Below are 61161 nucleotides of genomic sequence, written 5' to 3'. Positions count from 1 at the left end.
AAAGGCATCAAAACTATGAATGAACACATGTGGAGTTATGTACTTCACAAAAAAAGGTGAAAAACTGAAAAAAAAATTTATATAGTAGTTTCTTCAAAATAGCCACCCTTTGCTCTGATTACCGCTTTGCACACTCTTGGCATTCTCTCGATGAGCTTCAAGAGGTAGTCACCTGAAAGGGTTTTCTCTTCACAGGTGTCATAGTTTTGATGCCATCAGTGACAATCTACAATGTAAATAGTCACGAAAATAAAGAAAACGCATTGAAATGAGAATGTGTGTCCAAACTTTTGGCCTGTACTGTAGTTTCCACAAAGCTGCTGCAAAAGAGCGCACAGGAGAGTGGTGGTGTGTGGGTACCGTCAGGGCCGTAACTAGGATTTGACGAATACTGAGATCAAAAATTGGTTGTCCAAGAGGAACTTTGAAAGGCTGCAATTATGGGTATCCCAGCACCATATAAATGATATTACCTTGAGCAATGCAATTCATTTCCAGAATAGCAAACGCTTTAATTGAGCTGTAACAATCTGTCTAACATCTTTGATAATCAGCATTATTGTGTAACAGTCCACTTTTTTATTAATATCCTAAAGTCTAAGATATTAAACACTTAACATAATTGAAACATACATTTAAAAAACATACCAAATTTTCAACCACGACCAGGGTTCGAACCCAAGATCTTCTGCTTTGCACTGCAAGTCTTAATGACGTCCGCCACGGTGCCACCGGAAGTGATGAAGGAAACTTTGCTTTTATATTTTAATCAGTGACTGAGTATGACGTGTATAGGAATATGTTTGGGGTAAAATATTGTATGAAGCGCCTTGTCATTCAATAATTGACATTTTAATGTGCTTCTTCACTGATCCACTAATCGCGAAGCCCCACGCAGAGCACATGTTCTGCATTTCTATTATACCGACAGCGTTCCTTCCGCATCAATTTCCTTCAGGTGAAAGCAACATTAGTTACATCAGTATGATTTCATGTTAACGTTATGTTGACAGCACATTTTGGATCGGATAATGTTTACCGTATTTTTCAGACCATAGGGCGCACCGGATTAAAAGGCGCACTGCTGATGATCGAGTTTATTCAGGTCTTTTTTCATACAAAAGGTGCACCGGATTAAAAGGCGCACTGCTGATGATCGAGTTTATTCAGGTCTTTTTTCATACAAAAGGTGCACCGGATTATAAGGCGCACTAAAGGGGTAATTTTTTTTTTCTTCTAAATTTAAAACACTATCTTGTGGTCTGCATAATATGTGATGGTGGTTCTTTGGTGAGAGTGCATAGATTATGTTTTACAGACCATTTTCAAGTAGCTTTCTGAGCGTCTCTTCAGGATGCGCTGTTTTGTGGGCGGTCTTACCTACGTGGCTCACCTTCGACAGCGTCTTCTCCCCGTCATCTTTGTTGTACCGTTGTAGCGTGCAAGTACGAGAGTGGAAGAAATGTCCAAAGATGGAGCTAACTGTTTAAATGACATTCAGACTTTACTTAAATCAATAACGGAGCAGCATCTTCTCATCCGTGGCTCAATAATTCAACATCAAAAAACGTCCGACCGGAACCCTCTAATAACTAAAGTTCCATGGGTGAATTATGTAAACCTACAACAGTTTTTAGCGCTTTGATAGCTAGTCTACTAACAGATATAAGTAAGAACTTTACACTACTTTATATTAAAAATGGCAACAGCGGAAAATGAATGCCACATAAGAAGGTAGAGAAAAAGAAGAAGCTAATGACTACGGTGTCGGCACAGACTACAATTGCGAACGCACAGACATTTTCAGGACTTATGCAGATCTCAAATACACATCAGCAGGTACCAGAAGGTAAGAAAAGTTGGTTTTGCATAATATTGTGAAACAAAATGGCAGGTAACATGTCTGCTAATTGGTGCCATTTTGTTGTCCTAATACACGCACCATCATAATACTTGTATGTTTAATGCACCGGCAATCCATCAAGCGGTGCAGCTTCATAGTTTACGGAAATCGTACTAAAAACATTTTGACACATTTTTGAGCGCCGTGTGTAATGTTCTATATTCTCAACGGAACATTTTAAAGATTTGGTGTTGTTTACTGCCATCATATTGCAGTCTAGACGTATCTCTTACGTTTGACTGCCATCTACTGGTCACACTTATAATTACACCATGTACCAAATAAAATTGCTTCAAGGTCAGTAAGCACAACCAGAATTATGCCATACATTAGGCGCACCGGGTTATAACGCGCACTGTCAATTTTTGAGGAAATGAAAGGATTTTAGGTGCGCCTTATAGTCCGAAAAATAGGGTAAATTTAAAGTGGACATTGTTGGAGTTGTAGCGGGCTGTGCATGACCAGAGATCGTATATTGAGAGAAGAGGATCAACGCATAGAGATGTGTAACGTAAAGTACTTTTTCATATCCTATCATCTTCTTCTTGTCACTTGAAAAATACGGAGGACATGACCTCGGTGCCCTCAATGGTAGTTACGGCCATGAGTACCGTTATCTGTGTGACGACAAACAGAGTTGTTTTTTTTAAAAAGTGCAATTTTATTATTGATAATGTGCATTTATTAGAAAAAAAAGAATCTGAATACCAGAAAAAAAATGTATTTCAACTATTTACACTAAAAAAACACATTGAGGCTATAAAGTGTGTTTTATCCGAGTAATCGAACAAAATAATTGATGGATTACCCGATGACTAAAATAATCGATGGCCGCAGCCCTAGTTGTATGAGTCACATCCCCAATGGACAAGTGTCATTATTACATGATTAGTGGGTGCTGGGGTGTCCAAAGTGCGGCCCGCGGCACATTCTTAAAGTACTGTTCCCAAAAAAAATGGAAACTAAAAGATCAAACAGGTGAAATGTAACGAGAAAAAGTTGCATTGTTGACTCTGGTAACACAAAGCTGCCATGCAGGCTGTTTTTTTTCTTCAGAAAGTGTCATTGCTCAAAAGATAATTAATCTAAATAAATGTTATGAATTATCTATTCATGGATCCAATTACTTCACATTGGACAGAACAGGCCACATTACCCCCAGTTTATCCAGTCTTCATTGGCTTACAGTCAAATTCCGCAAAGAGTTTAAGACTTTAGTCCTGACTTTCCGTGCGTTGCATAGTGGGGCCCGTCAGTACATCACTGATTTGTTATGCCCCCAAGCTTTAGGGTGCGGCCTCCGGTCTTCAGGCCAGGGTCTCCTAAAGATTCCAGGCTATTGCTCCCAGACTCTGGATCAACTTGCACCAGTCCCTCCGTGAGCTTGACTGTGTTTACACTTTTAAGAAACATTTGAAGACTTCTCTTGTTAGTAAAGCTTTTAGTTAATGCACGTTTTAACTATCATTTTAATCCACTTTTTATCCTTTTCATAATGTTGCCCTTGTTGTGTTAATTGAATTGTTGTTTTAATTCACCTGTTTTGTACAGCGCTTTGTGATTTTATCTGTGAGAAGCGCTTTATGAATACAATTTACTTACTTATTTGAATATTCCGCTTTGAAAAGTTTTGGGTAGGAAATATTTTGTTTTTTGTGGTTTTGCCATGAAACAGGGTTTTCTTTAACAAAAATGCCTTAAAAAATATTTAAAAAATGAAATTTACATCGAAAAAATATAATCCTTGAAAAAAAGTGATATTTTTAAAATTTTTATGGCTGAGACCCTTTCGGATCTTCGAGGCTAAACTTGATGGAAGCCTGAAAGGTTAAAATAAATATTTTGGATTTGGTTTGAAAATGAAAAATATCAAAATGGCCCTAGCATGCTTTGACTTGTCAGTGTACGGTGCTCAGTGGAAAACGTTTGGACACCCCTGAGTTGGTGTCTAGGTTGCTTTCTAGTTAATGTAATTTAAAAGAATATATGTTTTACTTGTGGTTAAATGTGCATTGATGAGACCGGATTTATTTCTTATACCTGCCCTGAAGAGGAAACCACACTATATCCGCCCGAGAGCCAGCGTCCTATGCAGGGAACGTTTGTGTTTTGCACAACAGTGCTATTTGCTAGGGTTGTGAATCTTTGGGCACCACACGATTCGATTCTCGGGAGTAACTATTCGATCCAGAATTGATTCTCGATTCAAAATCAATGCTTTTTTACTAACATTGGGTTCCAGTTGTATGAATAACTACATTCCTCCGTAGAATATATAACAGCTCTGATACATTTCTATAGTACTTAAAAGAAAAGTGGTTTTCTGTAATAAAATCCTACCCAAACATTTGATAAAGTCAAATAAAAATAAGGCACTTCTCTTTTCTTAAGTAAATCTGTACAGTAAATATGGGCATCTGCATCAACAATACAATTTGCCTGAGTGGCTGGACAGGACGAATAAAAACAAATAAATCTATTTTTTTTATTATTATTTTTTTTTATCAATAACAATCACTAAGAACTGGATTAATTTGAAAATCAAATGCCTATTACAGAGGCATGCTGGTTCTCAAGAAGACACATTGGGGATTAATTGTGTATAAACGGCGAATGATCAAATGTCTTTTGAGAGACATTCGTAGTTGCTTGCAGCCATCTTGAAATAAATAGTCATGTGACCTACACCCGCGGAAATGAAAGCTGCGTCTCCATCCTCACAGGCAAGTGAGATGCTCAGTGCCATGGCGGGTTCAGATTCAGCCCCCACCCCCCTTCCTCTCGTCTGCAGTGCTGACGCATCTGCTGCCTGTGCATCAATCTGCAGCCTCTATGTCAGCATATACTCTGCTAGTATCGGACTGTTTTACCCTAAAAATCACATTATGTGCGCAAGCTTCCTGTGATTGTGAGAGAAAAGGTCTGAAATCGTTCCTACTTTGCTTTGCGGTGCTACGAATGAGGACTACAGTTTCCGCCATCTTGTTTTGGTTCTGCATTACCTAACCGTTGCCTCTGTAAGCGCATATTGCTGCACCTGGTGAGACTCTCCCCATGCATGAATTCACGGTTTTATTTCTGAAAAAATATTTAGCTGCTTGACATCTTTCAAGAGATTTCTTTGGTTATGGTCAGCATCGGGATGCAGCTGGTGTGGCGCTGGTGGGGGGATTAATGAGGCATTTATGTATAGCAGAGAACCCCTGCTACCAGCAACGCAGCTGCGTTTGCTCTGTAGCTCGTGTGCAACGTAGCACCCAGTATCTCTCCGCTCTCTCCTCAGCCCTGCCGCCAGGCTCGGTAAAAGTTGCCATTTCCTGCAATGCACGCGTCGTTTTCTCGCCCATCTTCCAGTTTAGCCACGCGACGCGGAAGGACAGAAGAGAGGACAGCTCGAGCAGGAAAAAGCAGGGCAGATCCAGATCAGGACTCGGGCTGCAAAGATAGCAGCTAAAGACAGGGAAGCTGGAGTCGTCCGCACACAGAGAGGGAGAGGAGGAAAGATGTCGGAAAAAGGCTCTGCTTCTGACAGCACTCCTGTTCACTTATTAAAAAAAAGACTTCCGTCTCGCCCTTGCTAAACAGTTTCTATTAAAATTGGGAATTGAAAAGTTACACTGCGTTGACCTGCATCCCTTTTCTCTGACTTGCTGAGGTATGTTTTGCATGGTTAAATTTTTGCTTTGTTGGCGTTTTTTTTTTTTTTTTTAGAAGACGATAGACCGTCATCGCTTTGTTAGTGATTTGTTTTTGTACATTAAAAAAATATCATGACCGCTTTATGCCAGTTAGGTGTGGAGAATAACACATTTTTAAGTTACCGCTAGGAATGTAGTATGAAAAATAGTGTAGAGTTAAAAAAAAAAAAAGGAAGATATATTGCAGCTTTAGAATGTCAAGGTTAAACTAGTAAATAACAAACATGTTGCATTACAGCCATGACACATCACATGCTGTGATAAGAAATTCCTTTGGGGCGGAAAGGAATGACTGCTGCGGACAAAGTAGCCGATTCAAACAAGCTTCAAGCTCAGCTTTTTGAGTTGTAGGTTGTTAAAAAAAAAAAAAAAGAAGAAAATAACGGAATAAAGATAGCATGAAATGTTTGCTATACTGCGCAGTAGCAGGTTGCTATGACAACATAGGCCTGTCGGAGAAAGGAGGCCGCTTGCATTTTCAGCAACATGAGAAGTGTGGCGGCCATATTGTATTTGTCGTATCACTCACTACCTGCCTGACCTGTACAGACTATGTCCACTGCTCAAGATAAAGCTCAGAACAAAAAAAAGAGAGGTGTCTCAAATGTAATTTCCTGCACATTTTAATGGACAACACTGAACACACAGAATGAATAGTCGGTAGAGAAGTGTGTGACTTAGTGAGACACAATGAAGTGTGACTCAGACCAGCCTGCCGCTTGATAAGTTTGATAACCCTGCCGTAAGGTGCCTCTGCTTTCAAAGTGACAGTGAATGGACTGTAACTTCCTGTATGTGTTCATGCAAATCCACAAATTGTATCATTTCCTCACATGTCAACAGAATAGAATAGTTATAGCATAGTACCGTCGCAGGTTTGTTTTTGTTTTTTTACAGTCACAATACTCTCCCGGATTACAGTTTTCATTCAGTTTTGTTCCTTTTTGTGTCTATTATTATTATATAAAACCAACAGATTCCAAATCCAGCCAAAACAGTAACATCAATCTTTAAGTACTTAAAAACAGAAAGAGGATATTGTATGGCTCATTACATACACTCAAAGCTTTATTGAAAGATGCATTGGTAGTTTATCTGTTGGAATATTACTGCCATCTAGTGTTGTGATACTATAAGACCTTTTGAATAATGAGAGAGTGCTTATTTATTGTTATTTATAATTATTTTAAGGAGTTGTACCTTTTCCTGTTTTGTTTGCCACTAATGTGATTTTTGTTTTTTTAGATGGCTGCAATTAAAACCTGATGGATAGTTTTCACCCTCAGACTGTGCTTAGCAAGCTCAACGAGCAGCGCTCACAAGACCTTTTTTGCGATGTGACTATTGTGGTGGAGGATGTGAAGTTCCGCGCCCACAAGAACATTCTGGCAGCATGCAGTGGCTACTTCAAGAACGCTCTGACGTGTGAGGCACGGACTACCTGCCAGGTGTTGGAACTGATGGACCTTAAGTCTGAGGTTTTTGCCTGTGTCTTGAACTTTATCTACTCCTCAAAGGTTATATGGCCTTGTGATAGCAGCCAGGAGTTAGTAGCAGCAGGGAAAAGACTTGGTATATCTTTTTTAGCAAAGCTCGCAGACCAAGAGAGACCAGACAAAACTCAGAATTTACCAGAATGTGTTACATCCGCAAACTGGGGCACAGCCACTGTGCTTAAAAAAAATCTGGATGAAGCCACTAGGCTTGTGGAGCTTGATGGTGGCAGAGGACCACGAATTACCAATGCCTTCTCTATCACTGAGGGGTGTCCTGGGAACAATCCATTTACCCGTGATGAAGAGGCGAGGCAGTCACCAGATGAGGGGCAACTCCCTGCAAGTTGCACAACATCCTCCTGCCTCAATGGGATCAATAAAAGCACCTACATGTTTTCAGATCATTCATATGCTGTTATTCAAGTCACTGAAGAAAAAGGTCAGCCCAATCAAAGGGATAGCAAAGGGTCTAAATCGGAAACATTACAGCTCAAACAACTAACTTACCAGAATACAGGCCCGCTCAAAAAGCGCCACAGGTTGAGAGGTACTTTGTTTCCAACACAAAGTGAACCACACACTGATAAACCAAATACTTTAGCACCTCCACTCTTCCCAGAGGCAGACAAAGACAAGCCTGTAAATGCAGTCGTTTCTTTGGCCAACGGCCACATGCAGAAGGAGTCTTGTCCTCCGACTCGCTCCCCACACGCGGAGGACAGCGTCTCAATCTATGGGTGTGAGCACTGTCCGGAAATTTTCACAAATGAAGCTCTTCTTGCCATTCACTCCAACGTACATAAAAAGGGTTCCATTCGTCATTTGTTTTGCAGGTTTTGTGACAAAAAATTCATACGACCCAAACGGCTGCGCAACCATGAACAGAACTGTCCGAAGGTAGGGAGAGGGAAGTCTGAACTAGAGTCTAGTGAAATAGCTGTCACAGAGGTGGACCTCCATTCAGGTAGCGTGTTGAGGGAGGAGAACATCAAGACTGACCTTTTTTCTATTGACACGGCCGCCACCAGGCCCCTTCTTCCAGATGAAAATATAAAAATGCCAGGCGGCAGTCAGAGGAGATACCCCTGCAGTGTATGTAAACGTGTGTATATAACATTTTCCAGTCTGAAGCGGCATGAGAATGTACATTCCTGGCAGAGGGCTTATCCCTGTCATTATTGTAATAAAGTGTTTGCACTGGCAGAGTACCGTACCAAGCACGAAATCTGGCACACAGGCGAACGCCGCTACCAGTGCATTTTTTGCTTGGAAACATTCATGACATATTACATCTTGAAGAACCATCAGAAGTCTTTTCACGGGATTGATCCCACACTAGCCATGAAGCGAAAATCTGCCAATGGCGGTCTGAAAGCCAGTGTTTACCCAATCAAACTCTACAGACTACTGCCTAAGAAGTTCAGGAAAAGACAATACAAGACTTATAGTCAGACATTCTCAGAGGGTGATGAAGGAGACTATCAAGCTCCACTGGAGAACAATGCTCTCAGCCCGCAATTTGAAGGAAGCAGCCATCCTGACGGTGTTCCATTGCCTTTAACATTCATGGCGACGCCAATGATGGTAGCACCCTTTATGCCTCGCATCAGCGTTGATCACAAGAAAGGTACAGGTAAAGATGTTGAGAAGGAAAGTTCACCCTTCATTAACTTTGACAGTGCAGTCCCTTCGCAAAAGGATCCGGAGTCATCCACAGTGGACAATAACCCTCTTGATGCAATCAGTCAAAATGTGACATTCCTAAACTCACTGAATACGGTTGATAAGCTTAGTGAGTTATCAGCTTCTGCAAAAAGAGTTGAGAAAATGACCAAGGAAATGCTACAGTCAAGTTCTGAGAATTTGAGGCTCGATAAGACCGCAGGACCCAAGACGGCCACCTACATTGCCAAACCTGTATGCCCGGGTCCATCCGCAGATGGTGACGCAATGCCACTCTGCCAGATAACTGTGAAAATAGGTGATGAGGCCATCATCCGCCGCAGAATAAAGGGCTCCAAGCTTTTCCCACGAAGGAAAAGGAAAATTAGAAAGCTGGAGTTGGAGGGCCATAGCCAACTCCATTCAACAAGTGACACATTAGAGAGCCCAAGGCTTCGCCTCAGACCAGAGATTGCTGGTATGATGTCTGAGACAGTTGAAGAGCCCAATGATTTAGACATGGCTGACATGCCCTGGCGTCCCTACTATTCTTACAAATCAAAAAAGAAGAGGAAAAAGCTGAGATACAAACACAGGCATGCTTTATTTCACCATTACAATGACACAGTTACAACCGATGTCAGTGCCAGTGAGACAAACCTGGACAGTATGCCGACAGCAGACAGTATCTTAGGTGGGAGTGGAGATGCGAAACGTCTTCACAAAAGTTGCAGCCCAAGGACAACCTACAATTGTGACATTTGTGACAGCTCTTTTATCACAGAGACCGGTTTAAGAGCACACATAATTGGTTCCCATCCATATTTCTGTCGTACTTGTGGTAAACAAGGTCCCCCAGGGGAGACGCCCGGTGGCAATGATTACAACTGCAACAGCTGTATGGAAAATGGCTCCTGCTTTGATAATTCCCCCCGTAGCCCCAACCCAGAGAAGAAGTATCGCTGCTCCTTCTGTCCTCAGCGGTTTCTCTACCTTGCCACCAAGAAAAGCCATGAGAAGAAACACCAGGAGACAACTGGAGAGGGTTACACCAGTCCACCATGTTCCGAATATTTGGATAACCAGAGCGAAGACAACAACCAGAACTACATCAAAACAGAGGAGGATGACAATCAAATAAGTCCTGGAATAAAAATAGAGGAAAAGGGACATTTTCCAATTACAAAGCCTAAAACTGAGGACACTAGTGAGTTAATAGCTTTGACGCATCCGGACATGACGTACACCCACATTAAAAGTTCTTTACCATCCCACACTGAGGCGCTGTTCATTTCGACACCTTCTAAAATAAAACGTAAAATGACAAAAAAAAGCAATCCTCCACATTCTATGCATGCCGGCTCAAAACAGGTAGTCCAAAACATGGACACTGATCGAAACAAGGACAGCTTGGAAACAAAAAGCCTAAATGATCCCCAGAAGTCCTGCAAACAGTCAAAGAAGAATGCCTCGGACTCTAAAGGCGACGACATATCTGCACACAAGCCCGAGAAATGGGTGTGTAAAGAAGAACCCTCTTTCTAAAACCCTTTAAAAGCCTACTAGAGAGGCAAGAGAGAAAGTGAATGACCCCAAACGTTTAGTCACTGCTTTGAGTAGTAAATACTAAAACTTTGTAGCAGAACTTAATGTTTCTAAAACACTGAATAGAAATGCCTAGTGTCTGCTGGAATGTTATCCTACACTGAACGGAGTGACTTTTCTAACTTAGATGTTTTGCGGATCTTCTCACAGACACGGACTGTATTTTATTGTCTATGCATTGTTTGGGAAATGTTCACAAAGTATTCCCCCAAAGTTTTCTGATGATTAATAGTATGCAGTTAACAGTTGATTGCAACATTTTAACTGTATGTGGTGGGGGGAAAAACTCAAATTTTTTGGTCTCCCATTCCATTATAATTGAACTTGGTATGTTGCACTTTATACTCTCACGCGCTTGTTAAAAAAAAGGAAAAAAAGACATGTGTTATTTTGTTTTAAATGTAATCCTTTTGTGTTTTGAATACAAAATTACAGTTCCTACTTTGTTGTGTTTGATATACACAGGACGTATTAACCATGTAAAGTTATTTAAATAAATATTATTCATATATTAAACAGTTTTGTTGTTTGTTTACTCTCTTGGTTTAGCAACCACTAGGATTATCTGCTCTGCCTCACCTTTTGGGAAGCAATATGTGAAAAGTAAATTTCTACGATCCGTTCACCTGCAGATGAATTCTCCAGACGTACCAAGCATTTTCTTATTTAAGACTGAGCTTGCGATGGGACGAGAGATAGGATTTATGGCTCTTTGAAGTTAGCTGGATCTTGAGTAGCAGTTCCCTTCAAAGTGTCGTTCACGCCATCAGTTATTTTTTTTAAAAATCAAGGAAACAATCACTAGTGTCAGTCATACGATAAGATGTAGATCAGAATCATTAAATTTACACAAATATTACCTACTCTATTAGTAACAATTATTCTGGTTATTCATTGTTCAATTATTTCATGGGTAATGGTTCCCATGCTTTGGCAGTGTCATCACTAGTTTGAATTTCTCCTCATCTAAAAAATGGTAATAGTAAATAGTCTGTATTTAGATAGCGCTTTACTAAACCTTCACAATACTCCAAGGGCTTTACATTATACGTCACATTCACATGCTGATGGCGGAAGCTGCCATGCAAGGCGCTAACCATGACCCATCAGGAGCACGGTGGGTGAAGTGTCTTGCCCAAAGACACAACATCCATGACTAAGATGGCGGAAGCTGGAATTGAACTAGAAACTTTCAAGTTGCTGGCACGGCCGCTGTACCATCTGACCCACGCCGCCCCAAAATATGGATATATACCAAAAAAATACACATTAAGCAAGAATAAAATGCATTCATTGATTTAAAAAGTCTAAATAAAACTTTAAAAAATAACGAAAATATGAGTATAAAATTGTCTTAACGTACCTGGTATGTGTACGCTTCAGTGCTACCCTTCAGAATGAACCTGTAAAGTGAATCCAAATAAAAATAAATACAATAAAAAAATTACAAAAAGAATATTTAAAGCAGCACTAAGTACCTTTTCAAACTTCATAAAATATTTTCAGAACGTTTTGGATGATACATGACTTACAAGTAGTTGAATGACACCTCTGTCATGGCCTGAGGGGGTCTGTACCGCTTTCACTGGCACTTAGCAACTTTGAGGAGGGTGGCAGGAACCCTGCCACACAAGAAACTACAAATGTGCAGACTGCTTTAAGGCATACGTCACTCCACCTTTACTCATTCGTTAAAAAAACGGAAGTCGATGCGAATGCATGCGTGCCACCAGGAAAAACTAAAAGAATAAGAAAAAGAACGCCTATCTGCAATTACTGCGATCATGGCTGAAGCTCCAAAACAACCAAAAGAACGAAAATAATTAAGAATCGTTACAAATAAGAATTTAGATTTATTCGAGAATTTAATTTTTTTAGACACCCCTAGTATATATATATATACTGTATGTTTGGAGCATGAAGTACAAAACACAAAAATAACATAAGACAATGTAACAATATCAACAAAATACAATTATTTATTGTAATTAGACACAATTGTTAATAATGTAAAAAATAAATACTGTATCTTATTATTGGCTGTCATTCATTCAAAGCCTTCATGTTTCTAATTAGTTATTTTCTAAAATGTGTAAGCAATATACATGTATACATATACCAGTATCAATCATGTTGTCATCAGCCCACATGACAGTTTGTATTTTATTTTCCTGTGTTCTGTATCATTTCGCTTATTTTGGTTCTACTTCCTGTTGGACTCCTTGTTTTGCTGCACCTTCACTTTCAGTTTCGTTTCCTGCCAGCACACTTGTTTTCTACTTCTAATCAAGTCTATTTAGGTTCACCTGTTGCTCTTTGGCAGCGCTGGACTATTGCTCTGCTGCTATGTGCCTTTGCACTAGCCTTATGTTTCTGTTGTTTTATGCTCTCGAAGTAAAGACTTATATTCTTTGACCTGCACGCCGACCTTGGATTCAGGAGGAGCAGTGGGGTTTTTGTCCTGGTCGTGGAACTGTGGACCAGCTTACTCGGCATGGTCCTCGAGGGTGCATGGGTGTTTACCCACCCAGTCTACATGTATTTTCTGGACTTGGAGAAGGCATTCGACCGTGTCCCCAGGAAGTCCTGTGGGGAGTGCTCAGAGAGTATGGGGTCCATCCGCTCCCTGTATGATCAGTGTCAGATAAGGCTGCAGCTAACGATTATTTTTCTATCGATTAATCTATAGATTATTTTTTTCGATTAATCGGTTAATCTATAGATTATTTTTTTCGATCAATCTATAGATTATTTTTCCTTTTAGCGATTATTTTTTTATTCAAAATGAAGATGAAAAAATAAATGTAGGCCAGTTTTTTCAAAAGGCATGGCTTTTATTTACAAAAAAAAAGAAGTATGGCCACTCAGTCAACATTGACAACAACATGACTAAATATTCTGTAACAATGTAAACATTTAAAAAATTTAACCTTTAACAAAATTAAAAGTAGCTTATTTGCTTTTTAATGTGCAAATATAAAAGTCAACATCCAGTGCAAATCTTAATATTCTGCAATAGCATAAGCATTTCAAAAGTAAAAGTATTGCTTATTTTGCTTTAAAATGTGCAAAAATAAAGATAAACATCCAATACAAAAAAGTGTAAAACGAAATATTCTGTAACAACAGTGTAAACATTTCAACAAAAGTGAAAGTATTGCTTATTTGCTAAAACGTGCAAAAATAAAGATAAACATCCAATACAAAAAAGTGCCAATCTAAATATTCTGGAGCACTGTAAACATTAAGTATTGCTTTTAAAATGTGCAAAATAAACATCCAGTCCAACACAGTACACAATAACCAATTCTACTCATTCCAGTGAGTGACTAACAGTTGTAATGAAGAAAGGTTAGCATGTCTACATGCTCTGCTTCTTTTCATGTTTACAATATTCCCAGCAGCTGAAAATAGGCGCTCAGAAGGGGTCGATGTGGCTGGAACTGAGAGCTAATTAGCCTTCACCTCAAGCCAGGATTGCGAGTGAGCTGAGCTGCAGTTGAAGTTTCTAGAAGGTCAACGGGCTCATAGTGATGTTACTAGTAGTTGACTGGGAGGTGTTTATTATCATTTGGGGAGAGTCCGCTGCCTGATGCTCACCTGCTAAACACATATCTGCTCGACGCTGAAGCGCTGACTACATGCGCTCTGAATACGCACTGCTGATTGGCTGGTAACGCTCTGAATACGCACTGCTGATTGGCTGATAATGCTTCGTGTGTACCAATCAGATGGTTGTGTGGGTGGGACAATGCTGCGTGCTGAGACAGAGGCAGAATGAGCAAAGCAGCTTGTTAAGACTTTAGCAGCTAAAGTTAGCTTTAGCTTAGAAACTCGTTCGGTACACCCCCGTACTGAACCGAAAGCCCCGTACCGAAACGGTTCAATACAAAACACGTACCGTTACACCCCTAGCAGATACAAATGACACATTCATGTTTTTGTGTAATGATGACAACGTATGCTCACGCGGACGATTGACTAGTTGATGGTTTTCTTTTCAAATGTTCGTTCATAGCCGTTGTGCTGCTATTATAGGCCATTTACGCTCGACACAGTGTGCATACAACAACATTATTAGGCCGTTTATTGAAATACTTTCACACTTTTGACGACTTTTGGTGTGATTTTAACCCCTCGCATCGTCTGCTTTGCGCTTCACCATGACGGTAGCGTGACGTAAATATGCGACGCGTGGACGCACAAAAACGGCGTCGACGTATTTACGTAACCGATGACGTCGACTATGTCGACGCGTCGTTTCAGCCTTAGTGTCAGAGCTTGGTTCGCATTGCCAGCAGTAGGTCGGACCCCTTTCCAGTGAGGGTTTGACTCCGACAGGGCTGCCTTTTGTCACCGATTCTGTTCAACTTTTATGGACAGAATTTCTAGGCGCATTCAGTGCGTTAAGGAGATCCGTTTTTGTGGCTGCAGGATTAGGTCTCTGCTTTTTGCAAATGATGTGGTCCTGCTGGCTTCATCTGGCCAGGATCTTCAACTCTCACTGGATCGGTTCGCAGCCGAGTGCGAAGCGACCAGGATGAGAATCATCACCACCCTGGAAAAGGGTGGAGTGCCATCTGCGGGTTGGGGAGGAAGTCCTGCCCCAATTATAGCAGTTCAAGTACTTCAGAGTCTTGTTCACAAGGGAGGAAAGAGTGTATTGTGAGATCAGTGCGGTATCTGCAGTGATGCGGACCCTGTATCGATCCCTCGTCGTGAAGGAGGAGCTGAGCCAGAACGCAAAGCTCTCAATGTTATATTCACCTATGGTCATTAGCTTTGGGTTATGACAAAAAGGACAAGATCTCAGGTACCAGCGGCCGAAATTAGTTTTCTTCGTCGGGGGGCGGGGCTCTCCCTTAGGGTGAGAAGCTCTTGTCATTCAGGAGGTCAGAGTAAAGCCGTTGCTCCTCCACATCGAGAGGAACAAGATGAAGTGGTTAGAGCATTTGGTCAGACGTTTAGGGCATGTCCGGCCGGTAGGAGGCCAAGGGGAATTCGGACCCGGGACACAATGGTGAGACTACGTCTCCCAGCTGGCCTGGGAACGCCGCGAGATCCCCTGGGTGGAGCTGGACAAAGTGGCTGGGGAGAGGGAAGTCTGGGCTGTTCTGCTTAGGCTGCTGCCCCCACAGCCCGACCTCGGATAAGCAGAAGAAAATTAATGGATGGACTTGCACGCCTCTGCATCCTGGGGTCTCGCCATCAGCCGAACACAAATGTATGGTAAAATATTTATATAATTACGCCAGTATCGAACTGATACAGATATCTTCCTATGTATCAATGCGAGTTGGATCCACTGGTTTTCTGCATTTTCTCCATTGGTAAAGGTTTGATCAGTCACGAGTGGCCTTTTAACCAAAGGCAGAGGGCCCATTGCACCACCAGATCCAGAAGATGGTGTTGTTTTTCTTTCTCTTGTTCTCCCCATACTGAAGGTATTTCATATTTGATTCAGATTAAAATTGAGATTTGTGTGCATGCACAAACATATCCTGTAATCCGTGTGGACTGTTTTCGGTGTCATCAGCTTGGTGTGCTGTCTGACTCAGGGTTGCTAACCAACTCTTGGAAAATGAAACCGTCCCTGTATTTAGAAACAAACGTGCACGTTCCGTGATCACTGATCAAAAATAGTTTGCAAAATGTCAACGGAATTCACAAAGCAATTTATTCCTAGCCCTTTCCTTTTCTGTCACCAAAGCCAGAGTGGCAGTGGGTGCAGGTGCGAGCCAGGATTGCGTCAGAAAGAGTGTCCGCTGGAAACATTGAAGGGTCTGTCTGATGCTGGCAACATTGACACTTATTTCATTGTTCTGGACCTAAAAATGATGTCTACGGGTAAAATGAATCCCAAAATAGACAGTAAGGATTTCCACGTATTTTGGAATGCCCACTTTTAGCTCCAAAATGTGGACGGGCCTACATCAGCCTGCTGACGTCACCTACAGACAACTGGAGCAATTTCATATTGTGTAGTGTGTGTTTTGGTAGCATCTTCATACCAAATCATGTTATTTTCTTCAGTGTTGTTTTCGTCAACGATGACGATGACGAAATAATTCAGTTGACGGCACTTTTTTTCATGACGACAACGAGACGGTGACGAGATAAACATGTCTCTATGATGACGAAAACATGACGAGACGTGTGTGAGTTTTCGTTGACGAGACGAGAACGGACGAAAATGTTAGTGGGTAATCTGTCAGACGTTTAAATGCATGACATTTCTGTTTATTGTGTGTGTCAATTAAAACCACACCCCCCAACTGGCGTGCAGCGCACAACGTGCTCAACACGTCAGACTGTTGTTACTCAACAGGCAATGGACCGTGATGGCGGCAGCAGTTTCAACACAGGGGCTCGGTGGTCGCAAACGTAGAGACGACATATGGGTGTATTTTAAATATAACCCAGCAGATAATAAAACAGAGTGTATTGTGAAGGAAGACGGTGACAAATGTGGCCACAAAATATGCGGAAAAAATACGACCAACCTTAAGCGGCACCTTAAGGCTCGCCACAAGGATATTTTTTCGAAGGTAAGTTACAAATGCTGTTAACATAATCGATAAATGTCATAGTAAGCTAATACATTAGTACGTTTTCCACATACTCCTGGCGCAAATGGGCTGCTAACTTCAGGCTAAAGTTAGCTTTTGTTACGCTAACGTCAATTCATTATGTGTGTGTTACTTCAGCAGCATGTTTAGCCATGTTTACATTCAGTGACGGTGTGGTTATCTCTTTGTGAGTACGTTCTGTCAGCACGTAACTTGATACGTTAAACAGGTCGAGTTACTGTTATACGTAGAGTCTGCTAGCTTTAGCCAAAAAGCCACAAGTGACGTTGTGCAGTCCCATTAAGGAATCAGGAATTAATTTATTATTTTATTACATGGTTTGCACAAATGAAAGAGAGTGGGGTTGTATGATATATGTTGTAATTGCACTGGCAGACAGGGCCAAGTTGAGCATATGTGTTCCTCATCCATCACTCATATTTTGGGCATGTTTATTTTCATTGTACTTTAACAAATTCTGAGAAATAAAGCCACAATTGCTGAAGTAGAATGTTTTTGTTTTTTGGCTTTTTTGGAGTAATGAACTTTGATTCCACTGTTACCACTTTATCTGTGTGTAATACACAATCCTTGGATCAGAAATTTGCTGTTGGGTGGAAACATTATATGTCTAAAACCATTCCCTTATTGTTATTATTTGTGAAAATAGCAGGGGCCGTACTTATCAAGCTTCTTAGAGTGCCATTTTACACTTAAGTCCTGAGAATTTGCGAAATTTAGTCCTACTCTCAAACTTAAGAATAAAAGCTTTTTATCAACGTTATTAAGTCTAAGAATCACTCCTACTCTCCACGATATTTAAGAGACCTTCAGAGGTGTCTTAAGTGGTTAGGAGTTGCCAGCAGGGGATGGCACTGAGGCGAGAGAGACGTGCGTGAACGTTCAGGGAACGGAATAATGTTTTTATTTTATTTTATGACGAGCAGCTGATCAAACGGTATCGTTTAGACAGAGCGGATACTATTTTTGTCACAGATTTAATACTTTTCGATTCCTTGTTGATTTCTGCATGTGTCTGCAGTGGGCTAGTATATATAGAGCCACCCACACCAGTTTCAAATTAGTTGCCTAATTAATGAATTGGAAAGAAAATGTTATGACAGTAGCGCATGTGTGTGGCCGTGAGGTGAGTGACGTCAGTGAGTGTGTGGGCGATAGAAGAGAGGGAGCGGTAGCGTGAGTGCCGGCGGGGACTAGTTTGTTTTGTATTATTTTGTAGTTTATTGTCAAAATATACACTCCCATTGTCCACTTAAATATTTCCAAGATATTTCTTTATTCTTAGACAACGGATTCCCTTCCGTGATTGGTCTTTTCTATGGACACAGAAATGACGTCACCTAAAATTCCGTTTATGGCACATAGTAATGTCGTAATTCAGCTCTGAGTGTGACACTTAAGATTCAGTCCTACACTTCGCTGAAAGTGTGAGTAAGACGCTTGATAACTAACTTTTAAGTGCAGCTTTCAGCGAAGAATTTATTTACTCTTAAGTCAACTCTTAGCAGACTTCTTAGGAGTAATTCTAAGAAGCTTGATAAGTACGGCCCCAGATCTGCAAGCTTACAATGGGTTGAACTTATAGATCTGCTGCTATTTTCACAACTTATGTGTGACACTGCCCAACAGCAATCTCCAATACTTATTGACCTAAATTAATTTGTTAAAAGACTATACTTATATACTTATATTATACTTTTTATTCTTTTTTTTTGGACTAAAACTAGACTAAAACCTTTTTGACTTTTCATCGACTAAAACTAGACTAAAACCCTTTTGAGTTTTCGTCGACTAAAACTGGACTAAAACTATCACATATAAAAGTGACTAAAATGTGACTAAAACTAATAAGCATTTTAGTCCAACAGACTAAAACTAAGACTAAATGTAAGATGGTTGTCAAAAACAACACTGATTTTCTTGCAGGTTTTAAAGGAATGATAAAATATGTTGCCGGTTGTAGCAATACAACTAAAAAAGGGGTCAGTCTGCAAACATTTCCAAAGGATGAGAACATGAGGGAAGTATGGCCCTCTCTAGTCAAATTGACTGAAACAAAATGGGATGTACCAAGTTAGAGGAGTGTAAGTTTGGAGCGACCGTTTACATGATCCTGACTTCGAATAAGAAGGGTTTTGGTCGGAGTTTGAACGATAAGATTAAAAGACTCAAGCCAAATTTGTGCGAAAAATCAGGAGCACCCTTAACCTCTAAAGGCCTTAGTGGCCACAAGCGTGGACAGCACCTTTTAGCTCTTATTTCCAAAATTGTGTACACTACTGAATTGGGGTCTTATGCCGACATATGGACACTTATACTGCTATCTGGTGGTGTCAGAAGAGTATAACATACAATGGAATTTGGAGGAAAAAAAAGTGTAAAAATAAAAAAGTGCATGTCACTACACATGAAGTACACGCTTGTGCACTTGTGGACTAAGTACATCATATTAAAGGATGATTTTTAGTTTTTATTCTAATTAGGGTTCAATAAGCCCAAATAGCAAAGAGAAATAAAAAAAAGCATGTAAACAAACAGCTTGGGCCTTAAGAGGTTAAGGGAAGAAAGGCTGAGTGTGAGCCTGCGGAAAAAAATTGAGAAAGAAGAGAAAAAAAAAAGCAGAAAAAAGAAGGAAAGCTGCTGGTATTTGACTTTGCGTCCTCTTCTACTGATATTTTCCTCAAGATAAGTTTGGAAATGCTGAAAGAGCAGGAGGGAACACAGGCTATGGTGTCTATGGAAGAAGAGCTGGAGGAGCAGGCAAATGTGGATATAATAATAAATGATTAATGGGTTATACTTGTATAGCGCTTTTCTACCTTCAAGGTACTCAAAGCGCTTTGACACTATTTCCACATTCACCCATTCACACACACATTCACACACTGATGGAGGGAGCTGCCATGCAAGGCGCTACCAGCACCCATCAGGAGCAAGGGTGAAGTGTCTTGCCCAAGGACACAACGGACGTGACTAGGATGGTAGAAGGTGGGGATTGAACCCCAGTAACCAGCAACCCTCCGATTGCTGGCACAGCCACTCTACCAACTTCGCCACGCCGATATGGCGATTTCTTTTTCCAATTATTTTTCTAAAAATGTTAATTCTCTCAGTTTTGAATTAATCATTGACCAGGGTGACAAAACATGCAATTAAGTGATCCAAATGTTTTACATGCCTTTAGCCACACGATCTATGGGGAAATTAGGGTTCTGTAGATCAGTGATTTTCAACCACTGTGCCGCGGCACACTAGTGTGCCGTGAGATATTGTCTGGTGTGCCGTGGGAAATTATTCAACTTCACCTAATTGGTCCAAAAAATATTTTTTGCAAATCAATAATCATAATAATGTGCCGTTGTCTAGTGCCTGTGCTGTGTAGAGCTTGGCAGGGTAATCTTGTAATACTCCATACCAGTAGGTGGCAGCAGGTAGTTCATTGCTTTGTAGAAGTGGGAACGCGTCAAGGATGGTTTGTCATGATCCCAATATGCAGAGCACAGCAGTAGACCGCGTGCAGGTAAAAAGATAAGTAAAGCTCAAACCAAAAATAGGAAAAGGCACTGAAGCTTAGGGATGGCTATGTAAAACAAAAGTAAAACTGAACTGGCTACAAAGTCAACAAAAACAGAATGCTGGACGACAGCAAAAACTTACAGCGTCCACAAAGCACATCCCGTACATGACATGACAATCAACAATGTCCCCACAAAGAAGGATAGTGTACGCATAACTTAAATAGTCTTGATTGCCAAAACAAAGCAGGTGCGGGCAATAGCACTCAAAGGAAGGTGTGAAGCTGCTACAGGAGAACCAAACAGGAAATGTCACCAAAATAACAGCGCAAGACAGGAAGTAAAGCACTACACTCAAGAAACAACAACAAACTCAAAATAAGGCAAGACAACCTGGTGGAGTTTCATTTTTTTAACTTTTTCTGCTAGTGGTGTGCCTCCGTATTTTTTTAATGAAAAAAATGTGCCTTGGCTCAAAAAAGGTTGAAAAACACTGCTGTAGATGACGTCACACCAAGAGGGGGCGATAGTGAGTCTGGCGATGGAAAAGGGGCGTTCCATGTATAGTACAGTTAGTTATCTACCCATTACTCAGAAACTAATTGATATTATTGGAAATGACCGCCAGATTCATTTTCAGAGAAAGAAATAGCTAAAGAGAAATTGTGAAGTAAAATTTCGGTCATCTGGACCAGGGGTCCCCAACCTTTTTTGCACCAGGGACCAATTCAATGTAAGCATTATTTTAACGGGCCGGCCTTCCACGGGTGGCGGATAAACACAGCACAAATAAAGGTATGAAAAATACAACTCACCATAACGCTGAATCAGTGGAAGTCCTGGACTTGTTTCTTTGCCATGAGATGGTCCCCGGCAGGTTGATGGTACTATACTATATATTGGGGTTTTTCAAACTGCGGTCCGGGGGCCATTTGCGGCCTGCATTTTAATTGTTTAACTGCCTGTGGCACATTCTAAAAATACTATAAAAAAAAAACAAAAACATAAAAGAACAAATAGGTTAAATGTAATGAGAAAAAGTTGCAGTGTTGATTCTGATAACAAAAATAGTTTTTTCTTTTTTTGTTGTCGTCTTTGCTCAAAAAATAATAATGAATCAACATCGTTGTTGTTATGACATATTCAAGGCTCTGATTATTTCACATCAAATATTCCAGTCTGAAATATTTTTGGAGGAAAATATTGCATTTTGTGTTTTGCCAGATAAAAAACAAAGTTTTCTTTGACAAAAAGGGCACAAAACAAACAAACAAAAAAACCTGAAAAATAATAAAAACCTACTATCGATGGATAGATCTGAAGTTGATCTATAGACTTAAGCGAAATGAATGACTTCTTTGTTACACTTTTATGATTTGGGCCCTTTAGAATCCCCAACAATTTTAGTGGGAATTATTTCCCAAAAGTGTCTTTGCTCAAAAAATAATAATGAATTAAAATCAATGGCATTATGAATTATGGACCCTTTTAAAGCTCCAATTACTTCACCAAAAATATTCCACTTTGAATTTTTTGGAAAATAAACCATTGCATATTTTGAGTTTTTGCCATAAAAAACAGGGCTGTCTTTGACAAAAAGGGCAAAAAACATAACAATTTTTTTTCCGACAGATATTCCTAAAGTTGATCGAGTGATTTACTGTAAGTGTTGAATAATAATAAAAAAGAAGTAGTAGTAACATATGACTTATTTTTTAACATTTTAAAGAATGAGACCCTTAATTGTGTTATTTTTGCACTAGAAACTCATTATTGAACAATTTGTTTGTTCTTGTCATCATATTTAACAAACAAATTAATTTAATTAAATTTAGGTTTGAGTCAAAGAGAATAACAATTGCTTCACACACACACGCACACACACAAACACAAAAACGTCATCACACCTCCACAGGTTGAACGACAGTTGCTGCACGGGTAGGTTGTCACACTCGTTATATTTCGCCACCAGAGGACGCTGTCTCAAATTGTGGTATGGAAATTTACAGAACTGAGCTCAGAGCTCACCTACATAGTCTTCTCTGGAGTAAGACAGCTGAACTTGAGGTGAGAGAAACGTTTTGTGTTTTTCGAGTCAAATTGAAAATATTCAGCAGCTCAGGGTTTGTCTTATGTTTTTACACAATGGGTTTAGAAAAAAAAATGTGTTACCCTTAAAAAGTGTGAAAGGAATACTTTAGATTGTTCTTAGCTAGCTCACTAGTTATTAGCCTTGATGCTATACCAAGAAATGTGGGGTTTGTTGTCACACTTTATGTGAAACAATTGTTGTACTTTTTTTAAAATCTAACTTTAGGATGATTTGATGCATGTTTTGTACTTAAACTGATTCATGGGAAATACATTGTTCAACAATTATTTTCTGTGCAAAATAAACAAAAATGACAAATAATTAAAACATAATTACCAAACCTTCTTGACACAACTTTGACCGGGTATGGAACCGAGTGTGTAGTGTGAACAAGACCAGCTGCGCGCCACAGGGGACTGTGTGAAAACAGAATGTTCAGGGAAATTTGCCAATACAGTAGTACCTTGGTAATTGGTTTTGTGACGGAGCCCTCTCAAATCAACATCTCTCTTTGAAATGATTTGGAATTAGGGCTGGGCGATATGGCCGTTTTTTAATATCTCGATATTTTTAGGCCATATCACGATACACGATATATATCTCGATATTTTGCCTTAGCCTTGAATGAACACTTGATGCATATAATCACAGCAGTATGATGATTCTATGTGTCTACATTAAAAACATTCTTGTTCTTACTGCATTAATATATGCTCATTTTAAACTTTCATTCAGAGAGGGAAATCACAACTAAGTCAATTTACCAAAAGTGTATTTATTAAACAGCTATTAAGCAGTGGCACAAACATTCACGTCATTTCCAAAACAGAAAGTGCAAAATTGTCAGAGACATTTTAAAACAAGCTTTTAGTGCACTTTTGTGACGTATGAGATATCAAAACAACACTAAATTAAAGTGCACTTTTTGTACAGAACGCCACTACAACAGTTTAAAACAAATAGAGTGCACTTTTGTGCATGATGTCACGCAAGATATTTCAATAACTGTCAAATAAAAATGAGCTGCATAATAGGAAATCAAATCGCTATGTGGTAGGTTCCTGCGGACGTTATCTCATTCTGTTGTTCACTATTTTTTTCATACGGTGTTGATGTGGAAATGGTTGTCTCTGCATTTTGTTGGTGTGGCACCGAACGGAGATGTTGACATGCGGAGGAAGCACTCTTCTTTCTCTAGCGGGTGACTTTTCAAATGATGCTACATATTAGCAGTAATGCTACTTTTTGACAAATTACGGTTGTCTGTTCGACATCTTCCCACTTGAAGCCAAACCACCGCCTGAGGATGGACCCCCTGCTGCTTTTCTTGGGAATTAATTCTTCCTTCATTTGTTACCATATTTGCACCTTCTTTCTCTCGTATTACCACTCGCACCACAGCTAACGTTACGTATGTGACGTATGTAAGAAGGTGCGCTTGTTGTCTGTGAGAAGGATAGACAGGAAAGAGTAGGAAGAGCCTGTAGTGTAATGCCAGCAGCTAAAAGCAACTGCGTGAGAACGTATACTCGAATATCATGATATAGTCATTTCTATATCGCACAGAGACAAACGAGTATATCGATATATCGCCCAGCCCTAATTGAAATCGATTTACCATATTTTTCGGGCTATAATGCGCACTTAAAATCCTTTAATTTTCTCGAAACTCGACAGTGCACCTTATAACCAGGTGCGCCTAATGTACGGGATAATTTTGGTTGTGCTTACCGACCTTGAAGCTATTTTATTTGGTACATTGTGAAATGATAAGTGTGACCAGTAGATGGCAGTCACACATAAGATATACAGTACGTGTAGACTGCAATATGATGGCAGTCATACATAAGAGATATGTGTAGACTGCAATATGACTCAAGTAAAAAACACCAACATTGTATATGTTCCATGGAAAATATAGAACATTACACGCGGCGCTCAAAAATCTATTAAAATGTTTTAGTACGACTTTGGTAAGCAATGAAGCTGCACCGCTTGATGGATTGTACTGTGCTTAAACATACAAGTATTATTATGGTGTGTGTATAAGGTAAGACATTATCTGGCGTTTTGTTTCGCAATATTATGCAAAAGCAACTTTTCTTACCTTCTGGTACCTGCTGATGTGTGTTTGGGATCTGCATAAGTCCTGAAAATTAGCGCACGTCAGCCTTTGTAGTCGATAAGCTTCTTCTTTTTCTCTATCTTCTTGTTATGGGACATTCATCCTCCGCTGTTGTCATTTCTAATATAAAGTAGTGTAACGTTCTTACTTATATCTGTCAGTAAACTCGCCATGAAAGCGCTAAAACATACCGGTGTAGTGAGTTTACATTATTCACCCAAGGAACTTTAGTTATTAAAGATTTCCGGTCGGATGTTTTTTCACGGGACACATTTCCGACCTTGTTATTGCACTAGTGAGCCATGGATGAGGAGATGCTGCTCCGTTGTTGATTTAAGTAAAGTCGGAATGTCATTAAAACAGTTAGCTCCATCTTTTGACACTTCTTCCACTCCCGTCCTTGCACGCTACACCGCTACAACAAAGACAAAGACGCTGTCGAAGGTGAGCCATGTAAGTAAGACCGCCCACAAAACGGTGCATCCTGAAGTGACTGTTAGAAAGCGGCTTAATGATGATCTGTAAAACATAATTTAAGCAACATTTTGACCACAAGTAAGTGTTTTCCATTTAGAATAATGTGACCCCTTTAATGCGCCCTATAATCCTGTGCGTCTTATATATGAAAATAGACCTGACTAGACCCGCTCATTGGCAGTGCGCCTTATAAACCGGTGCGCCCATTGGTCCGGAAAATACGGTAATTTGTGCTTGGCCCTGCCAAAACAGCACAGTTTTGACATATGACGTGTTTTTAAAAAGAAAAACAAACTTTTAGATCAGAAATGTTGTATAAAAACAATACAACAGAATGTAATGCTAACATCTACAGTAGTTGTATAAAGTAATGTAATAATGAAGTACAGCATTTACCTTGGAGAGTCAACTTCCGCAGTATCTCCTTCCAGCTGTTTCTCCGTCAAACACACCATCAGCAGCTTTTCCATATTTTCATGGATGAATGTCAGCCGTTTCGATTGCATTTTAACATCCTTGGTTGGCGTTATAAACCCATGTTGCTTCAGTGGGGTGCAGATTAGCGGCGCTAGCGCAAATTGCTTTGCTAAATCGGCAACACACTCGGTCATGTTTTTGATGATTTATTTCTGTAATTCATGGCACACAATCCAGTTCTTCTTCTTAGCACTGTCCTTCACAATCACTTTCTTCCTTAACATAGTTGGAAAAACTAAGTCATGTCGATCTCTAGCTATAAGCTAATGCTAGTAAGACCAGTTGTTTTGGTGGGATTTTACAAGGTTCACTGTGATATTACAGAGGTTCTCAAACTGTTTCCACCAAGTACCACCTCAGAAAACACTCAACTCTCCTAATATCACCGTAATGAACAACATGAAAATAAAGTAACGTAGTAGGCCTAAGTATTCATTAAAAACAAGGCAGGGGATTTCTTTAACAAGTATATTTAATAATTTGGATACTCCATATACTATTGTTGTCTCGATACCAATATTTTAGTACCGGTACCAAAATGTATTTCGATACTTTTTGGTACTTTTCTAAATAATGGGGACCACAAAAAATGGCATTATTGGCTTTATTTTAACAAAACAATCTTAGAGTACATTAAACATATGTTTCTTATTGCAATTGAAGAACAATTTTTTCCTTAAATAAAATAGGGAACATACTAGACAAGCGGTTCCACATTATAAGTCAACACCTTATCTCCGATTTAAAGTGGAAATGACTTTTGAAACACTCTCAAACTGTTTCCACCAAGTACCACCTCAGAAAACACTCGGCTCTCAGAGTATCACCGTAATGAACAACCTTAAAATAAAGCAGTGGTTCTCAAACTGTTTCCACCAAGTACCACCTCAGAAAACACTCGGCTCTCTGAGTGTCACCGTAATAAACAACATTAAAATAAAGTAACGTACTAGGCCTAAGTATTCATTAAAAACAAGGCAGGGGATTTATTTAACAAGTGTATTTAATATTTTGGCCACTATAATACACAAACATCAACAAGGATACTACATATCCTAGTGTTGTCCCGATACCAATATTTTAGGACCGGTACCGATACCAAAATGTATTTCGATACTTTTCGGTGTGGATATTATTATGTTCATTTAGACATGCGGTTCCACATTATAAGTCAACATCTTAGCTCCAATTTGAAGTAGGAATGACTTTAGAAACACTTTTAAGTAAAGTGTTTCTAAATGAACATAATAATATCCACACCGAAAAGTATCGAAATACATTTTGGTACCGGTACCGGTAGTGGCCAAAATATTAAATATACTTGTTAAATAAATCCCCTGCCTTGTTTTTAATGAATACTTAGGCCTACTGCGTTACTTTATTTTAATGTTGTTTATTACGGTGATACTCTGAGAGCCGAGTGTTTTCTGAGGTGGTACTTGGTGGAAACAGTTTGAGAGTGTTTCAAAAGTCATTTCCACTTTAAATCGGAGGTAAGGTGTTGACTTATAATGTGGAACAAGCTTGTCTAGTATTTTCACAAAATTGTTCTTCGATTGCAATAAGAAACATATGTTTAATGTACCCTAAGATTGTTTTGTTAAAATAAAGCCAATAATGCCATTTTTTTGTGTTGCCCATTATTTAGAAAAGTACCGAAAAGTATCTACATACATTTTGGGTACCGGTACTAAAATATTGGTATCGGGACAACACTAGCATATGGAGTATCCTTGTTGATGTTTGTGTATTATAGTGGCCAAAATATTCAATATACTTGTTAAATAAATCCCATGTCTTGTTTTTAATGTATACTTAAGCCTACTACGTTACTTTATTTTAATATTGTTCATTATGGTGATACTTGGAGAGCCGAGTGTTTTCTGAGGTAATACTTGGTGGAAACATTTTGAAAACCACTGTAGTAAAGTGTTTCTAAAGTCATTCCTACTTTAAATCGGAGGTAAGGTGTTGACCTATAACGCAAAACCGCTCGTTTAAATGAACATAATAATATCAACATCGAAAAGTATCGAAATACATTTTGGTACCGGCACTAAAATATTGGTATCGGGACAACACTAGTATATGTAGTATCCTTGTTGATGTTTGTGTATTATAATGGACAAAATATTAAATATACTTGTTGAATAAATCCCCTGCCTTCTTTTTAATGAATACTTAGGCCTACTACGTAACTTTATTTTAATGTTGTTTATTACACCGAGTGTTTTCTGAGATGGTACTTGGTGGAAACAGATTGAGAACCACTGCAATAAAGTGTTTCTAAAAACATTCCTACTTCAAAATCGGAGCTAAGGTGTTGACTTATAACGTAGACTCGAAACGAACATAATAATATCCACAAAATATAGTCACAGAACGTGCATTTGTCAGGAAGTGTTAAACGTGGACTACAATGCAACATGAATAAACTATTATGACGATCTAGGTTCTACACTGTGTGTGTTTTGAGGGACCCTGACGTAAATCGAAATACATTTTGGTAAAGTCATTCCTACTTCAAAATCGGAGCTAAGGTGTTGACTTATAACGTAGACTCGAAATGAACATTTTTTACTTATTTAACAAGTATATTGAATATTTTGGCCACTATAATACACAAACTATACTCAGAGAGTTGAGTGTTTTCTGAGGTAACACTTGGCGAAAACAGTTTGAAAACCACTGTAGTAAAGTGTTTCTAAAGTCATTCCTACTTTAAATCTGAGGTAAGGTTGACTTATAATGTGGAATCGCTTGTCTAGTATGTTCACTATTTTATTTAAGGACAAAATTATTTTTCGATTGCAATAAAAAACATGTTTAATGTACCCTAAGATTTTTTTGTTATTATAAAGCCAATAATGCCATTTTTTTGTGGTCCCCATTATTTAGAAAAGTACCAAAAAGTATCGAAATACATTTTGGTACCAGTACCGGTACTAAAATATTGGTATCAGGACAACCCTAGTATATGGAGTATCCTTGTTGATGTTTGCTTATTATAATGGCCAAAATATTAAATATACTTGTTAAATAAACCCCCTGCCTTGTTTTTAATGAATACTTAGGCCTACTACGTTACTTTATTTTAATGTTGTTCATTACGGTGATACTCGGAGAGCCGAGTGTTTTCTGAGGTGGTACTTGGTGGAAACAGTTTGAGAACCACTGCAATAAAGTGTTTCTAAAGTCATTCCTATTTTAAATTGGAGGTAAGGTGTTGACTTATAAAGCGGAACCGCTCGTCTAAATGAATATAATAATATCCACACCGAAAAGTATTGAAATAAATTTTGGTACCGGCACTAAAATATTGGTATCGGGACAACACTAGCATATGTAGTATCTTTGTTGATGTTTGTGTATTATAGTGGCCAAAATATTAAATATACTTGTTAAATAAATCCCCTGCCTTGTTTTTAATGAATACTTAGGCCTACTACGTTACTTTATTTTAATGTTGTTTATTACGGTGATACTTGGTGGAAACAGTTTGAGAACCACTGCAATAAAGTGTTTCTAAAGTCATTCCTACTTTAAAATCGGAGCTAAGGTGTTGACTTATAACGTAGACTCGAAACGAACATAATAATATCCACAAAATATAGTCACAGAACGTGCATTTGTCAGGAAGTGTTAAATGTGGACTACAATGCAACATGAATAAACTATTATGACGATCTAGGTTCCACACTGTGTGTGTTTTGAGGGGCCCTGACGTAAATCGAAATACATTTTGGTAAAGTCATTCCTACTTCAAAATCGGAGCTAAGGTGTTGACTTATAACGTAGACTCGAAACGAACATTTTTTACTTATTTAACAAGTATATTGAATATTTTGGCCACTATTATACACAAACTATACTCAGAGAGTTGAGTGTTTTCTGAGGTAACACTTGGCGAAAACAGTTTGAAAACCACTGTAGTAAAGTGTTTCTAAAGTCATTCCTACTTTAAATCTGAGGTAAGGTTGACTTATAATGTGGAATCGCTTGTCTAGTATGTTCACTATTTTATTTAAGGACAAAATTATTTTTCGATTGCAATAAAAAACATGTTTAATGTACCCTAAGATTTTTTTGTTAAAATAAAGCCAATAATGCCATTTTTGTGGTCCCCATTATTTAGAAAAGTACCAAAAAGTATCGAAATACATTTTGGTACCGGTACCGGTACTAAAATATTGGTATCAGGACAACCCTAGTATATGGAGTATCCTTGTTGATGTTTGCTTATTATAATGGCCAAAATATTAAATATACTTGTTAAATAAACCCCCTGCCTTGTTTTTAATGAATACTTAGGCCTACTACGTTACTTTATTTTAATGTTGTTCATTACGGTGATACTCGGAGAGCCGAGTGTTTTCTGAGGTGGTACTTGGTGGAAACAGTTTGAGAACCACTGCAATAAAGTGTTTCTAAAGTCATTCCTACTTTAAATTGGAGGTAAGGTGTTGACTTATAAAGCGGAACCGCTCGTCTAAATGAATATAATAATATCCACACCGAAAAGTATTGAAATAAATTTTGGTACCGGCACTAAAATATTGGTATCGGGACAACACTAGCATATGTAGTATCTTTGTTGATGTTTGTGTATTATAGTGGCCAAAATATTAAATATACTTGTTAAATAAATCCCCTGCCTTGTTTTTAATGAATACTTAGGCCTACTACGTTACTTTATTTTAATGTTGTTTATTACGGTGATACTTGGTGGAAACAGTTTGAGAACCACTGCAATAAAGTGTTTCTAAAGTCATTCCTACTTTAAAATCGGAGCTAAGGTGTTGACTTATAACATAAACTCGAAACGAACATAATAATATCCACAAAATATAGTCACAGAACGTGCATTTGTCAGGAAGTGTTAAACGTGGACTACAATGCAACATGAATAAACTATTATGACGATCTAGGTTCCACACTGTGTGTGTTTTGAGGGACCCTGACGTAAATCGAAATAGATTTTGGTAAAGTCATTCCTACTTCAAAATCGGAGCTAAGGTGTTGACTTATAACGTAGACTCGAAACGAACATTTTTTACTTATTTAACAAGTATATTGAATATTTTGGCCACTATAATACACAAACTATACTCAGAGAGTTGAGTGTTTTCTGAGGTAACACTTGGTGAAAACAGTTTGAAAACCACTGTAGTAAAGTGTTTCTAAAGTCATTCCTACTTTAAATCTGAGGTAAGGTTGACTTATAATGTGGAATCGCTTGTCTAGTATGTTCACTATTTTATTTAAGGACAAAATTATTTTTCGATTGCAATAAAAAACATGTTTAATGTACCCTAAGATTTTTTTGTTAAAATAAAGCCAATAATGCCATTTTTTTGTGGTCCCCATTATTTAGAAAAGTACCAAAAAGTATCGAAATACATTTTGGTACCGGTACCGGTACTAAAATATTGGTATCAGGAAAACCCTAGTTTATGGAGTATCCTTGTTGATGTTTGCTTATTATAATGGCCAAAATATTAAATATACTTGTTAAATAAATCCCCTGCTTTGTTTTTAATGAATACTTAGGCCTACTACGTTACTTTATTTTAATATTGTTTATTACGGTGATACTCGGAGAGCCGAGTGTTTTCTGAGGTGGTACTTGGTGGAAACAGTTTGAGAACCACTGAAATAAAGTGTTTCTAAAGTCATTCGTACTTTAAATTGGAGGTAAGGTGTTGACTTATAACGCGGAACCACTCGTCTAAATGAACATAATAAGATACACACCGAAAAGTATCGAAATACATTTTGGTACCGGCACCAAAATATTCGTATCGGGACAACACTAGTATATGTAGTATCTTTGTTGATGTTTGTGTATTATAGTGTCCAAAATATTAAATATACTTGTTAAATAAATCCCCTGCCTTGTTTTTAATGAATACTTAGGCCTACTACGTTACTTTATTTTAATGTTGTTTATTACGGTGATACTTGGTGGAAACAGTTTGAGAACCACTGCAATAAAGTGTTTCTAAAGGCATTCCTACTTTAAAATCGGAGCTAAGGTGTTGACTTATAACGCAGACTCGGAATGAACATAATAACATCCACAAAATATAGTCACAGAACGTGCATTTGTCAGGAAGCGTTAAACGTGGACTACAATGCAACATGAATAAACTATTATGACGATCTAGGTTCCACACTGTGTGTGTTTTGAGGGACCCTGACGAAAATCGAAATACATTTTGGTAAAGTCATTCCTACTTCAAAATCGGAGCTAAGGTGTTGACTTATAACGTAGACTCGAAACGAACATTTTTTACTTATTTAACAAGTATATTGAATATTTTGGCCACTATAATACACAAACTATACTCAGAGAGTTGAGTGTTTTCTGAGGTAACACTTGGCGAAAACAGTTTGAAAACCACTGTAGTAAAGTGTTTCTAAAGTCATTCCTACTTTAAATCTGAGGTAAGGTTGACTTATAATGTGGAATCGCTTGTCTAGTATGTTCACTATTTTATTTAAGGACAAAATTATTTTTCGATTGCAATAAAAAACATGTTTAATGTACCCTAAGATTTTTTTGTTAAAATAAAGCCAATAATGCCATTTTTTGTGGTCCCCTTTCTTTAGAAAAGTACCAAAAAGTATCGAAATACATTTTGGTACCGGTACCGGTACTAAAATATTGGTATCAGGACAACCCTAGTATATGGAGTATCCTTGTTGATGTTTGCTTATTATAATGGCCAAAATATTAAATATACTTGTTAAATAAATCCCCTGCTTTGTTTTTAATGAATACTTAGGCCTACTACGTTACTTTATTTTAATATTGTTTATTACGGTGATACTCGGAGAGCCGAGTGTTTTCTGAGGTGGTACTTGGTGGAAACAGTTTGAGAACCACTGAAATAAAGTGTTTCTAAAGTCATTCCTACTTTAAATTGGAGGTAAGGTGTTGACTTATAACGCGGAACCACTCGTCTAAATGAACATAATAAGATACACACCGAAAAGTATCGAAATAAATTTTGGTACCGGCACCAAAATATTCGTATCGGGACAACACTAGCATATGTAGTATCTTTGTTGATGTTTGTGTATTATAGTGGCCAAAATATTAAATATACTTGTTAAATAAATCCCCTGCCTTGTTTTTAATTAATACTTAGGCCTACTACGTTACTTTATTTTAATGTTGTTTATTACGGTGATACTTGGTGGAAACAGTTTGAGAACCACTGCAATAAAGTGTTTCTAAAGTCATTCCTACTTTAAAATCGGAGCTAAGGTGTTGACTTATAACGTAGACTCGAAACGAACATAATAATATCCACAAAATATAGTCACAGAACGTGCATTTGTCAGGAAGTGTTAAACGTGGACTACAATGCAACATGAATAAACTATTATGACGATGTCGGCTCCACACTGTGTGTGTTTTGAGGGACCCTGACGTAAATCGAAATACATTTTGGTAAAGTCATTCCTACTTCAAAATCGGAGCTAAGGTGTTGACTTATAACGTAGACTCGAAACAAACATTTTTTACTTATTTAACAAGTATATTGAATATTTTGGCCACTATTATACACAAACTATACTCAGAGAGTTGAGTGTTTTCTGAGGTAACACTTGGCGAAAACAGTTTGAAAACCACTGTAGTAAAGTGTTTCTAAAGTCATTCCTTCTTTAAATCTGAGGTAAGGTTGACTTATAATGTGGAATCGCTTGTCTAGTATGTTCACTATTTTATTTAAGGACAAAATTATTTTTCGATTGCAATAAAAAACATGTTTAATGTACCCTAAGATTTTTTTGTTAAAATAAAGCCAATAATGCCATTTTTTGTGGTCCCCATTATTTAGAAAAGTACCAAAAAGTATCGAAATACATTTTGGTACCGGTACCGGTACTAAAATATTGGTATCAGGACAACCCTAGTATATGGAGTATCCTTGTTGATGTTTGCTTATTATAATGGCCAAAATATTAAATATACTTGTTAAATAAATCCCCTGCTTTGTTTTTAATGAATACTTAGGCCTACTACGTTACTTTATTTTAATATTGTTTATTACGGTGATACTCGGAGAGCCGAGTGTTTTCTGAGGTGGTACTTGGTGGAAACAGTTTGAGAACCACTGAAATAAAGTGTTTCTAAAGTCATTCCTACTTTAAATTGGAGGTAAGGTGTTGACTTATAACGCGGAACCACTCGTCTAAATGAACATAATAAGATACACACCGAAAAGTATCGAAATAAATTTTGGTACCGGCACCAAAATATTCGTATCGGGACAACACTAGTATATGTAGTATCTTTGTTGATGTTTGTGTATTATAGTGTCCAAAATATTAAATATACTTGTTAAATAAATCCCCTGCCTTGTTTTTAACGAATACTTAGGCCTACTACGTTACTTTATTTTAATGTTGTTTATTACGGTGATACTTGGTGGAAACAGTTTGAGAACCACTGCAATAAAGTGTTTCTAAAGGCATTCCTACTTTAAAATCGGAGCTAAGGTGTTGACTTACAACGCAGACTCGGAATGAACATAATAACATCCACAAAATATAGTCACAGAACGTGCATTTGTCAGGAAGCGTTAAACGCGGACTACAATGCAACATGAATAAACTATTATGACGATGTCGGCTCCACACTGTGTGTGTTTTGAGGCACCCTGACGTAACGCGGCGGCGGGGCTGTCTCTCTCCCACTCTGCCCGCCTGCCTGCATTCATAAACGGATATGATAAAGCGGCGCTGAACATACCGGAGCGGCGACGACCATGGCGGAAGAGGACGACGCGAGGATTCGGATTCTACAGAGCCTGCGTGGGAAAATATGTAAGTCGTACCCGAGGGCTGGTATTTCTTTATATTTTCTCCGGTGGAGGGGGGAAGCCGGGAGGGGCGCGGCGCGGCGTGTTACCGCCAAGTGGTCGGCGGAGGCAGCCTGCGCTGAGCCGGCTGCTGCTTAACGTCAAGTTAGCTCCAGCTAGCCGCCGTCCGTTTCATTCAAGAAGCGCGTTAGCATTGAGGCTTCGCAGCCCACTAATAAAGCGTATTTTAACCTGAAACTGACTCCGTTTATTAGCGTCTCCTCGTTACTCTGTTGCTAAAACCACATTGACATTGTCACCCTCCATTACTATCCTGTGGACTTCTTACCAACGCGTGTGTCTGCCTGGTAGCTAGCGTTAGCTCGTCTTTATTATTGTGACATATTTTTAGTTCAACACTTCTCTATTCGCCAACAAAACACTCATTGGCTATCACCGCTTTACTAAGTTGCTTATACGTCAATAACAAAGCAAAACAAGCGAGCCAGGGCACTGTTCATTTAAAAACATGATTTCAAAATACTGTCAGTTTCACTACTATGAATTAACGAGTTAAGCAGAACAAAATAGAGGAACCATGCAGATATGTAACTCACTTTGCCGTCTTATGAAACTCCATTCTTCCACATTGACCCTTTGCTAATTTCCCTCTTCCCCACAGGACAGTGTGTGTTTTGGTCATTGAATTTGCATTTCACAAATGGAAATTGCAAGAGCTAAAAAAAACAACTACTGGTTTATTTGAGTTTCGTTTAAAAAGACAATACTCCAAGCATTGTTGCTTTTTGGGGTTGAAAAGCAATAATAAAACAAAAAAACGGTTTGATTTTCATATTATATTTTAAAAAGAAGAATGAAAAACCTCAGTAAACAGGGACGTTAAAATTGATGTTTTTTTCATTTGCAGACACCGGAATTTTTATTTTTAAATTAAAAGCAGGGATATTTATGTATGTATGTATTTATTTATTTAAGGACAGACATAGTTTTGTATTTCATTATTGTTTCTTTTGTCCGTTCTGCAAAAAGGTCATCGGTTCAAAGTACCATCCGTTCATTTTTTATTTGTTTTATTATTTTTTTGGTTATACTTGTATAGCGCTTTTCTACTTTCAAGGTACTCGGAGCGCTTTGACACTATTTCCACATTCACCCATACATTCACACACTGATGGTGGGAGCTGCCATGCAAGGCCCTAACCACGACCCATCAGGAGCAATGTTGGGTTAGTTACTGAAAACCAGTAACTAGTTACAGTTACTAGTTACTTTATTTCAAAAGTAACTCAGTTACTAACTCAGTTACTTACACCAAAAAGTAATGCGTTACTGTGAAAAGTAACTATTTAGTTACTTATTTTTTTCTTTCTTTTTTTTTGGGCTCCCATTAATGCCCTTTTAGCCTTCATTTCAGTACTGTTATTGCACTGGAGAATAATACAATCTGTTGATCAACATGTGGTCTACATACAACACACAAAGACAAAGATATGTTTCAAAGGGCCAATTTATTTCAGGCCAGAACAAATTGACAAAACTATTTTAAATAGCTGCAACATAATGGCACTTTAACTTTAAGTAGATGGGATCTTTGATCCAAGACACAACTTACATTTAACTAAAATGTTATTTTCTTTGTGTTCGACAAAAGAAAAGTATTGAGAATGTCTCCATGTTAAGAAACCCGACTTCTGGCTTCGCCATGATGTCTTGTTAGTTGTTATGAGAGTAGCGTATGTGTGTGTGTGTGTGTGTGGCCCTTTAAGTTATGACAGCATGTGAGGTGAGTGACGTCAGTGAGTGAGTGGGCGAGAGAGGTGAGGGAGCGGCAACAGTGAATGCGTGCAGGTGCTCTAGCTTGGTGGATGGCTGCGTCCAATAAAGTCACAAAGTTGCAACAAACCGCCGGCCTCGTCATTCACCTTCAGCTGTAAAGACCCACTTCCGGGTAAAGTGAAGGTTGTTAGCCCTGAAGTACATAAGCCTTGGAGGAACGTCTCCCCTGCGCCCCTCAACTACGGTCTGGGAGCCCCCCCCGCCCCCCTCCCACCCATACAAAGCACGCCTTTTCTTTTTCTCGTGACACAGAAGGACGACACCGCAGCGCTCCAATAAAACACACTCAGATCTTCTGTTTCTAGCCGATACTACATAAAAATAACGTAAAATAACGCAGTAACGCATCATGTAGTAACGGTAACTGAGTTACTGAATATAAAAAATAACCCGTTAGATTACTAGTTACCACCAAAAATAACGGCGTTACAGTAACGCGTTAGTCCCAACATTGATCAGGAGCAAGGGTGAAGTGTCTTTCTCAAGGACCCAACGGATGTGACAAAGTTGGTAGAAGGTGGGGATTGAACCAGGAACCCTCAGGTTGCTGGCACAGCCACTCTCCCAACTGCACCACGCCGTTCATTCTATTTCCAATTCTGAAACGCAAATCAAAAAACAAATTTAGGGCCGTTTTTCTTTTTTTTTTACTATGTATGGCAGATTTTAAAACAAACAAAAACGCGTTGATTTTCATTAAAATATTGCCATAACATTTTATTTAGTGCTGTTTTCTTTTTATGGATTTTTATTTTTCCAGATAAACACAAAAATCCAATCCATGTGTATCCAAAATGCAAAAATGCATGTTTTTCTGTGTGATAACAAATCAATTTTATGGCAATATTTGTTTTCAAATCTGACGTATATAATAAAAATCAGAAAACGTCCCTAATTTTGTTTTTTGATTTGCGTTTCAGAATTGTAAATAGAATGAATGGAAGGTACACGGACCAAACAGGAATGTTAAAACGGATGTTTTTTCATTTGCAGACACCGGAAGTTTTATTTTCAAATTAAAAGTGGGGATATTTATGTATTTATTTATTTACAGACCGACATAGTTTTGTATTTCATTATTGTTTCTTTTGTTAATATCAGAGTCCATTCTGCAAAAAGTTCATAGGTCCGTGTACCTTCCGTTCGTTCATTTGTAAATCTGAAACGCAAATCAAAAAACAAAGTTAGGGCCATTTTTCGATTTTTTACTATATATGGCAGATTTTAAAACAAACAAAAAAGGGTCAATTTTCATTAAAATATTGCCATTGCATTTTATTTTGGGCTGTTTTCCTTTTATGGGTTTGTATTTTTCCAGATAAACACAAAAATCCAATCCATGTTTATCCAAAATGTAAAAATGCGTGTTTATCTGTGTGATGACAAATCAATTTTATGACAATATTTGAATGAAAATCAACCCTTTTTTGTTTGTTTTAAAATCTGCCATATATAGTAAAAAATCGAAAAACGGCCCTAATTTAGTTTTTTGATTTGCATTTCAGAATTGGAAATTGAATGAACGGAAGGTACACGGACCTAACAGGAACGTTAAAACGGATGTTTTTTCATTTGCAGACACCAGAAGTTTTATTTTCAAATTAAAAGCGGGGATATTTATGTAATTATTTATTTATTTACAGACAGATATAGTTTTGTATTTCATTATTGTTTCTTTTGTTAATGTCAGAGTCCGTTCTGCAAAAAGGTCATCGGTCCGTGTACCTTCCGTTCAGTCTATTTCCAATTCTGAAACGCAAATCAAAAAACAAAGTTAAGGCCGTTTTTCGATTTTTTACTGTGTATGGCAGATTTTAAAACAAACAAAAAAGGGTTGATTTTCATGAAAATATTGCCATTACATTTTATTTTGTGCTGTTTTCCTTTTATGGATTTTTATTTTTCCAGTTAAACACAAAAATCCAATCCATGTTTATCCAAAATGCAAAAATACGAGTTTATTTGTGTGAATACAAAATGAACTGGAAGCTGTATTGTAGCTTTTCCTTTGCGTTTAGCATGTTTTTAGCATATCGGTAGCATCTTTGTTCATGTTTATCCAAAATGCAAAAATGTGTGTTTATCTGTGTGATGACAAATCAATTTTATGGCAATATTTTAATGAAAATCAACCCTTTTTTGTTTGTTTTCAAATCTGACGTGTATAATAAAAATCGAAAAACGTCCCTAATTTTGTTTTTTGATTTGCGTTTCAGAATTGGAAATAGAATGAATGGAAAGTACACGGCCCAAACAGGAACGTTAAAACGGATGTTTTTTCATTTGCAGACACCGGAAGTTTTATTTTTAAATTAAAAGCAGGGATATTTATGTATTAATTTATTTATTTACAGACAGACATAGTTTTGTATTTCATTATTGTTTCTTTTGTTAATATCCGAGTCCGTTCTGCAAAAAGGTCATCAGTCCGTGTACCTTCCTTTTATTCTATTTCCAATTCTGAAACGCAAATCAAAAAAGAAAGTTAGGGCCGTTTTTCAAATTTTTTTTACTATGTATGGCATATTTTAAAACAAACAAAAACGGGTTGATTTTCATAAAAATATTGTCATAAAAAATTTTTTTGTGCTGTTTTCCTTTTATGGATTTTTATTTTTCCAGTTAAACACAAAAATCCAATCCATGTTTATCCAAAATGCAAAAATACGAGTTTATTTGTGTGAATACAAAATGAACTGGAAGCTGTATTGTAGCTTTTCCTTTGCGTTTAGCATGTTTTTAGCATAACGGTAGCATCTTTGTTCAGCAGGAGTCCTACTGTCGTTTAAAAAAAAAGTGTCATTAAATAGTTGTCCAACTTTTGTTTTAGAAATAAAAATAGAAAAAATGGCCCGAAATTAGTTTTTTGATTTGCATTTAAGAATTGGAAATAGAGTGAACGGAAGGTACATGGACCAAAGATGTTAGCGTTATCCTAAAAACATGCTAAACGCAAAGGAAAAGCTAAAATACTACTTCCGGTTTAATTTGTCATCACACAGATAAACATGCATTTTTGCATTTTGGATGAACAAATATTAGATTTTTGTGTTCGTCTGCATAAATAAAAACCCATAAAAGGAAAACCGCACAAAATCCAATTTTATGGCAATATTTCAATGAAAATCAACACTTTTTTGTTTGTTTTAAAATCTGCCATATATAATAAAAATCAAAAAACGGCCCTAATTTTGTTTTTTGATTTGCATTTAAGAATTGGAAATAGAATGAACGGAAGGTACACTTGACCCTTGTTTGGGGTTGAAAAGCAATAAAAAAATATTAAACAGTTTGATTTTCATTTTATATTTCTAAAAGAAAAATTTAAATCCTCAGTAAACAGGAACTAAAACAGTAAAACAGACTAAAACGGATGTTTTTTTTCATTTGCAGAAACCGGAAGTTTTATTTTCAAATAAAAAGTGGGGATAATTACAACAATGCCCGTTAATCTGGCTAAATGTCTTTTTACCCTACACAGAAAATATTTTAGACATGGCACAATGAAGACTGACATCTACAGAAATATCTACGCATTTATCGACAGAAACTGAAACTGAAAAACAGACCAAACGGATGTCTTTTATATTTCGCCACCAAAACTGGAAGTCGTGATTTTAAAGACAGGACCGTGGACTGGCCTGTCAGAACATCTATAGTATGGTGCGTGATCAGATCCCTTTGCTCACACTTTGCTCTCCAAGTAACACTATAATGATCAACATTAAAATACAGTAGCTAGTAGGCATTAATATTCATTAAAAACAAGGCAGAGGTTTTATTTAACAAATATGTTTAATATTTTTGTCCACTGTAACATTACACACAATTTGAACAGTAACACTGTCTTTGAATATTTGATTAAGTAATCATTTGGGGTACCACTAGATGGAGCCTGCATACTAGTACCACAGTTTGAGAATATTTTAATTAAATGTGTGACCTGTATTTTGGAAAATGAACTTCAAATCATCGTAGCTCCCTCATTATTTGTCCTAAATGCATAAATGGATTAGTTCAGTAACCCAAAGAAAATCACTTAATAAAAAAATTAAAAGTTGATTAATTAATTAATTAATATTTCCATCCATCCATTTTCTACCGCTTGTCCCTTTTGAGGTCGCGGGGGGTGATGGAGCCTATCTCAGCTACAATCGGGCGGAAGGCAGGGTACACCCTGGACAAGTTGCCACCTCATCACTGGGCCAACACAGATAGACAGACAACAATCACACTCACATTCACACACTAGGGCCAATTTAGTGTTGCCAATCAACCTATCCCCATGGTGTAAATTAAAATATAGTTATGATTAAGTTTAAACACAGGTTTAAAGACTTACATTTAGTGTAGGTAAAAAAATTTAATAAAAAAACTGTGCTCCAAAAAATCATGTCCCTAGTTTTTATGTCACTACTGAAACACAAGAGTTTTAGAGGCTTGGCTGATTGTAGATTTAAGCCACAACCCTGTTTTTTTGACCGGGAGGTTACATTGTAAAGTTATAGTACCAATGATTGTCACACACACACTAGGTGTGGCGAAATTATTCTCTGCATTTGACCCATCACCCTTGATCACCCCCTGGGAGGTGAGAGGAGTAGTGAGCAGCAGCGGTGGCTGCGCCCGGGAATCATTTTTGGTGATTTAACCCCCAATTCCAACCTTTGATGCTGAGTGCCAAGCAGGGAGATAATGGGTCCCTTTTTTATAGTCTTTGGTATGACTCGGCCGGGGTTTGAACTCACAAGTTCACAACCTACCGATCTCAGGGCGGACGGACACTCTAACCACAAGGCCGTAGTTAACTTAATCCCATAGTTTTTAAATAAATATGTTCCTAAGTCTGAAAATCAGTGTGTATCTTCAAAAAATTCTCATAACAGAACACGTTTTCATCATTTATGTAAACTTTTTCAGCTTTTATATAACATATTATAGGTTTATAAGCGTACACCTCTTCAAATATATGTTTGTTAGCAATGTAATTTTTAGTTATGGTCAAACTTAGCTAGAATTGTCACTACCGTAACATATTATATCACACACGATGTAGTGATCATGTGTGTGCTTTAGCTGTTATTGTTTTCCTTTTTGTGGATTAGGGAAGGGGTCTTCATAATTAGCTCATCTTTTTTGATTTAAAGGACTACTGAAACCCACTACTACCGACCACGCAGTCTGATAGTTTATATATCAATGATGAAATCTTAACATTGCAACACATGCCAATATGGCCGGGTTAACTTATAAAGTGCAATTTTAAATTTCCCGCCACACTTCCGGTTGAAAACGTCTAGATATGATGACGTATGCGCGTGACGTCAACAGTTGATACGGAAGTATTCAGACCCATTGAATCCAATACAAAAAAGCTCAATTTTCATCCCAAAATTCCACAGTATTCTGGACATCTGTGTTGGTGAATCTTTTGCAATTTGTTTAATGAACAATGGAGACTGCAAAGAAGAAAGCTGTATGTGCGATCGGTGTATTAGCGGCGGACTACAGCAACACAACCAGGATGACTTTGAGGATAGCGGACGCGCTAGCCAAATGACCTCACCTTGACTTCCTCCGTCTCTGGGCCGCCAACCGCATCGGTGATCGGGTGAAGTCCTTCGTTGTAGCGTCGATCGCTGGAACGCAGGTGAGCACGGGTCGTGATGAGCAGATGAGAGCTGGCGTAGGTGCAGAGCTAATGTTTTTAGCAAAGCTCTGTCGAGGTTCCGTAGCTAAGTTAGCTTCTATGGCGTCGTCAGCAACAGCATTGCTAAGCTTCGCCAAGCTGGAAAGCATTAACCGTGTATTTACATGTCCAGAGTTTGGTAGTATTGTAGATCTTCTGTCTATCCTTCCAGTCAGGGACTTATTTGTTTTGTTTCTATATGCAGTAAAGCCCGATGCTATCACGTTAGCTCAGTAGCTAAAGAGCTTCACCGATGTATTGTCGTGGAGATAAAAGTCACTGTGAATGTCCATTTCGCGTTCTCAACTCTCATTTTCAAGAGGATATAGTATCCGAGGTGGTTTAAAATACAAATCTGTGATCCACAATAGAAAAAGGAGAGAGTGTTGAATCCAATGAACCCTTGTACCTAAGTTACGGTCGGAGCGAAAAAAGATACGTTCTGCACTGCACGCTAGTCCTTCACTTTCACGTTCCTCATCCACGAATCTTTCATCCTCGCTCAAATTAATGGGGTAATCGTCGCTTTCTCGGTCCGAATCTCTCTCGCTACTGGTGTAAACAATGGGGAAATGTGAGCAGTCCTTCCTCCGGTGTCGTCACGCTACTTCCGGTAGGGGCAAGGCTTTTTTTTATCACAGACCAAAAGTTGCGAACTTTATCGTCGTTGTTCTATACTAAATCCTTTCAGCAAAAAGATGGCAATATCGCGAAATGATCAAGTATGACACATAGAATGGATCTGCTATCCCCGTTTAAATAAAACAATTTCATTTCAGTAGGCCTTTAACTGCGCTGCATACTGCGTATTTTTCTTCAAGAAGTTTTATGTATTTGTGTGTGCTTATTGATTATACACCTTTCAATGATGCATTAGGTAGTGTTCAGAAGCCTGACAGTAATGTCAGTGTTTTCTTCTTCTCAGAATACTGAACCCACATGCATACTTATTAACAAATGATTTTATTGACCACAAAACATATGTGTTATTCATATTCCCGACATCAAGCATGTTATGAGTTAATATTAAGCAATAAGGTTGAGGGAATGTGATACAATCTGGCAAACAAATCGTGGTCATTACCGAAACATGTGTAGTCACTACCAAAACACCTGGGGCCGTACTTATCAAGCTTCTTAGAGTGCCATTTTACACTTAAGTCCTGAGAATTTGCGAAATTTAGTCCTACTCTCAAACTTAAGAATAAAAGCTTTTTATCAATGTTATTAAGTCTAAGAATCACTCCTACTCTCCACGATATTTAAGAGACCTTCAGAGGTGTCTTAAGTGGTTAGGAGTTGCCAGCAGGGGATGGCACTGAGGCGAGAGAGACGTGCGCGAACGTTCAGGGAACGGAACAATGTTGTTGTTTTTTTTTATGATGAGCAGGTGATCAAATGGTATCGTTTAGACAGAGCGGATATTATTTTTGTCACAGATTTAATACTTTTCGATTCCTTGTTGATTTCTGCATGTGTCTGCAGTGGGCTAGTATATATCGAGCCACCCACACCGGTTTCAAATTAGTTGCCTAATTAATGAATTGGAAAGAAAATGTTATGACAGTAGCGTATGTGTGTGGCCGTGAGGTGAGTGACGTCAGTGAGTGTGTGGGCGATAGAAGAGAGGGAGCGGTAGCGTGAGTGCCGGCGGGGACTAGTTTGTTTTGTATTATTTTGTAGTTTATTGTCAAAATATACACTCCCATTGTCCACTTAAATATTTCCAAGATATTTCTTTATTCTTAGACAACGGATTCCCTTCCGTGATTGGTCATTTCTATGGACACAGAAATGACGTCACCTAAAATTCCGTTTACGGCACATAGTAATGTCGTAATTCAGCTCTGAGTGTGACACTTAAGATTCAGTCCTACACTTCGCTGAAAGTGTGAGTAAGACGCTTGATAACTAACTTTTAAGTGCAGCTTTCAGCGAAGAATTTATTTACTCTTAAGTCAACTCTTAGCAGACTTCTTAGGAGTAATTCTAAGAAGCTTGATAAGTACGGCCCCTGGTGTTTACTAAAGACAAAATAAAGTATATTAAGTTATCAACTAAAATATTGTAATACTGTTTAATTAAATACATTATCAGTTTTATAAATCATTAACTCCGAAGTCAATCTGATCATTGTTATACATATCAGAAAATTGTATAAAGAATTTTATAAATTGAAGTAAAAAAAAATGTGTTTAGAAATCCATTTTCATGGATTTTACTGTGGAAAACCTTCAATACATAAAAAAATAACCATCTTTACACAGGGAAAGAAAACAATATTAACAGGTTAACATATTTTTTTTAATTCATAATTGAATACTATGTTTCGGTAGTGATACATTTGGGGAGAGGAAAAAAGTTCCCAAACATTCTGAAACTACAAAATAAAATTTGACTGTTCTTTTTCTAGAAATGTGTACTTCAGATATTGTACAATTTATACAGTGACAAAGTTTTGCGAGTAAAACTTAAAACATTTTAAAAAATTCCAATCTCACTTCGAACCAATTCGGTGTGTTCTGTACATACTGTATATAAAACCTTGATTAGGGCTTTAGGATGTTTTTAGAGTGCTTTATAGGCTGAGTAGAGTGATTACCTCTTTGTTAGCTGACTTTTCTAATATTTATTTACAAGTTAAATTGCTTTAAAAAAAGACAAATGTATGTGTGCTTGTCTCACATAAGGATTGTGAATGATAAGCAAAATTCCAAAAAGGCCAATTCCCTTTGAGTTTAAGTGTTGATAGTATGTTCAGATTGTCCTTCCAATCCAAGTCATCCAATCTGATCTTCACATTACCTTTTTTCTCATCGACTGTGAGATCCGCCCAAATGGCGGATCTCACAGGCAGCTTTTCTAAATTAAGTCCCCATAGGTGCTTAAGCTCAGTGCCGAAGGACCAGTTCAGACAACTATTTATGTCTCTCTAATCCAGGGGTGTCAAACTCATTTAAAGTCACGGGCCACACGGAGAAAAATCTATTCCCACATGGGCCGGGCTAGGAAAATCATGGCATAATAATTAAAAGATAAAGACAACTTCTGATTATTTTCTTTGTTTTTTTACCTTGGCCAAAAACAGAACAAGCGCATTCTGGAAATGTACATATCACAAATAAATCTCTTGACAAAACACTTCAAGTTAGTTAAAATTTTTGAGGAAAATATTGGTGTAGTTTGAAAAAAACAACAAATGACACAATGAACTTGGACTCTGTCTCAGTGTATTTACAAACCATTAAACTTTAAGCCACAGCCTATCTGGAATTGAACAAAATAGATGATAGATCATAAAAACGATTCTAGGTATCAAAAACCTCATTTGGGGCGGTATAGCTCGGTTGGTAGAGTGGCCGTGCCAGCAACTTGAGGGTTCCAGGTTCGATCCCCGCTTCCGCCATCCTAGTCACTGCCATTGAGTACTTGGGCAAGACACTTTACCCACCTGCTCCCAGTGCCACCCACACTGGTTTAAATGTAACTTAGATATTGGGTTTCACTATGTAAAGCGCTTTGAGTCACTAGAGAAAAAGTGCTATATAAATATAATTCACTTAACTTCATTTGTCATTTCCACATATTAATCCTGTGCGAACTCAACAAACCATACAAACGGAGGTAGAAACTATTCAAGAGGGTTGAGTTACACTGTGCGTCCACTTTCTTCTCTTTTTTAACATAGACATTTTGGGGCAATTAGGGTGCCAAAGCACAAAGGGGTCGAAGCAGAATACATTAAACGTCAGGTTTTACGTTTAATTTGGGATGATGGAAAGGAGCCGCAGCCACGCTTTACTGTGTACCCCCTTGCTTGGCATACTTGCTTGGCCCCGCTGTAAACCGTTTACTTGCCTAACAGAATTTATATTGCGACATCCAGTGGACACGTTCAGAATATCAGTTTCTTTTGCTAAAAATTGCAGCTCATTTTTATACTTCGCAAACTTGTCTCGCGGTTTGCGAGCTGGTTTAAACCTGTTTGCAGACCCGATCTGGCTCGCGGGCGGTTCGTTTGACACCGCTGCTCTAATCCTTTAGTCCAGATCTGACTTGTGAAGGTGTTGACAGCATTGAGCATTTTTCAGAGCTCGACTTTGTGTGTTGTTCATTCATGAGAACAGTGCACAAAAACCTCATGTCCTGTAATCCGGGTCTGTTCTGCATGCTTCGAGGTAAAATGTGTGCGGATAATGTGTGTCACAAAGCACTGTTGCCAACACTGCTGGTTTTGCTGAGGAAGTCTGTTTCATGTTTTAACCACATACAAGCCTCAAGTCAACTTTCTATTATGATTTGTCCACCTACACGATTCGTTGATCAAAGTCAATATAGTTTAGAGATTGCCAACATTCTTTTTTTCCCCCGCAACATTATTGTTGTTGATAATTCACTCTCAATTTTGGTGATTATTTTGCACAAGTAGTACATTATATGGTAAAGTTTAAAACAGGGGTGTCAAACTCGTTTTCATTGAGGGCCACGTTGCAGTTTTGGCTGCCCTCAGAGGGCCGGCCGCTTGTAACGAAAAGAAACATAATTGTGTAAGGATTAGCCACATGATATTGTCACATGATTACTTATGCATTTTATTAGTAAATGTATATTTTGCCTACACTGTAACAAAAAAAAATCTGTGGATTTTGGGTTAAAAAAAATGGCAGAATTTTACCATTAAAATTTACAGTAAAATGGTCACGCTCTATTTTACTGTAAAATTCTAATGATTGAGCTGCCAGTTTTTTGGCATAAAAAATATGGTTGCTGTTTTCACAGTGTATTACTGTAAATTTAAAAATGGTACCGCAGTTTTTTTCTTACGGTAGAATCCTGAAGACCGAGCTGTTTTAAAAACAAATATATTGTCATGTTTACAGTGTACAATTTGATGGATAACTTGCATTGAAATCATAAGGCTAAGTAGATATTTACGTATGTTTTTACCCCAAAAATGTTTCGAATGTATGATAATATAATATCTGTTGCAGTATTAGATAGATAAAGTTTAAAAGATATATAATTGCATGCAGTACATCTCTTTTTTTCCCTGTCACATTAAAAAAGAAAGAAAGATAATTTACTTTATTGATGCACATTATTTCCAGGCTTTCACGGGCCATTCAAAATGATGTGGCGGGCCAAATCTGGCCCCGGGGCCTTGAGTTTGACACCCGTGGTTTAAAACAAGCAATAAAATGAAGAAGCAAGACATGGTTATGATGTGCTTCTCAATGTGATGCAGGTGAAGCTAAAAACCTGGGTCCGGTCTCCGGTCCAAACCGACAAAGGGATCTCTGCACTTTTTGCACCATCAGTTTGGATCAGGAGGAGGTGTTCCGAACTAAGATGTTTGACAAAAGTGTCAGGTAAGCACATTCAAATTTGTACATGCTGAGAATGGAACCATCAACTTGGCCAGTGTGTCTAATGACTATGTTACAGCATTATGTTTAATAGTGCTGGGAATTTCAGGGTACCTCTAAATACAGACGTCCCTCATTTACTGCAGTTAATCGAGACCCAATATGATTGCAATAAACAGATATTTTATTCTATTCTAAACATAAAGTAACCTCCTTGAAATGAACTAATTTCACCCAATATAGTAGCCTTAAGTTTGTTCTACTGAAAATTACAGTGCTACTTACCGGTAGCCCGTTGGATCCTGAAAGCTTCATGTCAATGTCCGTTGCCACGGCTACAATGGGGCGGTATAGCTTGGTTGGTAGAGTGGCCGTGCCAGCAACTTGAAGGTTCCAGGTTCGATCCCAGCTTCTGCTATCCTAGTCACTGCCGTTGTGTCCTTGGGCAAGACACTTTACCCACCTGCTCCCAGTGCCACCCACACTGGTTTAAATGTAACTTAGATATTGGGTTTCACTATGTAAAAGCGCTTTTAGTCACTAGAGAAAAGCGCTATATAAATATAATTCACTTCACTTCACACTTCACTTCACTACAATGTGGAAATACTTTGTCACATTCCGGGTTTGGGGTGGGGGGCGGGGTTGAGGTGGGGGGATAAGGGGTAGCGGGGGGTGTATATTGTAGCGTCCTGGAAAAGTTAGTGCTGCAAGGGGTTCTGGGTATTTGTTCTGTTGTGTTTATGTTGTGTTACGGTGCGGATGTTCTCCCGAAATGTGTTTGTCATTCTTGTTTGGTGTGGGTTCACAGTGTGGCGCATATTTGTAACAGTGCTAAAGTTGTTTATACGGCGACCCTCAGTGTGACCTGTATGGCTGTTGACCAAGTATACCTTGCATTCACTTGTGTGTATGAAAAACCGTAGATATTATGTGTCTGGGCCGGCACACAAAGGCAGTGCCTTTAAGGCATGCCCCCAATATTGTTGTCTGGGTGGAAACCAAGAGAAATTCGGGAGAATGATTGCCCCGGGAGATTTTCAGGAGGGGCACTGAAATTCGGGAGGGTTGGCAAGTATGACTGGGAGACGCAACTGCTCTATACTTCTCCCTACGTCCATGTACCACGCCGTACAGCGCCGTTTTAAAAAGTCATAAATTTTACTTTTTGAAACCGATCATTTCCGATATTACATTTTAAAGCATTTATCGGCCAATAATATCGGCAGTCCAATATTATCGGACATCTCTAGTGATAAGCGGTATAAATGAAAACTGTGGTAAAACTCATAGAACATAGTGATCGTTCTATGCTCGTAGGACTGCGAGACAGAGGTGTTTTTATGGAGCGTTTAAGTTCCACTGAGCCGAGTACAACCCAACAACGCCGGCCAGAAATGATAAATAATAGATTTTGTTATGCACTTAAAATACAGTCAATTTTGAGAAATTCATTGGGGATGACTTAACAGCCTTTTTTCCTAAATAATGAGATGTTAATTCTTATAACACTCTCATCTCCACAAATGAGTCACTTTAAAGTGTTGATGCATATAGAGTATTTGTACCTAGCACATCTCTTTACCACGGTCCATGGTTCTCTAGGTATTTTACATCAGCTTTTTTTCTCTGCTGATTTCTGCACTGGTTAAAAAAATGTTACACTCTCTGAGGAAGTGTGTCCTCCCACGCTCACCCTTGTATTTCTATCTGCACTACCTCTGCCTCTGTTAAAGCAGTTAATATTCACTCATAAGAGCCTCTCTGTGTATTTTAGTTGTTGTTACTTCACTGTCCCTGTTGTATAAACCCTGTACCTCTGGTCAAAAACTACACTGTTTTTTTGCATTTCCAATTTAATAGAATAGTCTACATCAAGGATGGTCCAGTAAGTTTATTCAAAAAACCTGTGTACAGCGTTGATGCAAATGACTGTAAAAGGTTATTGTTTTTCTGCACAACGTGACTGCTCTAATATTGTTAGGGGTTCATGTTGGTTTGTTAAAATAACTTAAAAAAGGGTTTGCAGTTGTACTTTGACATATGAGTTGTTAATCCAGCACAGCTGTTGAGTCTGTTTGGGACAGGTGACCCATCTGCATTCCTTAACCCACAATCGGCTATGTCACATCAAGCTGTCCAACTTGTGGTCTTGCTAGTTATGTTGGCAGGATACATTGGGACTGGGCTGTCTGTAGGTCTGCCCGCTGCGACAGTCAAGTCAGTCCAAAAAAAAGAACCATGTTCATGATTCATTGTGTAAACCTCTTTTCCGAGAGATGAGGTCTATGTGTGGATTATTTGACTAATCACATTCACTCCATAAAATCCCGATTGCGTTATTCCCGAAATCGCGTTATATGTAACGAAATAATATAATAAAATGATGCCGAATAATGTGGGGAAAACAGCAGGGGCTTGCAGACTTTCCAATGCATAGTGGTTTAAGTTTGTGAGTTCCTGATGAACAGTAGGGGTGTCCAAAAAAATAGATTTTTGTTTGAATCACAATTCTTATTTGTAACGATTCTTAATCGATTCAAAAATCTATTCCAAAATATATTTTTTTAAATCATTTTCTTATATATTTTTATTTTTATATCCGTCCTGTCCAACCACAAATTATACTGTTGATGTAGATGCCCACTTGAAAAAAGAGAAGTGTTGATTATTCCTCTTGCCTTATTTGCATTTGATTTTATTTAATAAATTGGGTAGCATTTTGTTAAACAAAATCAGTTTTCTTTTAAATAAAATACAAATTTAATAGACCTGTGGAGGAATGTATTTAATCATAGAACTGGCATCCAATGTTATTAGAAAAAGTATTGATTTTGAATCAAGAATCGGTTTGAATGGGGAATCGATTCTGAAACAAATTGTTACCCCCAAGAATTGGATCAAATCGAATCATGTGGTGCCCAAAGATTCACAGCCCTTGTGAACAAAAGCGCGACTCTGTCTTTAAATTGTTTGAATACTTCTCTGCCTTGTGCTTCGATCTTGCTTACCAGTGTTGAGACTGCATAATCTTGTCTCGTCGCAGTTGTACGGATGCATTTTTTTCTAAGGGGACAACATCAATGATCCGCTTCAGAAATGACAACAAAAAGATAATTGTTCTTCTTGATGTAGACAGGCGAAAGAGAAAATGAGGGCAGAAAAGCTGACATCTTGAAAGTAAACAAACATTTGTTGTATTTGCTTTACGTCACTGCCGGCAAACGTCAAGGTTTGGTGACGATGATGATTGGGGTGATAGTTGCCCCACGTGACGTGACGTTAATGTTGGGTTATGCTTCCACGACACAGATTGGAGTGGGCACTATCCACCAATAGGTCGATACGGTGTTGATAATCTATAATTTTGTGAAAAACAACACGATTGACACTGGTAGAAAAAAACAGGCTAAAATTCGTAGGCCATGGCACGACCGCGATATAAAGAAAATGGCGTTATATCGAACTTTAAGTGGAGTTACATTCGTAATGGGGTTTGAACGATTTTGATTGTGACTGTAATTGCTCAGCTTTGCATATAGCAGGGCTTCCATTTTGAAAATCACAATTGGACCAGCTTTACAGATGCCAGATCAGCAGATGATGTGTTCCTCGGTAAAGCCCATGTCTTTCATGACACAATTGTCCAATTTTTTTTAAAAAGTGCCATATGTAGTAATGTGGCCAGAAATGGTACTGCAATTACGGTCTGTAGTCCCCTCCCACTCTCCATGACTGAAGTTGCCAGATACACATCCGAATCCTACCCCAAGGAACTTCAAATGGCAATCGACGCTGTATGTTTCTCTTGTTTATGCTTCTTGCAAGATGGTTTACCAAGTAATTATGCCACATTTTACTGATGTCGATTAGCCAAATGTATTTGTAAAGTTACGCAGCAATATTTTCGTCGGGAGTCGGGACAGATTGTTTGCATTAGTCTACTAACATGTCTAGTTTGACCGCACGAACCACCATCGAAATAATTATATATAATAATATATAATAAATTATATATCGCATAGGCCTACTTTGATGGCAAGCCAAGGCCAACAGTAAAATTACCGCCACATTTCATTCAGCATAACCCCATATTGCATCCAACCTGACACACTGCATTCTCTTCCATGTAAGCACATCACCATCTTTCAGTGCAAAGTGCAATTCTATGAGCCAACCCATCCATCCATCCATTTTTCTACCGCTTATCCCTTTCGGGGTCGCGGGGGGTGCTGGAGCCTATCTCATCTAGAATCGGGCGGAACGCGGGGTACACCCTGGACAAGTCGCCACCTCATCATGAGCCAACCCAAGTTACGCAAAAACCACGTTATGCATATCCTACTAACCTACATACATATAGCCTACTACCATCATTACATGTTATACATTAAACAGAATCAATCATAACCATAACAAAATAATGTGCCACAAACAAGCGTCTTTTCTTGTCTTTCTCGCCATCTCCGGGTATAAGTTGGATGTCAAAGTTCACCAACTTCTCGGTTTATGGCCACATTCTTCTACTATCCAGGTGAGAGACATGATTTATAATCTATAATTAACTTTCACCAACTCAGAGCCGATGCGGCAGCTCAGTATTTCAATATAGTAACTGTTCCCACTCTGTGATCAAAACGCCACTAAAAATAGTTTGTCTGTGTTAGCACGTATAATAACAATATCGCTGCTACTTGGTTAATATTCAGGTCACGAGATGTAAATGGAGAATTGTTTTTTTGTTTTTTTAATAGGGTTCTATGGACGGAATAGTGTAGTGCCATTAGCTGCATTGTTAGGCAACTCGTACTTGCCGTATCTAAAAACTTACAATTCATTTAAAAAAAAAAAGAAAAACAAATGTCTTACATAAGGATTGTGAATGATAGGCAAAACTCTAAAAAAAAAAACTGCAGTTACCCTTTAAGTTTAATTTTATGATGTATGCAGTTTTAGGATTTTTTTCGAAATATAAATAGACACTCTATATTTTGTTCTCAAGCCAATACAGATAACTTCCTGCTATTCAAAACTACTAATAACCGATAACGTATTAAAATTATTTTTATTTATTTAATCTAATTTAACGGCAGTTTGTACACACCTTTCTTTGCAGCAGCTTCTTTACAGCGCTGGCATCTTGGTAGACTTCCAAAACCCTGTCATAGCAATGCTGGCATTTCAAATGGCTGATCAAGTTTAATGTGTTAAAGCTTGATGTTTTTTTCCACCTCTCACGGAATGTTTGCAGAACATTTTGGTGCAAATAGCACGCAAAATGCCTTCGTCCGAAACAGTTAAGAAGTCCCACCCGATCGAGGGCATGTTTGCTTTTAGTGAACTCGGGGGAAGTTTACAACAGTTCACAGCACAAGCAGTAAAAAAAAAAAAAGTATGCTTTATTTTTTCACCCTAACTCACCTACAACACAGTTTCAGTAATCTCACTTTATTGAAGCGTTTTTTTTGTTTAGTTTTTTTATTGGCTATCAACGTTTTTTTTTTTTTAACATTAAGATATTTAACAGTGTGACTTAATAATTTCTCATATCGACCCAATAATTACCTGTCCAATAATGATCTTGCATCCCTGCATATAAATATAATCCACCGTATTGTTTTTGTTCAAAGTAATTGTAAATGTTGCCGATTAAAACATTTGCAACACAGTGTTGTGTTGGTTTAAGAAAATACTGAGAAGGTATCAAAAGCACTAAAAGGAATCAACTCTCATTGTAATTTACATTTACAGTGGAACCTCGGAATACAAGTCAAATTGGTTCTTTGACGTATTGCGAAACAGCTTCGCCGATTGAAATGAAATTAAATCAATTGAAATCAATTTCATCAGTGCTAGCCCTCCAAAAACACCACCATTTTAACATGTAACATCTTTTAAAAATACTTTTTGGATAAGACTACACAATCTAATTATTACAAACAACTACAGTAGTTTTATGAAATCATTTTATAATAAAGAAAAGCATTTACCCTGGAAAGCGGGGTTGAGCTGCTTTTTGTCGAACACACCTTCAGCAGCTTTTCCATATTTTCATGGATAAATGTCCCCATTTAGATATTATTTTACTGTCCTTGGCTGCCATTATCAACGCATTTTGCTTCAGTAGAATACAGATTAGCAGTGCAAAACTATATGCTCGTTCATGTTTTTTGATGATTTCTTTCTCAATGAATATTGTCCCCTTCTTCTTTTCAGCACAACACCCACTATCTTCCTTACCCTGGTTGGAAAAATAAAGTTACCATATTTTCCGGATTTTAGAGCGCACCAGTATACAAGCCGCACACACTAAATTTTAGAAGAAAACAATATTTTTCCATATAATAGGCGCCCGGACTGTAAGTCGCAGATATATACTGTACATTGTGAAATTAGTTATTTACACAGAAATATTTAGTAAATGTTTATTTACAAACCCTGATTGTGTCATGTGTCTGTAAGATAGCAGTAAAACGGCTATTAAACAAAACAGAAGTCATTGTCATGGACTCACTAGCTGCAGAAGCTAGCTCTCCAATCAACTAAACAGACTTAATAACTCCACTGTGACGTTTTGGTGAATTTACAAAACTGAAACAATACAAAAAGAATGCCATTGTAAGTTAACAGTACTAACAAAGACACTCGTAAACGTGTTAGCATATAAGTTTATGTTGACGACGCAACATAGCACCTTCATTACATTACGTTAGCACGTATACATTTTCATCAAAACACTCCTACAGACATCACGCATGGTTAGTAAGTAAGAATTGTTTTAGTTACATTGTAAAACTTACAAACCTTGCTTGGAGTGATTAATAAATTATCGATACGAGTAGAAACGCTATGGATGGCCTTCAAGACCGAACTTATGATTGAAGCCTCTATCTAGTCTAAACAGAAGGGCAATGCAGCACTGCAGTACCTGCAGTGATCAAACTCGCCCAAAGGATGGCGCCAAAGTACAAACAATAGAATACCTGTTCAGTGTATTTGCTTGTTTTTTGTTTTAGTACAAACAGTAACACACCTATTCATTCAGTGTATTTGCTTTTTTTTTTTTTTCTCAAGTTTTTGCATTATGGCTGTCAGTAAAGAAAAATCCTTAAATTAGCCACACCGTTTTATAAGCCGCAGTGTTCAAAGCGCAGGAAAAAAGTAGCGGCTTACAGTCCGGAATTTTCAGTATGTCCATCTCTCGCTATAAGCGAGTAAGACACCGGTGGTCAGATCTCATGGGGTTCACTGTGGTATTCGCTACATCAGCTAGCCTTGGGGAGGCTCATAACAAAAAAAATTGTCCGCAACCTATAGAATAACAATTACCTGAGAGACTGCTGTTATCCCAAAAAACTTGTAAACTGGAGCACTTGTATCCTGAGGTACCACTGAAATTTACATTTACATTTATGTGAAGGTATTTTTGTTTTGTGGTTTATCGTCGTTCATAAACCGTGCAAATGAATATAATTTACAATGAGGATTCATTAAGTCAATAATGTAATCTTATGAAATAGCAATACCTGTATATTGAATTTTGTCTGTTCGAATGTTGAAATAAAAAAAAAAAGCTATCACAGTGCTCATGTGTATTAATAACCTCACATTACCGTTTGTACTGCACACATTCCTTTAACTTTAAACTGTCTGCTTTTATTTACAGCCCCTTCTATGGTGAGGACTTTTACTTTGAGATTCCTCGGTTTTTTCAGTGTTTATCATTCTACATTTATGCCAAGAGTGTTTTCCAAAGAGATTTACCAGTTGGTAAGTGAGAATATAATTCCAATTTTAGTTTAGTGGCGTTGCACTGACATGAAATCTTTGTTTTGGTCTTTTCAGGGAAAGTGTCAATCAGAAAGGACGACCTGTGTGAATATAAAGGGAAGGAACACTGGTTTAGTCTTCAGCCAGTAGACCCTAACTCCGAGGTCCAGGTAAATATTTCCGGATGTTTCGCAATTTAAAATTCATGTTTGGGATTCGTTTGGGCCTGTGGTTTCTTTGTAGGGAGCGATTGGCAAAAAAATACAGTCATCTCGGGCTCAGTACACATTTTCTCAGTCTGTCTGCGTGGCCGCAAAACAAAACAAGCAGGAAGTCATTCGCTTGCAAACATTTTCAGTGAGCTTGGATAAGCTCTGTCCAAGCTCTTTTTTTTAATGTTATAAAGTGCCAATGATTGTCACACACACACTAGGTGTGGCGAAATTATTCTCTGCATTTGACCCATCACCCTTGATCACCCCCCGGGAGGTGAGGGGAGCAGTGAGCAGCAGCGGTGGCCGCGCCCGGGTATCATTTTTGGTGATTTAACCCCCAATTCCAACCCTTGATGCTGAGTGCCAAGCAGGGAGGCAATGGGTCCCATTTTTATAGTCTTTGGTATGACTTGGCCGGGGTTTGAACTCACAACCTACCGGTCTCAGGGCGGACACTCTTAACCACTAGGCCACTGAGTATGTAGTATTATTATATTATGCAACACTAAATTGGCCCTAGTGTGTGTATGTGAGTGTGAATGTTGTTTGTCTATCGGTGTTGGCCCTGCAATGAGGTGGCGACTTGTCCAGGGTGTAAACCGCCCTCCGCCCGAATGCAGCTGAGATAGGCTCCAGCACCCCCCGCGACCCCAAAAGGGACAAGCGTTAGAAAATGGATGAATGGATGTATATGTTGCACCATCCACTGGTATTGGAGTATGTTCGTTCAAGTAGTTTTCTGTAATTGGATTTGAATACCATTGTTGTAGTCTGTATGGTGTCTATAGGCTGCCTATGCTAGTTTGGCAATGTAGTCCTTCTATTGAAGTGGTCATACGTGGTCCGCACACCACCGCCACTGTACTGCTGTTGCTAACGCGTTGACTGTAAATGCCATTAGCCCACGCAATGCTATTCTGGGTATGTGCTTGCTTCACTGATTCACTCACATGTAGACACTTTAAACTGTAAAAGGTGCATCAGTGAGTGACGGAGGTGTTATTGCAATGCCTCATCTTGTTTGTTTTGTCAGGCATTAAGCCGGTGTGCTCTGTTTGCTCGGATCCAAGCATGTCTCCTGTGATGATGGAAATCATTTGAGAAAACCACCTTTCTACCGCATCCACTTTTAACTATTTGCGTCTGTTGTCGACTTGTTTGATTTCACGCATAATACTTTACAATACACAGGCTTGGGGTTAGAGCTTGCATTAAAAAAAAAAAGGATTGTTCGCAAACGTAGCCAAGTGCTGAATTGCAGAGACTGGGTGCATGTGTGTGGGCGTCATGTTTGTCTTTATGGCTCTCTTTCTCTCTCTGTCTCTCGCTTTCCAACTTGTTCTCTCGCTCTCTGGCACTTCCGAAAGCCTTTGCCACATCCGATCTTTGTGAGTGATGACAAAACCCACAGCTGCTGTGGCTCTTATCACACATGCGGTACCGCCGTTCACCTTAAATGGCGTGACATTAAACATGAGGTAGGGCTGTGCAGCGTTTAAAGGCTTGGACTTAGGAATAAACACTAATTATTATCATACAATATCATTATTTATATAAACATATTTGTATTATTATATAGTGTGCTTATATACATGCTGTATATATGAAATATGCTGTGTCAGACAGACTGTAATGTATTTACCGGAGGACACAATGCTGAAGAGTTGATGCTGAGCTGCAATAATGTTGCAGTTATGTGACAATGCCGTATGTCGGCTGCTGGCGTGATCCCAGGATGCAGGGAAGCAGAAGGTCCCTTTATTAGGTACCAGGCAGAATAGAAGTAACTCGGCTCTAGCAGGCACTCAGAAAGCAACAAAACACTTTTGCATAAAAAAAAGATAGGATAGACTTTTATTTATCCCACGTTGGGGAAATTATGTGGTTGCAGTGCAGATTTAAAAAGTCCACAAAATATATTAAAAGTAGCGCGAAAGTCACAAAAGTGCCACCCCTCTTTGCGCAGTCTTGAAGGGGTTTGTTTAAACCCAAAGGTGAAACACATGAACGCATTAAAGAACACAAGGATATAAAAGCGGTGTCATTTTTAATATACAGCAACAAAAAGAAGTAAAACACAATGAAAAACTAAAAATATGATTGTACCGTGCATAGGTAAATGCCTCGTTTTCATTGAGGGCCACATCGCAGTTATGGCTGCTATCAGAGGGCCGCATGTAACAGTGAATAATGTATGAATTTGCCTCCAGATTCCATTATTAATTATATAAATTGTTTTAGGTAGACTGTCGATTTTCCAGTAAAATGTTGCATTTACAAAAATTTACTGTAAAATAAAGTGTTTTTTTGTTTTGTTTTTTACATTTTACGGTAAATGGAAAAACATTACCACAGTTTTTTTTTGGGGGGGGGGGGGTGTTTACGGAAAAACCTGCCAGCTTAATTGCCAGAATTTTACTATTAAATTTACATTGGTTTTTACAACATTATATTGTTAATGGAAAAACAGTACAAGTTATTTTTTATTCTGGCAACTTAGCTGCCAGTTTTTCTACCGTAAAAATAAATGTACCGTCTTTCCATTTACAGTAATACACCGTTTACAGTCAACAGAATTTTAATGCAAAAAACAGTAGTAATTTTTTTCAATTTAAAGTAATATGCTGTAAAGAACAATGTAAAACTGTTTGTCATTTTTATTAGTTTGGTGGGTATTTTGCTGTAAAGTTAAGTATTTTTATTTATTTGTATTTAGACAAAAACATGTTTGGAAAGTATGATAATATACTGTAATATTTGTTGCAATATTAGATACTATTAAAGTTTAAAATGTATGCAATTTCAAGCACTACATCTATTTTTTTCTGTCAAAATGAAAAAAATCAATGACATTTCGTGAGAAAATATTAAGTACTTTATTGACACATATCATTTCCAGGTGTTTGTGGGCCAGATAAAACTATTTCGCGGGCCAGGTGTGGCCCCCGGCCTTGAGTTTGACACCTGTGATCTATGACAATCTACTAATCAAAGAACGATGACCACAATGGGCGAGCACGCAAGTTTATGAAATCTAACTTTTCATCTACTATGATGGGTGTATAAAGTAAACATGGCAAAGGGCATTAAAGCTGAACAATACTGTAGAAAATGAAAATACATTTTAGCAGTATCCTTGTTTAACTTTATTAAGCAAGATTTTTTTAATCGGAGCAAGGTTTGGACACAGGTGACTTTAGCAAGCAAGACAACCTGGTGTCAGGTCATTGACTTCAATAGAAGAAGTATGAGGACTGTACACTGATCTTGCGCTGAATCACAGCTCAGGGATTTCGAGCCACACTTTGTCCTCCTGTCTTAACAGGGTAAGGTTCATCTGGAGATGAGACTCAACGAAGTGATCACAGAGAACGGCTCAGTGGGTCAACACTTACTTGTGCGGTGAGTATTTTGTACTTAAACATTTGTTATTCAAATCTGCAAGCACTGTTACACTAAAACATCTTCCTTCCTGTGTTGGAGAGTTTTTATATATACTGTATTAGAGTCATTCTAACAAAACGGCTATTGGCCTACCTGCAAAAATAAATGTATAATGCTTGAAAAAATTAACTGTAAAATATATACATATACATATATGTTTATTACACAAAGTGCATATTTAATAAATACAAAAATAAAATTAAGCTACCTTGAACAATGAAAATCTAGCATTCTCTGCCTGTCTCCACTACCTAAAATTAGACTTTACCATGAAATATTGCAGTTTTAAACGTTTTTTTTTTTATATTTTTTTACAGATTTATGCTACTCTTTATCCCAACTAACATTTTTCTCACTTCCCCAAATTTCCCAGTTTTCCCAGAATTCCCCTTTTTTAAATACCACTGTTTTTTTCTTTTGACTACTTCTTTATCGCGATTAATCACAGATAGGTATAATTTTTCATCATTAATAAGTGTACCCTAGAATTTTTAGGGGGAGGGCTATCCCAGATTTAATCTCTGATATTTTTACTTGAATAAATGCTTATGATATTCTGTACATTACAAGTTAATGGTCTTCATATTGCTGCATGACAATGTTTTAACCTTCTCTATTCCATCCATCCATCTTCTTCCGCTTATCCGAGGTCGGGTCGCGGGTGCAGCAGCCTAAGCAGGGAAGCCCAGACTTCCCTCTCCCCAGCCACTTCGTCCGGCTCTTCCCGGGGATCCCGAGGCGTTCCCAGGCCAGCCGGGAGACATAGTCTTCCCAACGTGTCCTAGGTCTTCCCCGTGGCCTCCTACCGGTCGGACGTGCCCTAAACACCTCCCTAGGGAGGCGTTCGGGTGGCATCCTGACCAAATGCCTGAACCACCTCATCTGGCTCCTCTCGATGTGGAGGAGCAGCGGCTTTACTTTGAGCTCCCCCCGGATGGCAGAGCTTCTCACCCTATCTCTAAGGGAGAGCCCCGCCACCTCTATTAATTAATAACATTTAATATTCAGCCTGCTCATCATTCTGTAATTGAGGACTTGACCAAAACATGATATAAAATGCTATTATGCATATATTCCTTAAAAAGGCAACAATATGTGAATATACATTTAAAACAAATCTGTTATTATTAAGTAAAGTGTTAACATATAAAGTTTTCTTCGTTTTGTTCTATTTTTGCTCTATTGCTCTATTTTTGTTCTTCTCAGTGGCCTTGTGGTTAGAGTGTCCGCCCTGAGATCGGTAGGTTGTGAATTCAAACCCCGGCCGAGTCATAGCAAAGACTATAAGAATGGGACCCATTACCTCCCTGCTTGGCACTCCGCATCAAGGGTTGGAATTGGGGGTTAAATCACCAAAAATGATTCCTGGGCGCGGCCAACGCTGCTGCTCACTGCTCCTCTCACCTCCTAGTGGGTGAACACCACACCACATCAGTGGTACTTTAACTATTTAATTTGTTGCTGCTTAATCTACAATGTACTTTGTTGAGATTTTTTTTTTTTCGCCTGCTGAAAAAGTGTGGGCACCCCTGCTACAGATCTTTTTATTATTTATTTTTTTAATAGAAGAAAAACATTTATTAAAATTGCAGTTTTGCTAAATATTTTTGCACAACATGATAATCTATACCCCTCAACTACACATTTAATTAAAGTAGTAGTGACTTGTCCAGGGTGTACCCCGCCTTCCGCCCGAATGCAGCTGGGACAAGCGGTAGAAAATGGATGGATTACAAAATTGTAACATGGGAGGACCGTCTGCTCAGAGACAAGCCACCCACAAAAAAACTGGTGAAAGCGTGCATGCCAGTGAGTAATTATCAGACCTCAACAGTTCATGCATATTATTACATCTGCCATTTATTATTGGAGAGTAACGTGATGAGGAGGATGTGTTGGTGGCCGAGCAGGAAGTCTGCAAACACTTTGATTTACTCTTGCTGTCACCCTGCGTCACTTAAACCTGACAAAAAAAAGGATCCGGCGTTGTTGAAATATACAACACCTACAACGGAGGCCGCGTGCATGAGTATGTAGGTCACATGAATTCATGAATGGCAGAGCACAGGATGTGCGACATGTAAGATAATGAGATTGATATCGCTTCTGTGGCGTAATGTCGTCAGCTCACTGTGTTTAAGTCAAATTCTCACATAGAGTGTGAGTAGAATATAAAAACATGCTTTGAGATAAGACAAAGTGGACAAGTCGTCGTGCAGGTGCATGGTACGGGCATGATAATGGCTTTGTCTTTTCAGGCGTTGTTGTGGCTCTGTGTGAAAGGGGCTACTTTTAGAAACATTGCTCTCCCTATGTAGAACTTTTTAATAACTGTCACCTACTTGCCGTCAGCTGCGGTGGCATAGA

At 38.3% G+C, this 61161-nt stretch overlaps 2 protein-coding genes across 3 annotated transcripts in view; both read left to right on the top strand.

Moving 5' to 3' along the window:
- The window catches only part of LOC133663652 (zinc finger and BTB domain-containing protein 38-like), a 17356-nt gene extending 6497 nt beyond the window's left edge, over positions 1-10859 (top strand). Inside the window, exons 1-2 of one of the 2 annotated variants that reach the window (XM_062068296.1) lie at positions 5260-5558; positions 6847-10859. In XM_062068296.1, coding sequence (XP_061924280.1) covers positions 6867-10304 — 3438 coding nt within the window. In that variant the 5' untranslated portion in view covers positions 5260-5558; positions 6847-6866 and the 3' untranslated portion in view covers positions 10305-10859. Of the gene's footprint in view, positions 1-5259; positions 5559-6846 lie in introns of those variants that run through there. The other variant, XM_062068295.1, reaches the window with a different exon arrangement.
- A 23347-nt stretch (positions 10860-34206) lies between these two features.
- On the top strand, positions 34207-58756 carry LOC133663040 (ras GTPase-activating protein 2-like). Its single transcript, XM_062067221.1, has 5 exons — positions 34207-34478; positions 47245-47368; positions 55032-55135; positions 55211-55305; positions 58676-58756. The coding sequence occupies exons 1-5, from the start codon at positions 34421-34423 to the stop codon at positions 58754-58756; spliced, it is 462 nt and encodes a 153-aa protein (XP_061923205.1). The 5' UTR covers positions 34207-34420.
- The last annotated feature ends 2405 nt before the right edge of the window (positions 58757-61161 follow it).

Source organism: Entelurus aequoreus, linkage group LG13, assembly GCF_033978785.1.
Source record: "Entelurus aequoreus isolate RoL-2023_Sb linkage group LG13, RoL_Eaeq_v1.1, whole genome shotgun sequence".
Lineage (NCBI taxonomy): Eukaryota > Metazoa > Chordata > Actinopteri > Syngnathiformes > Syngnathidae > Entelurus > Entelurus aequoreus.
This window is presented reverse-complemented; position numbering and strand designations above follow the sequence as displayed.

Coding starts and splice junctions, on each gene's coding strand:
- LOC133663040 (XM_062067221.1), top strand. CDS start 34,421: ATGGCGGAAGAGGACGACGCGAGGATTCGGATTCTACAGAGCCTGCGT. Junction 55,136..55,210: donor CCAAAGAGATTTACCAGTTG/GTAAGTGAGAAT, acceptor TGGTCTTTTCAG/GGAAAGTGTCAATCAGAAAG. Junction 55,306..58,675: donor ACCCTAACTCCGAGGTCCAG/GTAAATATTTCC, acceptor CTGTCTTAACAG/GGTAAGGTTCATCTGGAGAT.